Source organism: Pectinophora gossypiella, chromosome 14 (assembly GCF_024362695.1).
Source record: "Pectinophora gossypiella chromosome 14, ilPecGoss1.1, whole genome shotgun sequence".
In the NCBI taxonomy this organism is placed as follows: Eukaryota; Metazoa; Arthropoda; class Insecta; order Lepidoptera; family Gelechiidae; genus Pectinophora; species Pectinophora gossypiella.
In genome coordinates this window covers 6784776-6856864 of record NC_065417.1, presented here as the reverse complement: position 1 = coordinate 6856864, position 72089 = coordinate 6784776, and the positions used below count along the sequence as shown (strand labels likewise).

At 39.7% G+C, this 72089-nt stretch overlaps 1 protein-coding gene across 1 annotated transcript; it reads left to right on the top strand.

Moving 5' to 3' along the window:
* The first annotated feature begins 11792 nt into the window (after positions 1–11792).
* Positions 11793–60461, top strand: LOC126372312 (zinc transporter ZIP11). Its single transcript, XM_050018010.1, has 7 exons — positions 11793–12069; positions 12317–12551; positions 15240–15430; positions 22747–22940; positions 41660–41758; positions 48943–49101; positions 58763–60461. The coding sequence occupies exons 1-7, from the start codon at positions 11962–11964 to the stop codon at positions 58839–58841; spliced, it is 1065 nt and encodes a 354-aa protein (XP_049873967.1). The 5' UTR covers positions 11793–11961; the 3' UTR covers positions 58842–60461.
* The last annotated feature ends 11628 nt before the right edge of the window (positions 60462–72089 follow it).

Below are 72089 nucleotides of genomic sequence, written 5' to 3'. Positions count from 1 at the left end.
GAAATTCTTGTATTGGACCGTTTTTCCACTTTTATTTCGGTATAATAATAAAAAATATTATTTTCGAATCCTTCTTATGAAGAAGAAAATATAATTTTAATCAATTTACCTTTAGATGTATGTGTCACGCATAAATAGTGCTATTAAGTTGAATTACTTTTTAGCGTCTAGGGTCACAACACAAAGCACACGTGAGAGTGTGTCTCATGCTTAAGTAAAATAAATTAAAAGCCCATTAGTTTAATAAATATAGTTGTGAGGTACCTAAGTACTTACATAATTAAGCTGAATAAGGCGAGAAGTTTATGTCAATGTCACATAAAAGCATAAAATACCTCTCATAAATTTTACGTATGAACTTTCACATAGAGCCTCAAAAGTTCTTTGAAATTTCAATTAAATTCAATTTCAATTTACGAATATTCAATCGATACAGAACATAAATTCAAATGCAGAAGTAGGTATGGACCACTAGGATACGAACTCGAGACCTTTTGATGCAAGACACGCTTCATTCAGCTATTGCGGCTCTTGGATTCTGTCTAGCCCCCGAGGAATAGGTACGGTATCGATAGAATTATGCATACTGCATTGCAGTAGTTTACATTATGGTTACATTTTTATATGTGACTTTTGTAGATTTACATCAGAGGGGTTAAAAAGGCCACATCGAAGCAATTCATCTCTGAAAGTAATATTGCAATTTGATATTCGCGCATGTAATCTAAGTGCGCAATGCAAACAAATGTCAAATAGCAATATTGCTTTCTTAGATGAATTGCTTCGATATGGCCATTTTAAACCCCCAGGTGGCATTCGCTTCTAAAAATAAATGAAGAACGCTCTTATCCGGTAAAAATATAAGACAGCATGCGCCTTGGATGCAACTCAGTTGACTAAGGTGGTCGGTAAATCTGAAGAAGGGAGGTACTTTGCATTAAACGACTCCACTTGGGTGAGCGTCATACAAGCTGATTGCATAAAACGCTATTTAACAGAGTAAACGATTAGTGGGTTAGTGAAGCCTTTCTTGTCAGCTGTCGTGAGAATTGGGAAGCCGGAAGCTTAGTGAGACCGCGTTCACAAGCAGGGCGAACAATCGCGAAATGCGTTTACATAGAATCTGCAAGGGGGTTAGTAAGTCTATTAAAGGCCTTTTTGTCGTTTTCCTATTACCTACGTATCGGTGGGTATATGAAAACATATCCACAGATAACTAGCTATAGATATCAGAGGTTGTCTTCACATAGTCCGTGAGATTGGATAGGATAGTCCTTTAGGCCTTTTATACTGAGGCTTTTTGCAGCGAAACTGTCCTGATTCTGTGGAGATACAGCATCGAGGCACACAAAAAATTTTAACCTTCATAGATACACGCATCTAAATTTAGTTGTCGCCTCTTGGACAGACCTTAGAATTAACACGCTTAAGTAGCTTAGGTAAGCAGACGCGGCATCGCGCTTGTATCGCTATGTAGTGACCAGGGGGGTTAAAAAGGCCACATTGAAGCAATTCATCTAAGAAAGCAATATTGCTATTTGACATTTGTTTACATTGCGCACTTACTTTTATATGCGCAAATATCAAATTGCAATATTGCTTTCTTAGATAAATTGCTTCTATATGGCCTTTTTAACCCCCCTGGTCACTACATAGCGATACAAGCGCGATGCCGCGTCTGCTTACCTAAGCTACTTAAGCGTGACTACATCGATGCAAGTGTTTGTTAAAAGTTGGTGTAGCGATTAGATATAGATTCGCGCTGCTATCAAATCGCAGCAAACAGTAGCAGTGTAGGTATAAAGGCCTTTAGTCAAACTCTATGCATTTTCTTTAGGTACTTTCACGTACTAGGTTTTGTAGAACAGTTCCAGTAAAGTACGCCCCGCTGATCTCATTTAAATAAAATTTATGTTTTAACACATTAGCACTTTATAATTACGTGTAATTGACAGGAAGTCGTTTACGTGTAGTAATGAAAGTCAGTGACGAATTTAGGTCTCATCAGTTAGTGGGTCACTTTTACCGTCTTCTCATGTTCATACCTACATAAAACTCACGCCTGTGATCCCATAATGGGATATACTGCCCACCCCTACTGTTTAAAACTAAGTATTATCTAGGTAGAAGACACCTTGCCGCAAGACAAGAAGCTGTGGTAGTCCAGTTGGTACATTTGACTCTCACTGTGAGATCCCAGGTTCTATTCCCAGTAAGTACGAGCTAAAAGAAAAATTTCAGTCTTTTTGTCTTTTTGAATTCTTGTTTGGTTCACAAATGATTATCGCGTGCTCAGCGGAGCAACGGCCTCCGTGGTCCAGTGGTTGAGCTTTGGGCTCACGATCCGGAGGTTCCGGGTTCGAATCCCGGTGGGGACATATCACAAAAATCTATTTGTTATCCCTAGTTTGGTTAGGACATTACAGGCTGATCACCTGATTGTCCAAAAAGTAAGATAATCCGTGCTTCGGAAGGCACGTTAAGCCGCTGGTCCCGGTTACTACTTACTGATGTAAGTAAGTAGTCGTTACATGAGCCATTTCAGGGGCCTTTGGCGGCTCAATAATAACCCTGACACCAGGGTTGATGATGTTGGGAAATCATCTCACAACCCACACGATAGAAGAAGAAGCGGAGCAAAGCATAGTGAGGAAACCCATGTTTCAGAGAAATGTATGTCGGAGGTATGTGAACTAACCTGTATTGGGCTGGTTCTCCCTTTGGGGGTTGTAGCTCAGACAGGCAGTCGCTTCTGTCAAGTACTTACCTGTCAAATCTCAAACAAAACTTTGTCAAAAACAAACTGATAACAATTCTTATTTGAGTATTCTAATCAACTATGACATTTTTTAGGTACTTATTAAAAGATTCATTCGTATATTTACAGGTAGGTATTTATGTTTGTGATTAATAGGCCCCTAAAAATTTGAACATGTTTCTGAAAGCCGGCCCTGGACAGAGAAACACGAATAATCAAGCAAAACTATTGTAGATGAACTAAATCAGTTTAGCAATCAGTTTTAACAGTGTTAATGTTCTTTTAATGACGCGTTTAAAAGATACCTACCGTTTTTTGTCGAAAACAAATGTAATTGCAGAATATTAGGAGAAATGATTTTCTCTTGAATCGAAAGTGAGCGTTTAGAGAAATTGACTACATGACAGTTGTAACAATAGAATGTAAAATATGTCGGATATGGAATGACAATTATCCAATTAGTTCTTTTTATTAAGATCATTTTAAATATTTTATTTTTAGAAAATAACAATGCGTTTTTTTTTATCTACGTAAACGTAAACTTTTCAAGTCTTTTAGACTTGAAACACGGGCGGCCATGGTTGAGTTTTGTGTGACGTTAAATTTCATAAAATAAACAAACTCAAGTTATAAGTACTGTTTGACAGTTTCTTTGTTTATTGAAATATGAGGACACTGGGCAAAATGTCACGTGACCGAACTTTTTGTTAGACCAACGTGACAGGTGGCGATCTGTATCCCCGTATATGATGCTCGAGCCAACTGTGTTGTATACCGCGGTTCAAACCTGCACTCCCGGTGCCACATAGGTCCACATATCTATATCTATCTATATCCTTTTAGTAGAACTCTATGTTCAGAAACACTTGTTTTTTTTTTTTACTTATTGTAGATTTGCCACAGATAGCATTAAAAATGGAAATAAAAAATGCAAATGTGTTGTCTTTAATAAATAAATTATTATTATTATTATTATTACTACTTGGCCGGACAAATGGAGAGCGCTGAAGGCTCTCACCCGGTACAACGTTTAAGACAACAGGCCTGAGGATGCCCAGTTGGGCGCGAACCTCGGCTCAGGGCGTCGTCTGAGAGGAAAAATATTTGAAAGAATTAATATATAGCGATAAGCGCTGATTGAGGGAAATCGTCAACCACGCCGGCTGGGTCCGTATCGGGGTCCTGAAGTGTTTGGTGTCGCGAGCTGATTGGCTGCCTCTATGGCTAGAGTAATCGGGTCGTCGGGATCGTATATTACGTCCATCGGACGCCGATACTTTTCAGTACCGTCCCTAAGCGGGATGTATTTGGAAGCCGCAACAACTAAAAAAGAAAAAGAAACACGTAACTAAACGATTATCCGAGAGATAAACTCCGACTAAACTAGAGTCATGTTATAATTATATTCACAATAAAATAATAAATGAACCGCCTTCCTGTAACCATGTAACGGTATATAGGTACATATCTATAACCTTAGGAATATACACAGAGTACGGCTAAGTCTATCTTACTGCGACATATGTAAAAACGTACTTATTACCTATACTTACGTCAGTGCATGTTCAAATCTAAGTCTCCGCTAGTTTCCCTGCAGTAAAAACGAAAGTACTTACCCGCGGCCATCTTATTGGCTTCTTGAAAAGCCGCCACCATTAAAGACGTTTATCCTTATTAGGTCAGGGTAATAAATTATATACTGCTCCGGATTCTAGGGAATGTTCAATTTGTTATAAAATTTATCGACGAGCGACAAGGAATGGAGCGTAATCAGGCAAACTAGGGGGTTAAAATAAGGCCCGCACAAATAATACAGGCTATATAGGCTAATAGGCTATGGGGAATATAGGCTAATTTCCAACTAATCGAATCAGTTACTTTTTACTAAACGTCAAAACACGAAATTACTATGGAATTTTAATTTACTAAATAATTATTTATTAAATTTATCATAATTAAATTTCATAAATAATTTATATAGCAAAAAGAAAACGTTTTTTGTCACCTTTAGTTTCGTCTTTATTTAATATTAACCATAATTTCATATTTTTTTTGATCTAAGAAACTAAGAAACAGAATGGGTTTAAGGTATAAAACAGCATTTTGTAATATTGTTAAATTCTATATAAGTAAGTACTTTTTATCCATGCTCTATACAACAATGGTGCAAAAGCAAAAATAATCTGCTCGGAACAAAAAACCTTAGCAGTTATAGAATCACAGTTATCCACTCCCGACACGCATTGTAGACCTTAATTCATCACACTAGTCATTTTAAACTCGCTATTTTATTTAAACGTCCTTTGCCATGGTTTTCGGTGTTATTTGTCGTGTACTATGTACGTACTATGATTATGTTCTGTAGCTTTATTAACTTATTACTTACTTAATTCGTAATTAATTGAAAGAACCACAAATCTGGAAGAAAACAACTTTTTGGAGAAACTTTAAGTATAATGCACTTTTTTACGTTAAAGGTTGGATCCTTTTAATTCACAAAAAATTCTAGGCCCCGCAAATGAGAAAGTTTGCCAAACGGAGTTTTTGCGACCATGCAGTTTTAGTTAGGGTTTTGTTACTTATTATTTATAATTCTTTTGCGTGTTTGTTGAATAGACTTCTAAATACTATTTCTCGCTGGAAACTACTAAACATTGCACCTCACCTGTTCGTCTCTGAAGGGAAGCGTCAGCGTCCGCAGCCAGGCCAGGCGGCATGCGCGCGCGTCTCTTTTTGCTACCATTATCTCGCTGCAAATCGAATGCTATGATTGATGAGCGGACCTTCCGCGTGCTATCGTGACACTATAACACTAGGTACAGAGACGTAACCAGACCGCGCGTGGTGTTACATTGACGAAGATAAAATATGGTTACTGTATCTATGGGGTAATTATATGAGAAAGCAACTTAATACTACTTACTTTAGTGATATATCCTATTATACCTATGTATCCTACTTTGGTAGCAATTAAGTCTCATTTCAAGCTATAAACAATGTAAAAGATGTCATACCATACCTATAATATCCTCACAAGTTAAACCAATAATAGATAGATAAGTACCTAAGTATTTTTTCGCATCCCGATTTTCGATAAGTAAGTAACTACTAGAAACTTTATAATAATATGCCTAAAATGCATAAGGAGTTATATCCAGTTAATTCGTTTCTATGGATATATAGTAGCCCCGATTCCTGCAGGCACTGCCTAATTTTATTTTAAATTATACCTGTCATATTCTTATCCGCCGAAAACGAAAAGGACGGATGATTGACAACTGGTAATTTTAAAATGAATGAATGAATAGTCTGGACGAATAAAATAGGTATCTCGCTCATATGCAACCCGTTTGACGTGTGCTGTCAACTTAATTCTGTCGTGTTATTGGCCAATATAAAATTTTAGGAGGGTTTTTTAAATTTTTGCATAAAATTGACGTGTTCCATAAATTTTATGTCTGTCGATTACCCGTCTCTTTCCTTTTCGGCGGATAAGAAAATGACAGGTATAACTTAAAATAAAATTATGTGTACTGGAATCGGCACCAATAGATAAAGTATCTTCTATCGTGCGCGTGGACCTAAATGAGTGTAAACAGTAAACGCGGCCCGTTACGCAATAGTCGACGATGATGTCCATTGAAAACTGTAAACTACACGCTATGCTCTACATCATTTACCTATCATTTAGCCTCCACTCGCGGCTTTCTATACCTTTTAAATATTATACTTTCCTACTTTATTTATTCGAATCTCGTAATCGTATATATCATAATTAAAACACATAAGAACGGGTTCTTACCGCGTTTATAGCAGGGATATAAGACTCCCGATATTTCGACACCCATAACCGCGTAAACTTAAAACAATGTATAAATGAAATTAAAATTGTTTATTACTTACTTATGTTCCAAATTTAGCACACTTACTTAAGTACCTAATATCAATTTGGTGAATTACCAAGGGTTGATGAGGTTTGTAATTCGCCTCACAACCCACGCGATAGAAGAAGGAGATTTGGTGCCTATTTCTTACCTACAATTTGTGTGTACAACTAAAATTGTTACAACGAACCACATCGATTACGTTCAATACAACCGAATTATATTATTGTAACGGCATAAAAATGGAATTAGAGCCCTAAGATTACACTTTTCCGCAAAACCTTTCGAACCACCGAAAATTTGGACACAATTTTGGTGGACAATTTCTCCGTAGCGTTGACAATTTCAATAACGGCTTGTTTTGTTCACACGGCCATCCACCACGGATGACCGGCTCGCGTTCGGCCGCACTAATCGTAATTTCAGACTTTGCAGAAATAGGGCAAAAACCATAGGCCGGAACAACCGGGCAACTAGTACGGCGAAAATTTGAATAATGACGAGCTAGCGGAATTGTTCTTTTAACGCTACGGTGGTTGCGCCTGCGCCGGCAATGTCATACTGCGGGGGAACTTTACTTTAGATTACTTGAACAAACTGTTTCGTGCTGGACTCATTACTTTTAATGAATTTGTTTCATTTTTTTGAACAATATAAATGTTGCGGTGTTTCATTTTATTCCGCCAATTCCAAACAGTCTGCATTATTTACACTACAAATCCTTGTTTATTGATATTAATTAATCCGTCGTCCACACGGTCGTTTTGCACGTCATCGGCTCGTACAGCAGGTGATACCGAGCTATATCGCGCTCCTACTAATTGTCTGTCGGAATGTGGAGCATGCGGGACATAATGCTACACCGGCGCGACAATACCGCGCGACACGCCCAGCCTACCCCGCTATTACTTGCAGCCATACCCCGCACTTAATCTAATGCCCGTGGCTACCTGCCTCTTCATCGCAGCCTTCAAACAGCCGCTCATCATTGCCTGTATATGCTCTACTAGGTAGATTGGTTGTGCTCTCTTTGACATGCAGGGCTACGTTGTTATTGAAAGTGTATGTACTTATTTACCTATTTGCCGATCACTGACCGACTTTGGTTACGTTTGCTATGTTATTTTCGTCCGTAGGTACTCTTGGGTTTCGTATTACAGTAAGATAAGCTACTTCGTTTTTATTACAACGAATAATGGCAATCAGCATTTTGATAAATTCGAATGTAGGTATTCGATTTAGCGCTGGGTTGGTTCACTACCAAACCAACTCAGGATGTGTCCTACGTTGGGCTGGGGAGTATACCTAGGTACTTCATATTCCAATATTACAAGTTAAATAAGTAAGTATACAAGTTAAGTAAGTATTGTCGAAATCACTTTGTGAGACTGTCCTTTGTTTGGTAAGGACTTTTCAGGCTTGAATCACCTGATTGTCCGAAAAAGTAAGATGATTCCGTGCTTCGGAGGGCACGTTAAGCCGTTGGTCCCGTCTATTAGCCGTAAAAAACACCTCCACCAACCCGCAGTGGAGCAGCGTGGTGGAGTATGCTCCATACCCCCTCCGGTTGATTGAGGGGAGGCCTGTGCCCAGCAGTGGGACGTATATAGGCAGTTTATGTAAGTATACAGGGTGTTAGTAACATCGTAACGAACACTGGCTGATTCAGATCATGATTTTGAGTTGATTTTAAGTAGAATTTCGTGTCGGAAAATTCGTGAAAATTTTAATGATTTTTTAAATTATTTCTTTTCCATACTTAAGCGACGTAAAATTCCAAAAACAATACAGGTTAGGTCACACGAAAATGCGTTCTCAGGAATGTGGGTTTTCTCACGATGTTTTCCTTCACCGCTGAGCACGTGATAATCATTTATGATCCAAACATGAACTCGAATACAAATTCGACACAGGCCTAAACCTGTGCTTGATTCGAACCTGCGACCTCAAAGTGAGAGGCCGTTCTACCAACTGGGCTACCATGGCTCTATTAAGAGTTACCTACTTGTATTGATGAAATATATTTAGCTACTTACTTGAACCACTTGAAGCTATATTATTTGAACAATCCACCGTCTAAAACTGCTGTGAAAGAAATATAACGGGCCTTGTCTCATTATTGCTCGATAGTTACAATACGACAGAATGGGAAGAGGTTACAATTATACGCTAATAATTCGGCTAAATCTGAGATAATTACTATATCGGTACAAGCGTTTAGACACAGCTGTATGGGCCGGTCGATGCTTTGTTCCATAGACTCATTGTTAGTAGGTAAACGCCAGTTTAAGTAGGTAAGTAAGTATTGAAAAGAAACGCCTTTCCTGTTCATCTTATCATTTCTTCTTTATTTCACTTTGCGCCTTCTAATGGAGGAATGGCAATTAGGGTAAACGGAACCCTATAATTGCTATTGCTCAGCTACTCTCACCCGTCCATCCTTATGTTATGGGTTTCTAGCATGTAAATGGCATAAGGTACAGACCTATTTGTCTAGCGCCCTCTGCCGAGGTTTTTCTTGCAGCTTCATTTCACGACTTTTGTGAGGTTGTGAGAAGCTGCAGTAGTTTTAGGTAATTTATAAAAACTACCACTACTAATTTTCTCATAAGAGACGTTCGTTATGTAAAAAATAACAATTCAAAGTGTAACTTTGTTACCTACTGAATAAAGATATTTTTGAATTTTAATGTTATACTATACCTGACCCGATTACTTTAGCCATAGAGGCGGCCAATCAGTTCGCGACAACAAACACGTTAGGGCCCCAATACCGACCCCGCCGGCGGTCGATGTTTTCACGCATTCAGCGTTTATCGCTATCGGCTTTCTTGGGGCCGATTCTCTCAACGACGCGACGCTTTGATTTAAGCCTCGCGCCCACCATGGGACCCGCGACATTTAATGCCAACTAAAGCAAATCTACAATAGGTCACATCAAAAAAAGTATTTCAAAAATAAATAAACCGCCTTCCCAATCTGTGTAATAAAATAAAAGTAAGAAATTATATTTTTTTGAATATGTTAGAATCTTAATTCTTAAGTCTGTTAGAATCAATTACTATCTAACGACTTGATGTTGCATGCTAAAGGCACTTTCCCGTAACAGTCTAAGGTCAGCAGTCTCTTCATACAAAAGACATCAACGAGTTCGTTGTTATTGTTCCATACTAATTATTTTTTGATCATAACTTCAAAACTGATGAGCGAATTTTGATAAAACTTACACTATTCTTTTCTTATAAAATCTCTTGCAATACAATTTTTACCTTCTGAGAAATACGTGTCAAACATTAGCATTAACGTACATCTTTCTTCTATTCCGTTCATACATGCTCCTCGCGTTTAGTATGTGCAATGCCAACAATATTACATTCATAGATACTTATACATTTACTGAAGTCAGTTAAAAATAAATAAAAATAGAGTAGGTACTTAGTATTATCTTGCGATGGGTGTACCGTGTGCCTATGACTACCCCTTATATTACGTAAATACCTACCTAAGTTGGTTCAATAAGTAGAGTACCTACCTAAACTTAATTTTAAAAATATAAAAATAAAAATGTTGATCTTATAAAAATTGTGAGACGACCTGCTTAACTTTACAGATAAGTACATGCACGAGGAAAGAAGTAGGTACCTACCTATTAAGTGGGTAATTCGCGTCGGCATCAAGTAAAGTTTTACCGCAAAAGACATTAATGTCTTATTTACTACTACAATTAACGTCTCATTTACTTTCAGGTGTAAGTAGGTACTTAAAAGTATAAAAATTGTGTGCCTATTTATTCTCACGTATCTATTTAATTATTTCTTACAGCGTTTACAAGTCGTAAAGCGAGTAAATAGTGTTAATTTTTGTTAATGGGCTGCTACCGAGACGTGACTGATAGCTGCGATAGTAACGTTTATGTAAGGATCCACTATATTTCCTTACTATGGCTTTATAACAAGCGCTCAGCGTTCGTGACTCATACTTACATGAAACTTAACCGTTATCATTCTAAATTGTAACGAGTAGGTAGATAGGGTACGCTCGTTTGTTTGCACTTTCATAAGATGTACCAGTGCCTACGTGACCTACCTACACAGGGTGTCCAAAAAGTTAACGATAAGCCTTTACCAGCTGATAGCCCTCACATAGACCTAATAAACATAAGATTTTGACCTCAGTAAAAGTTTAATTTAGATATCTTTTCGATCTAGTAGGTACCTAATAGATTTACAATTTTACAGCCTACTCTCTATTAGGATTATAACGATAATTATATTCCTCGGGCGGGCCGTCATTACCAAAGTATCTCTCTAAACAAATCAGTAAAAATCTCCTTCCTAGATTTATGTAAGTATGTACAGGTACACCTATATTCCATTTGTTCCCAGATGGTTAATCAGTAGGTAAGTATAGGTACCTGTTGTAACTAAGTTTAATTATAGGATATTTTCTGGCTTCTTTTTTATTGTAATATTGGGATAATAATAATTTAAATTTTATGACTAATTTTATTTTATTTCTGAACGTGAAATATATTATACTTTTCGAACGTTCATGACAACGTCATTTCAGTGTTTCCAGTCTAAAATTATTTCCGTAAAAATGAGAAATTACAGTATGTACATTTTACTAATTTGATTTCAAAATAAAATAAAACTGGTGCTGATTCTAACAGACACCTTTCAAATTTATCTTAAGATATAAGTACTTGATATTTTTTCATCCGCTGAAAAGGAAAGGAACAAACAATCGACAGCCTAAAAAATTATGGAACACTCGACACGTCACTTTTACGGAGAAATCTTAAAGAATCCTTTCAAAATAAAATTAGGAAAGCTGGCGTATAGGTAACTCGACAGAATAAAGTTGAAAGCAAGAGTCAAATGGGTTGAAAACAACTTCAAACAAGTGAGTTGCTTAATTGACTTATCTGGTTTAAAATTTAATTTACTAATTTATTTTAAAATTAGTAGCAGCTGTCAATCCTCCGTTCCTTTATCTATGAAGTTAAAATTGTCATAATAAATAATGTATCGTTAGTTTCCATCCACGTATTATACACAAACTTTACCTCTCTATAACAAAAACGTGTAAAATATTTTGTTACGCTGACAACACCAAGTTTTGACAAACGAATTTGACGTTTACATTCTTGAAATCTTTTGACGTAATGTTGTCGGTTGTCGACGATAAACATGTGGAATGTATAAAAAGAATTTAACGAGTTGACGTTTACTTATTTGGATCAGAACAGTGTTAAAATATGTGTTGTAAATAGTACTTAAAATCGTTTCCTGTCAGTAAAAAAAATATAAAATCAAGATGATCGCGGGGTATGGGGCCGTGACCCAAGCCTTGCTGGGAACCCTTCTGACGTGGGGGCTGACGGCCGCAGGAGCCGGCTGCGTGTTCTTTATACGAGGAAAACATGTATGTTTGTTTTCTTTTTGTATATTTTGTTTTTTAAACGAACTTCAACTGCAAAGGTCAACACAAAGTAATACTCTGAGACTTGTGTCTACTCTTCTGTTTTTGAATTCTGAAAGCATTCGGAACTTAATTTTGAATCAATTGAAGACTTTAAATGTGCTTACATGTTTTTTTTATGAAATTAGGGTAGTTCGCATTCTCTCCTGTACCCACCTACAGTAAAAAAAAAATATTTCACATGTTACAGAGAAAATTACTAGATGTATCTCTTGGTTTCGCTGCTGGCGTTATGACTGCGGCTTCGTACTGGTCTCTGCTAGAGCCTGCCATACAGATGTGCAAAGACTCCGGTTCATATGGATCAGAGGGACAGTTCGCCTTCTTACCAGTAGCCGTGGGCTTCCTCTTCGGGGCCATATTCGTATTTGGCACTGACAAATTCTTGGACTATTTAGGAATCAATTCAGCAAATATGATGATGTGTGAGTATCAGTTTTATATTTATTTTCCTTTATCTTTTGATTACTTGTTATTTGGAATGAACAAAGGGAAAGGAGGAAAATAAATGGCTAGTGTGACTGTATCATTCTACAAGGATACAAGACATGTTTATCAATTAAAGTTTTACATGACACAGGCAGAAAAGACATTCACAAGAGTATCTTAAAAATAATTATCTAGTTTCTTTTAATTTTTATTGTACAGATTAGCTAGATGATATTATATTTTATAATTTATTCATTCTTTTTTTTTCTTTTTTATGATGAAGCCTGTGGTGATTACCTAGTGTTTTTGTTCTTTTTTAAATATTTATACCTAATTATTACTTAAATTAAAGAATTGAACTTATCTTTAATCTTTTTGGGTAGTATTGATATTTGATTCACATTAATGGAGTAATATTTAATGAGATATGCTTCCATATCTTTGAATGGAGATAAATGACGACAGATAGAAATAAATCAGTTATTAAGCCAAGGAAACAGATTGTATGTTTATCAAACATGATGTAAACAGTTACTTGCAAGTTATAAGTTATTGTCATTCAACTATGACTCTATAACTTATCTCATTGTGTTCTCCATGTCACATAATACTGTTATAAAACAATAATGAGTGGTGAAAACATAGTCATCATAGAGATTAATCAATTTTTAATATACTATTTGCATGTATTTATTATGTTATGTTTTACAGGAAGCTAAAAATACTCATTGCTTTTTAAAAAGTGACTTTTAATTTTAATTCATAAAATCCTTAATATACAACATTAATTTTAAAAAAAAAAAAAAAAAAAAAAAAAACACTGCATACACATAACATAACATCATGCCATCTCCAAAGGGATAAAAAAGTTTTTTTTTTCTATAAACCAATGATAGAACTATAAAACATATTATGATGATGTGATCCAGTCGGTTTCGGCTATGGTGACTGTTGAAATCATACTTATTCCCTATATAAGCACCAACTTTGTTTCGAAGTATCGGGGGCTTTAAAATAACTGTTATGTAATAGCCTCTTGTCCAATGACTGATCATGTTCATTGGTGAATTACCTATGTTATGATTTGCAGTAGGAAATAGGTGTTAGAATTAGGGAAAATCCTTTAAGATCAAGTATAACAAGGAAGAACACATGTTTGTATGACAATGTTGTATCTATTGTTCAATGTTATCTCATAAGATAGTTGTTAAGTTTTTGTTTTCCCATGTGTTGAAGGCAAAGCAATAGTGCAGGATTTGTATCTTATCTATGGTCATGAGATAGTTACCTGGTTTTATTTTATTTGGGAACTTATGTTAATTTGCATGGCATTAACAATATCATGTAAAACAATTCTATGTTTACTTATAATTAATTAATCAGTCTTCTGTTCTTCTTCTCTAATATCTCTCTCTCTCTATTTAAGAGCTGCGCTCTTGTCGGTGGAGTAATCGCCATTCCTCTCTTCTTCCCGCCAAAACCTTCACCTCCCGATACGACACGACCTGCACCTTCTCTTTTATTTGCACCTTCTTCTCTTATGTGGGTTGTGAAATCAATGACCAACCTTGTCAACCCCGGAGTTCAATCAGTAGCCTGTACAAATCTACAGGAAGTTGTAGATTATTCAATTAAAATATGTGCTTATGTTTCAAGAATCATAGAAAATACCGTTTACCGTGTTTGGTACCCAATCACAACAACAGGACTAGTATGCTAAATATGTGGCACAAATTGGGTAGTTTCCTAGGTCAAAGATAATGATGGAATTCTGATTACTAAATAAAGACAGATCTAAAGGTGACAAAAAACAATTTCTTTTTTCTATTCAACTTATTCATGAATTTTAATAAAGAATAATGTAATAATATTTGCAACTTTTTGTCATGTTTTTCTACGACGTCACAGGTTGCTTTTTCATACAAATTCCATAGTAATTTCGTGTTTAGACATTTAGTAAAAAGTAACTGATTTGACTAGTTATAAACTACCCTATTGTTGCTCACAAACTCAATATATGCATTTGTCGTATATTACCGTCGTACATGATATCATTCTAGTGAACCAAGTTATATAACTATATTGTATGACTGGCTATTAGCATGGCTGTAACATACCGCGTACTAAAATAATACGATAGAGTTATATGATAAACACTAGATTCGTTGTGCCATGTGTACCTTTGCTTTACACTGGGCTGTGTTATCTAGCTATAATAAAAAATACTTTGTTCTTTATCAAATTGACTGCACAAGTTAAGAGGTTTATAGTGGTAAATATATACTTTGAAACAAAGTAACATGCATGATTTTCTTATTTACTTTATATTGTGTTTGAACTCAACAAAAAATATTTAAATAATAGTAGTTTATATAAACACAGCAAGAATTTGATTCCTAATTTGAGTTTGTGCAAGGAGTGCAATATAACTGCTTATAGAACAAATACCTATTCAATAAATAAATGTGGAAAAAATATATAGTTTTCGATGACTTGTAACTGAAACAAAACAAACCCTTTTTATCTCTCTCTTAGGCTCTCATCCAATATGAGTATAGAGTATAAATTAAATACATTAAACAAACATTATGATAGCAATGTCTAGTCCATGGTACAGTTCACTATGCCTTCCTTACTTCAAACTTTTGTAATCTTTATTACCTATAAAAAAAAACAAATTTCAGCGATGACAAAGAGCAAAGAGTCGAAGGAGAAGCTAGAAGACTTGGAGATGATGACAGCGCTAAACAAGCGGCCAAATAACCCGAGCAGCGTGGTGACGGTGGATGCGCCTGCGCCCGCGGAATTCGCCGACTGCATCACCAACCAACACACGGCGCAGCGCCGGCGACACCATCACTCCCATCACTCGCTGGTCAGTATTACATAATATATACATACATACATATATAAACTCACGCCTACTTCTCACCGGGGTAAGCAGAGACTATAGAATTCCATTTGCTTCGATCCTGACACTCTTCTCTTGCTTCCTCCACATTCATCAATCGCTTCATACACGCACGCCGGGTCAGAGTAGATCGTATTAAACCTTTTCTAAGAACAATACATACATACATCTTATTTAATAAGCGTATACATAATGTAGTGACTTGAATTGCGAAAGAAATTCTCAGATGGTTCGGACATATAGAGAGAATTAATGAAAGTAGTCTTACGAAAAAAAAATGATGCGGGTGTAAGTGGTTGAGTTGGTAGAGGAAGTGCTGGTGGCCTAGGCGTACTTACCGCGATCAGATACAGCATGTTTTATAGAAAGACCAGGTTAAGAGTACTCTAAACCGGCGAGCATGCATGAAGTCTTTGATGAGAGTGGAAAAAGCAAAAGTTATATGTCAGTATCGTAGTAAGTGGATTTCCTTGTTAACCCAATGGGAAATAGGCGACCAGCCCCGGCATGTAGCTCTTAAGTACCATCCCTGCACTGGGCCCGCGTGATGGTTTAAGGCCCGATCTTTCTATCCATCCATAAGGAAGGCCCGTGCCCCAGCAGTGGGGACGTTAATGGGCTGATGATGATGAAGTACCATCCCAGAAAGCTTAGCAAAGTGTCGAACTTATGTGTTTATATTTACAATAGCTAACGTATAACCAGTCCGGTCCCTAGTTTGGTTAGGACATTACTGGTAACCGAAAGTAAGATGATCCGTGCTTCGGAAGGCACGTTAAGCCGTTGGTCCCGGTTACTACTTACTGATGTAAGTAAGTAGTCGTTATATGCGCCAAGTCAGGGGCTTTAGGCGGCTCAATAGTAACCTTGACACCAGGGTTGATGAGGTTGGTACTCCACCTCACAACTCACACGATAGAAGAAGACGACCAGTCCGAATTAAATAAAAGCCATACATCAAAGACCATGTGTATCGCAAGTCACGCAAGACATGAAGAACACTCGCAAATTGGCCCTCAGGCTCGTCATCAAAGAAAGTCAACGGAGGGATCGCATCGTTGTATCTATTACTGTTAAATTAGTATACTCGCTGGTAATGTGCAGTGCATTATATTTATTTTACGATGCAAAGAAGCCAGTAACAGTAACACCACATCAATATCGATCTTCTGCAAATATCCCACAGATGAATTTTAAACTCACTCTGTGCATACAAATACAACCATAGTTACCAGCATGTGCCCGTATATTTAATAGAAATGCTTGAAATTGTGCGATAAAATTATATAGAAAGATAACGCGAATGGTAAATTAAACTTTGAATTGAGTCATGCAAAATCAATTTTGTACTCATTAGTGTAGGTGGCTGGTGGCCTATTGTATGGATATGACGTGTCATCGACCACGTACTTTAACTTCAAGATACATCACGTAGGAGATTGTAGAAATGTGGACAGAAAGATAAACTTTAGTACTAGTATACTCGTAAAACTATGTTATACGTACATACATACATACATAAACTCACGCCCGTAATCCCTAATGGGGTGGGCAGAGCCACAAGTAATCAAAGACAACTTGCAGCCACTGTTGATACGATGTCGTAAGCTGGATATGATGAACCTTATGGTGATAAGGGATCAGCCTATCGCCCATAACATTAGTCCATCATGTTAGATGACACAATCCCTCTGTCGGTTTTTACGACATGCCCGGGAAGACAAGCAGCTGAACGTTTTCTATGTTTTTTATTTGCTCCCAGAACAGCATAGAAGCAATGAAGCTATGTTATACGTACTAGCAAATTAATAAATAGCTTAATACTGCGGTAAGTCGATGAATAAACATGATATTCTACAATCACAAAGTTGCGTCCTTGACGTTATCGTTTGCAAATTGACAGTTTATATCCGTTTTTTATTATTAGTACACCGGTTTTTAAGGTAAACCAAAAAATTCAAAGAAATCCATATTCCGTATATCATCACGCCTAAACTCCCAGAGACCATTTAGATGACTAGATAGTTCGAAACTTATAAGGTAATACTAAATCTGTGCGTAATAATATTAGTATATCATCATCATCAATTTAAGAGCCACGCTCTTGTCGGTGTAGCATTTTCCGAATACTCTCCATGCTACTTTTTAGGGAAAAATAGGGCAGTGGTTTCCCTCTTGCCTTCCGCCCCGCAGTACTCTGTCTGACGCGAGTGGGATGGCGCGGTTTAGTCGATAAATGCCATATTCTGGAAATGACACACTAGTCTTAAAACGACAAATTCTATAAATGACAAAATCTGAAAACGCCACATTCTATTAATGACTTATTCTGCAAAAGACAGATTCTGGAAATGTCATATTCTATTATTGACAAATTCTACAAATGCCACATTAACGTGAAATGTAGGTTCATGCGGATATGGTGCTAAATAACAAGTCATTCAATACTTAAAATATTATTATTTCTTGTTTAATCACTATAACTTAAATTTTACACAAATAAATCAGAAAAATAAACAAAATTAGACAGCCTCCGTGGTCTAGTGGTTAGAGCGTTAGGCTCACGATCTGGAGGTCCGGGTTCGATTCCTGATGGGGACATTGTCGAAATCACTTTGTGAGACTGTCCTTTGTTTGGTAAGGACTTTTCAGGCTTGAATCACCCGAAAAAGTAAGATGATTCCGTGCTTCGGAGGGCACGTTAAGCCGTTGGTCCCGGCTATTAGCCGTAAAAAAAACACCTCCACCAACCCGCATTGGAGCAGCGTGGTGGAGTATGCTCCATACCCCCTCCGGTTGATTGAGGGGAGGCCTGTGCCCAGCAGTGGGACGTATAATATAGGCTGTTTATGTAAACAGAATGTAGTAATTCTTTTTTGATTATAAAAAAAATAAAAAATAATTTATTCGAAAGTCAACGAAAAAATAGGAGAAATAAATACATACAGTTTGATAAAAAATATGCAAGGCTATTAAAGCAATTAAACAGAGGACAGATCAGCGTTGAACACTTTTTGAAAAAAACTAGGTATATACCTGCAACTCCTTCTTTAGAATGCCATTTTTTTTCAGTAAGTAAATTAATCATGAATCATTGTTACTTTTGTGATTTAATATCTAAAGATTTTTGACAATTAAAAAAAGAATTACTACATTCTGTTTACATAAACAGCCTATATTATACGTCCCACTGCTGGGCACAGGCCTCCCCTCAATCAACCGGAGGGGGTATGGAGCATACTCCACCACGCTGCTCCAATGCGGGTTGGTGGAGGTGTTTTTTTTACGGCTAATAGCCGGGACCAACGGCTTAACGTGCCCTCCGAAGCACGGAATCATCTTACTTTTTCGGGTGATTCAAGCCTGAAAAGTCCTTACCAAACAAAGGACAGTCTCACAAAGTGATTTCGACAATGTCCCCATCAGGAATCGAACCCGGACCTCCAGATCGTGAGCCTAACGCTCTAACCACTAGACCACGGAGGCTGTCTAATTTTGTTTATTTTTCTGATTTATTTGTGTAAAATTTAAGTTATAGTGATTAAACAAGAAATAATAATATTTTAAGTATTGAATGACTTGTTATTTAGCACCATATCCGCATGAACCTACATTTCACGTTAATGTGTCATTTGTAGAATTTGTCAATAATAGAATATGACATTTCCAGAATCTGTCTTTTGCAGAATAAGTCATTAATAGAATGTGGCGTTTTCAGATTTTGTCATTTATAGAATTTGTCGTTTTAAGACTAGTGTGTCATTTCCAGAATATGGCATTTATCGACTAAACCGATGGCGCCCAGAGTAGTCTATTACAAAGCCATACTAGGACTCCTGTCCTCTGCCTCTGAATAGTACTGACAGTTACTGCTGCCCTCTGTCAGGTTCCAGGTTACAGTCCCTGTGACATGCCCCTTCCGTCCTGTATTGCCGTACCGATGGCTCCCATCTCCGCCTCTGTAGCCGTTGAGGTCTTCACCCGTATCCCTGGGCAAGGGTTCTACGTTATACCCCGTAGGTCTGGGACCCTATTCGAACTCAGCCACCATCTCACTCCGGCCTACTGAAGTAAGAGGCGCCCACCCCCGCGGCAAGGACGCGCCGAACAGGAATTGCCCCAGTGGAGGGCAGAGAAGATGACTCTGTTCCCCCTGGGGCCGGGTTAATGGTCTAGTATGGAACCAAGACCAAGGGCGATTAGTATATACTTATTAGTATTACCCTATAGGTTTCGATCTAAAATATTAACCAGATTTTTGATATTGTGAGCCGTGGTAGTAGCCCAGTTGGTAGAACGCTTGCCTCTCACAGCGCACAGGTTCGAATCCAGCACAGGCCTAAACCAATGATTGTTGGATTTGGTTTCGAATTCATGTTTGAATCATAAATGATTATCACGTGTTCAACGGTGAAGGAAAACATCGTGAGGAAACCCACGTTCCCGATCAATGCATTTTCGGAGGTATGTGACGTATCCTGTATTGGGCTGATTTTCCCTTCGCGGGTTGAAAGGTCAGACAGACAGTCGCTTCTGTAAAACACCGGATCTGTCAAATCTTCAGATTAGGTAAGCGGACCTTGTGAAAAACGGGATAATGCTAGGGAGATGATGATTTTGGTTATTGTACATATGACATGTAGTAGATTTCTAATAAATTTTCTTTGACAAACAATGGTATCCACTTGATTGACCTTATCTTGAACACTTGTTACAATTATATCATTCAGAATGTGTAACAACTGCATTTGTCTAGCTTGACATTGTGTTATTGTTTTTCAATTGAGACGAGAACAAGGTGGGAAATGTGGGAATACAATATGACATTTTACTGGAAAACCTGTCAGTTCGGTTACATTGCGAGCTCGTATCTGTATGAGATGTAGAACTGAAATAACATCCATAATATAAACAAATATGGAAACATTGCATAATATGGATAGTTGTCAACGTCAGACATCTCATAAATGCGTCTTATTTTTATTTTTATGTTTCAAAATCGCTTCATAACTGGTTAATCTGGCCTAGAAACAAACTAGTTACCACAATTTTCAAATCGTTCAAAATTTAAACGCCATTGACTTGACCTGTCGACTTAAAAGCGCTCTTGATAAAGTCTGAAGGACATCTCTGCGTACAATAATCCGGTCATGCGTCTGTAACCTCTAGCCTCGTGAGACTCGTCCGACGAAGTCGCTACGACATCTCATACACACACCCTTTTAAGTCAGTGTTAAACGGCCTTTTGGCTCACGATCCAGTGGTCTGGAGTTCGAAACCCAGTGAGGACATATCACAAAAATCACTTTGTTATCCCTAGTTTGGTTAGGACTAATATCCTAATAATCGGGACCAACGGTTTAACGTGCCTTCTGAAGCACGGATCACCTTACTTGCGGAAAATCTGGTGATTACAGGCTTAATGATGTAAGTAGTCGTTACATGAGCCTTGTCAGGGGCCAATAATAACCTTGACACTAGGGTTGATGAGGTTGGTATTCCACCTCACAACCCACACAATAGAAGAGTCAATACTTTATCGTTAGTATTTGGTGTACTTACTGATCTTCAGCTCAAAACCTCAAATTCACACTAAAGTCACGCTTAAAACAATAAAATAAGCGAATAATAAAATTTAGCAGTAGGTAAACACCTATAAATGATCAAAACGTATTATCATGTTTTTGTAGACACAATCAAAATTGAGAAAAAATATGAATGAAACCGTAATTGACTCGAGGCCAGTTCATTTGGTTAGGTACGTAAACATGTCAACGGATATTTACAAGGAATGACTTTCTGTGTCCGTGAGCGCGTCTGTTGACCGACAACTAAATACACAGAAGGTTCAAGGAATTCCAGTTATTTGATTTTAATAATAATTTGTTTGCGAAAATTCGCCAGTTTTATCGTCTGTGGCTGTGGTTGATTCCACAGAATGGAAGAAAGAGGTTGGAAACGCCCTAACGCGTATTTTGTATGAGAGCCGCTGTCGCCGGTTCAACTCCGCTACTCCTGCAAACAGATAACTACTATAGCTCCAATGCTTCTCAAATTCCATAGCCACTTTACCGGCAATATATTTAACGTGACAAGCTGCAATTTAATCATTACTTTTCGTAAGATACTGCATAAAAAAGTTTTTTTTTATATAAATAGCTGATCATACTAAGATCCTTGCATGATAGTCGATATTTTACTTATTGCTATATTATTACGGAGTCCAAAGTTGATATCACGTGAACTGTTTGCTCGCAATGGCGCAATTTTCGCGCTTACTTAGCCCTTCCAACCTCTTTCTTCTATTGTTGGTTCTCAATGTTATAAGCGTGTCGATAATATTTCACCCTGGATTGTCGGATATAGGATCTAGCTATTATTACGAATAAATAAGTGACCATGGATTAACAGGGAAAGGCAACTTTCATATCACTTGATCACAGTTGCACTGCTTAGCTTTCAGTCAACACATTTAGACTAGATGGATGGCTATACCACATTACTCAATAATATTTTTACTCCTAATTGATAGACTAACACCATTTTTTATCCTTAATGAACTATTAGACCACGTAGGGTTGGCTGGAGGAGATCTCTTTAGATATAAGCTCACCTGTATCATTTTTTTATTAATATGAATACAATAATACAAGCTTACAACTATATTCCAGAGGTACATTTATCGTAAGATGAATTAAGTACCCTCACCGATCTTTCTGTTAGAAGACAGTAAATAATTTATAATTATAAAAAATAAATAAAGAATAAAAATATGATATTCTGAAAAACATGTAATTTTTTTACCTAATCAGCATTACATTTTTAGTGTAAGTTTACATTTTTACTGAGTTTTTCTGAAACAATATCTATGATTCTTCCACTAGGCAAAGCATGTATGGTAAGAATCATATTCATTACGTTTCTATTAACTACAGGTTAGTACAGTCAGTCACTCCACCAACCCGCATTGGAGCAGCGTGGTGGAGTATGCTCCATACCCCCTCCGGTTGATTGAGGGGAGGCCTGTGCCCAGCAGTGGGACGTATATAGGCAGTTTATGTATGTTTAGTACAGTCATGAGTAATATCATGAACCCACGTTAGAACCCTGTCGCACTGTCATATTTGTCATTTAATGAGACTTATGGTTTAATTTGTCAAAAATGTTAATGTGACTATGGTATCAAAGTGTATATATTAGTACTCGTGACCTTACGTACGCTCTGGTCAAAAATGGAGAACAAGTAATAAAGTAAGAAATATATGTCGTGGTATTTCCAGCGGACGGGTGAGAATGGCGAGGGTGACCGCCGGGAGAGCGTGGCCAACTCGCTGGCAGCGCGGCAGTCGCAGTGGAAGCGGATCATGCTGTTGGTGGTCGCCATCACTGTGCACAACATCCCCGAGGGGCTCGCCGTCGGGGTCTCCTTCGGCGCCGCTGCCTCAAACACCAAAGCCTCCTTCCAGAGCGCCAGGTCAGTCCTATTCAAATCCATAGGTACTACTAATATAACATACCACACCACCACGCCTATATCCCAGGAGTAGTCAAAGGTACACCCACTCCTCGCCAGCTACGTTTAAGTCCCATGTAATAGGGGGCGAGAGTACATTCCTGGAAACCACGTGATATCTAATCTATGATCCTTTAAATTCAAACCCATAAATTCGAATTAGTTGGTTCAGAGCCCGACCTAGGATTCGCATCACCAACACCACCTAAATCGCTGGACCGATTTGGACGGAAAATTGGCAAATAGATAGATGAAAACTTGGGATATAAGGTACTTTCCAAGGATAGAGTACGTTCCAGAAACCAATTCGGAGTGCTTACTGCTATAAAAAGAAAACCACGCGGATGAAGTCGTGGGCGGAAAGCTAGTCGAGTATAAAATTGAGGTTTGCGCACACGTAATCTATATTAGTTAATGTAACTACATTCTGTCCAGACGATGCCTAATTAAATTATTATCGCCCATTTAGGAGAGATCTTTGTCGCAGATAGATAACAGAAACATATTTCTTTAAAAAAAAAAAAACATTGGATATGATGACCTTGGTAAAACACGCCATCTGTTAAATATTACGTGTACTCCTATCAAATATGAGCTACAAATCCAATGCGATGATGGAGAAGTATATTTCCTTATAAACCTTTGTTTTAGCTAACAGCGCCACCTATCAGTTACTGTCATAACTATTTCAGCAAGTCACTATTGTAAAGTGGTTCATGCTTCTACTGCCATCTAGTTATATCACTTGGTATGTATACACATTTTAGACAGACAAACTTGCGCTTGCGCAATTGTTACTTACATACAATCCAAAGATGGCGTTACTGTCAACGTTTCCAAAATCGCTGAAATGTTTCTTTTTCATAAGTTATTGCTTTAGATACACAAAAGTACTAAGTTGCGTCATCTTCTGTCTGGGAAACCAGCAATATTAACTTTTAAACGCGTTGAGCGTAAACTTTTGATGCAAATTTTAATTTTTGCACGTATGTCGACATAGCTGGTATAGTGATTTTGTATATCGTATATTAGCAACTGTAAGTGTCGCTTCTGCGAGATTCGCTTCCGTCTTGTATGTGTTAAGAAATCAGCCGTTAGAAAACGCGTCCGCTAAGGAAATTGGTCGGAATTAGTAGGAACCAGTATGTGTGTCGACCGGCGGAGTGTCGGCCATTTTGTTACGTCAGGTAGGAACGCGAGGCACCGTTGGAACGGCGGTGCTGCAGGAATTTCATTGATAACTGCGAGCGCGAGCGGGATGCAACTAGCGCCTGCACTATGCCTGTGCTCGGGACCCGCTAGTGCTCTCCATACCACGCTAATGTTAACTCCGCAATCATACAATCGATATTACAACTACCTACCTACTTACTTTCGAAAAAGGACTCTACATCAAATTCAATGTGCCATCTGTTAAACAGCCGATTTAAAATGAATGTTTTTGGCTTTTTGGTTATTATCGGACACATTATTCACCTCTTCAATGTCTCTCGGCATGACATTCTACATTTTACAAGATATAAATATACTGTTTTTTGTAGAAGATAAAGCCGCAGAAAATTGTCAAGTCTCGTCTCATCGAATGTTTGGCATGAGCCGTCACACGCCTACTTACCTTGTTGGCATACTCTCGATTCTGGCTACAAGAATTTTTCATTATAAAACGTTTAACATCGTTTCGTTCGTTAAAACGACGCTTCCTATTTCATTCTATGTAACAAAGTCATTAATACATCTATTTTTAGTTATCTTTGTTATTCAGTTCTTCAATGAGAGAGAGATAAGTTTCTTAAATATTTCTTTTTTGTGGGTGGTCATAGTCATTGTTCAGTGTTTGAACTGCTGTGGTAGTTAATAATTTTAGACATTTGGAATTAGTTGTAGCTCCTGTAAGTTTCAGTAACTAAGCGGACTGACATCTTTTTCTGACATAAAAATATGTAGTGTTGTAAATAGGTGTCGCAACGGAAGTGCGGTATATCTGGTGCGGCAAGCGAATCCGATTCGCGAAATGAGTGTATTGGCGAGGACGGTTCATTTGTAGTTGCGTCGAGTCGAGCCAAATCTCGTGGCGGGCCTCGGGGCGTTGACCCGCGGCGGCGCAGACGTTGCCGTCACCGCCACCGCCGCCGGTGAAACTATTTCACTGAAAAATCCGTCGGCGCGCCGTATCATTGAAGGCAACCTTGGCGATTTGTCGCGTCTGTATGCGTGGGTGCCTCCCAACATATTCATAACCGTTAAATATTGGCACCTCTCACTGATGTACACAGTCGCGGGCGCATTCACATTACTCGTCGACTCCAATCTCTAAATTGCCCATCGCTTGCTGGTACGGTCTGCAAAAAAGTAACCACTAAACTATTCAGAGAAATTGCAAAATTATGAGTTGTTGGAGAACGTTCAGAATTCATTTGGATTTCGATTGCAACACAGTTCGTTCGGAATGAATGAAAAGTATAGGTAAACTAAAAGAATACAAAATAAAAAGTAAAATCTCCACCATCCAGTATCCGCTTTATATTTCGACACAAAATGAACCTCAATACGATTTTGTCATTCTATTTCAGAACCGTATATTTGTTATAGTTATTATCCAAGCATTTTTTATTTTAGAAGATTGTGTAAATAATATTTCTATATACATTTAAACAAAAATGCGTTATGAAACCATATTTTTTAAGTGCCTGAAGACGCTTCAGTAATTTATCTATATGCAATTTCAGTAATTTCATAGTTCATTACTTGCATTTCGATGTAAAACGGTTGGCCCGCCTTTGTATGCAAAATTAACCGCTTTTGTAATCTCTTTTTTATGCAATGAAGAAGTAAAGTAGAGTCTCAAACTGGTACGAGTACCTACTTTGTCAAATTGCTAAATTGATTGACGATTTACACATCGACAACCTTAATAAATTGCTTTTGGATTACGACAACCAACGAATTAACCGACTTCGACAACAAGAAGGTTCTCAGTTTGACCCGTATTATACTATACTCGTCTTGTTGGAATTATTCGCATGTTAGTCCATGTGGACTTTTATTCTAAACACGTATGCCAAATTTCATAGGTTTATGTTTGTATGTATGGTTGTTTGTATATATGTATCTATGTCCACGCATTTCCCAGATACTACAAACCTTTTTGTAATAATACTTTTTTATATTAGATTAAGTAACTTAGGAAATAGAGCTAGTTTCACCAAAATAGGCTCGTTAGTTTTCAGTTATGGTCAAAAGTACATAGATAGATAAAATACTTTATTGAGCATAATGGACACAAAATACAGAGATAAGGACAACATATACAGAAAAGCACAACAGGCGGCCTTATATTTACATATTTTACGAACAAAAGAAATAATGTCGTTGATGTCTTCTGTATGAAGGACACCCTTATCATTGTTAGTAGGCAACATCAAACTGTCATTTAATACTAAGGAAAAGTATAAGTTTCATCAAAATCAGTTTTATAGTTTTGATGTTATGGTCAAAAAATATGATATTTTACTTTACTTGACTTGCCGCAAATGGCATTAACTACTTAGCCGGACAAATGGGGAGCGCTTAGGGCTCTCTCTCGGTACAAAATTTAAAACAATAGGCCTGAGGGTGCCCAGTTGGGCGCGAACCTTGGCTCAGGGCGTCACTGAAAGGATAGTATTTGAAAGAATTAATCGATGCTAGTGGGTCGATAGCGATAACCGCTGATTGAGGAACAGGTCAAAAAACCATTAAAAAAGTAACACGTAATGCTGGAATTGAAATTATTAGGAATCTTGCGTTTCGACTATACTAGTAGAAGTTTAGAAGTCAATTAATAGTACTTATATTAAATATCATTATAACTGATTTAAACGAAAATGAATGAAAGTTGGAAAACGGTCAAGGGTGTGTCGGTCATACATAATGCGAATTATAAGGTCTGTTACATTCGAGTGTTGGGATAACGTAGGTACCTGGTTATTGACGTAAATAGTTATTAAAAGAAAAACTAATTTAAAAAGTAAACCGACTTCAAAATTTGTTTAACGAAGGTAACCAATAATATTTTGTTGAATACAATGTCAGAATCGAAATTCTGAAGTTGGCACAAGGTGAAAAACGGTCGAACTGCATGTTCCATCCATTGTACAAAGTACCTACTTAACCACGGTGGGGCATTTGCAGGTTGCAAAGGTTGCTGTTTGCGCCGACGTCAGAATTTAGATTCTAAAATTGTATTCAACAAAATGTTATTTCTTAATTTCTGTTAACAGATTTTGAAGACCGTTTAGTTTTTTTTTTTTTAATTCCCTTTGGACCATTAAAACAGTGCAGTGGGGCATTAAAACTTTTTAGGGTATTTTTTATTTACACCTACCTAAATGCTCATTATAAATTTATACTTTTCGGTGCGTCCCCTTCCCTCCTGGCTAGGCATATCTTTTCGCACCTCAAAACACGAAGCCCGTAAGAGTTCAGAACAGTAATCAAGGGTCTAAACCACTATATTCTGAGGGCATGTAAACAACTTACGGGCTTTTGTTTCAATAGCCGTAAACAACCAAACCGCTGGAGCAGCGTGGTGGAGTATGCTCCATACCCCCATCGGTTAATTTCTTGAAGCCCAGCAGCTGTAAACATCGTAGGGTATGGTCCTGAAAAATGAAATATACAGTGACATCGTAACGAATACTAAGGGGGATGATTCAGACCATGATTCTCAGTTAATATCAAGTGGAATTTTCCGTCGCAAAATTCATTATTCTTTTGAGTTTATGAAAATTATTTTCAATTTTTGCGATGGAAAATTCCACTTTATATTAACTCAGAATCATGGTTTGAATCATCCCTCAGAGTTTTCGTTACGATGTCACTAACACCCTGTATACCGTTGTAAACAATACAATAGTACCTCTGCAACTAAAGTCGTTTGGAACTTAGAACTACGAGGAATATAAAATTAAATGTTATCCGAAAAAAATATACATTTTTTGTTTGGTATTTGCGTGGTACTCTTTGTTCAACAGATCGAATGTTCAAACCCTGAATGTTGTACCACGTGTATTCGGACAGTGATTAAGGAAAACGACGCATGAAAACGGTCAAGATCTAATTCATACACGTGTTTGACTAAGAATGGATCTTACCTTTACAAGAATACTTTTAACATATTCTGGTGCAATTCTAATAGAGGTTGGTTGATCACCAATCATTACGAGATTATCTGAACCACATTCGAAGATTTTATCCCAAGTTTTTTTTTTGCTTCCGCCTGATATTTTTACATTCCATTACGTTTCTTTTTAGCATATCTTCTAATCCTGTTATCTCGAACAACAGAATTCCACTCTTTCCAGCCGCGACCTTTTGCAGCCTCTGTAGCTTGCCATGCTGCAATAATGAACATATAATTATTATTTGCGTTATTACAAACCCGTGATAGTCCTGTTCGGAGATCGCGTGACTTTCATCGTAGTGTTACAGATTTGAATCCCGGCCCATTATCTTTGGATCAAAGATGATTGATATCATATGGTTTCCAAAATTTTTGTCCGCTTAATAGCAATAGGCTCATGGGACTTAAATCTGACGAGGGGTATGTGTATAATTCTATATACCTCTGCCTACCCCTTCGGCGATACAGGCGTGGTGCTATGTTATGTTATGTTTACGTTTTTAGAGACGAATGTGTTAAGCCATAACCATCCAAGGCACTATTGAAATTGGAGTTCACTTCACTTAGGTGATAGATAAGTTATAAATTATAACCAACCGCCTAAACTCTGACCTGTCAAATTTTCAAGTTAGGTAAGTGGACCCTGTGAAAAACGGGATAATGCTAGGGAGATGATATCGCCTAAGCTCATTAATTTCTTACGTTATTTAGCATGTTTGTCTTAAAATAGCCAAAGCCTTAAGGTTGCTAATAAGAGTTACATATGTGTTGTATAATATTTCATGGAAAAATGCTGCAATTGAAAACATAGCGGTTAATAAAATGTAAAGGATTGTTGAGTTGCAAATGTGAGTCGTAGCGGGTTTGGACCGCGGTGCCGGCCGGCCGATGGCCGCTCCAGGTAATGGCGACTAACGAGATAACACTCAACAATCCCTTTGTTCCCGCTTGTTATGCAGATTGCCTCGCGCTTATTATACAAGTAATTGCACCTTCCCTGACGACCCGCTGTTTCGTTTAATTACTCGAAACTATTATTGCGATAAAGCTGATTCGTGTATTCGTTACTGCGAAAGGATTACTCCAGATTGCTTCCGATACAACTATAATCAGCATACCCTGCAAGATCGTCTGATGTTGCAACTTTGTTGTATCGTGTAACTAATGTCACAGATTATGAAGTCACATAATTGCAAATTATGGAATGATTTGCGTGCTTTTGGATCCGCGTTCCAAGAACTGATTAGCAAGCTTAGTCGTGGCGCGGAATGCAATCCCGTATCGGGCTCGTCGGCTGCAATGCGTGGGTTCCTCCAAAATGTTCAATAATAACAGTAACTTTTCGCCAGCGCCCCTAATTATAGGTTATCCGTCCCGATGTTTTTCATAAACGAAAGAATCTTGCAGCGGGCGTTCATTACGATGGTAGGCGATAAGGCGGTCGATTTAACGTCGTAGTTAGCCGGTGCCGAGGTTCGTGTAAGTATGGTGGTGCGGCGCGGGGTGCGGGCCGCGGGTGGCGCCCGCGCATAATGGGAGTCGGCAACCGCTTTGTACCGCCGCTGTTATTATGCAGATTAACACCGCCGGGAATTTGTTCAAATATCGTAACAAGCGCTCCTCCCGGCGCCGGCGCCGCTCGCGCTGCTGTAATTTACGATTCAAGCCTCGGGAATGTGTCGGCGTTTGCTCCTTCCACGGATTTTGAAGCCGTTTTGTCGAGTTTTAAATTACGCCTTGCCAGAAATTTACACCGCGCCTTATATGAAATCAAGATTGTAGTTTGTTTTGATTAATGTTGTTACGTTTTTGGGAATAACACACTTGATTATGAATATTTGTAGATAGTTGAAGTAATTTTAATCATACTATTTTCATTATTATTGGTATTTATTATTACTACGCTACGTTGAGGAGCTCGGTGGCGCAGCGGTTATCGCGCTCGGTTTGCGATTGTTGAAGTAAAGCAACTTTCGCAAAGACCACAAAAAAAACGTTTTCATCTCGAGCTCCTCCGTGCTTCGGAAGGCACGTTAAGCCGTTGCTCCCGGCTGCATTAGCAGTCGTTAATAACCATCAATCCGCACTGGGCCCGCGTGATGGTTTAAGGCCCGATCTCCCTATCCATCCATAGGGAAGGCCCGTGCCCCAACAGTGGGGACGTTAATGGGCTGATGATGATGATGATTACTACGCCACTACCTAAATCAAACGGTTTGCATACTAAACGATTTTAGGCTTAGGTACTCATCTACACTCCGTTTACCAATCTACTAAACATTCATAAGGAAGGACGTAATGCAACAATATATATGTGTGTCCGTATTCTAGGATCGAAAATCAAACTTTACCAAAAGATTACAAAATATTTTGGACGAGAAAAATCTTAAGCATAAGGAGTTGAATAAATAAATATGTAGGGAGCGGGGAGCGGGCGCGCGGCGCGTCCGGCCCCGGCCGCATTCCTGCAGAGCCTCCGACCTCCCTGCCTCGCGCCTTCAGGATGCCATGCTATCTCTATCTAAACATACATCTAACTTCGCATCAACAACTACCACCATTTTTCCAGCTTTTTGCATTGCATACCTAAGCTCCAAGCATCTTTTATGAAAACAAATCTGGAGTTTGGCATTTACATGTGCGTGTTGAAACTGTTGAAAGCAATACCATCTTTTCATCTACGTATAGTCTCTACTGCTGATATCCCAGGTTTCGCTAATGCGAATTTAACGTTAGGTGTGAATACGAAAGTTGTATAAATTAGCATTGCTGCCGGCCGACTGTGATGTTCGCCACTAGTTGCAGCTGTAAGCTTGAGGTGGTATTAACGTGAAGTGAGGGTTTAGATCGGAGAGTGCGGGGTGCAGGAGTGACATGTGGTGCAGACTGCGCAGGCGCGCCGGCCGAGGTCCGCGGGTCCGCACGCTCGTACGTTGCACTTGTTTTTACGCACGCGCGCGCCTGGTGCATGACCCCATTGGAATGTACCACGTGCACTAGCCGGTGGAATGCGCAACTGTTTGCTTTTTCATTTTTTTCCTCCGCCACCACAAACAATACCTTTTCATACTATTTCATAACGAATTCTTTACTAACGCGATACTTTCTAAAACGGTCGCTCGGTATTACGTATTGACATTTTGCTTTGTAACCAAGAATGCGCCTTTACATTTTATTATGACTATTAACACGGTATTGATTGCTATATTATAACAATGCTTTCCCAAACGTTACATAAACATGTAATGAAATTATCTTGCCGTCGATTACAAGTTATTGGATGCAATAAAAGTTGTTCTACATTCCTGAGATAAGGCAACGTAGGTCGTGTATAGAAGCGGGCGTAATGAACATAATGTGCATTCAAGTATGGAGCTCGGCGGATCCTTTGAGGCACGGTCGTCGCCCGAAATAGAGGAGTTCAGTAAACGGTGGCCGCTCGTAAAGCGAGGAGTATTAGGCGGAAGCAAGCGACGCGACGCCGGAAAGCGCGTTTCCGGAAGATGCGCTGCGTAATGGCGCTCTAGATGCGCTTTTACGATTTCCTGTCCGCCGACCACGACCGCCGCCGCCGTCCGCGCCTGCTAAATAAAACTGTACCTCATCGCCCGCTGTTGTTGCCTGACCATTGTCTTACTTAATCGTTACTTATGCGCATGTGAGCGGTTACACGGCCTTCTCCAGATTTTTGATACTTACCGTATAGGTATATTTATGGCTTATGTGTGATACCTGTTAGTGACAGTTCATAATTCACACCATTATGCTTTCGAAGACCATATTATGCGTCAAAACTAAAGTTTTGTTCAAAAAAATTAGATCTTGCGTTTTCTTGTATATACCATGAAATCAAGAATATCAAGATCCAATGGGATCTGTCTTAAAAACTAAACTTGTTTTTATCCTCGAACTACTTACACATTTTGTACGTATAACGGCCACCGACGACGTAGTAGCGTTCTGGAGCAATGCTGATAACGCACCGCTTGCGTGGAGCTTACATAATTAATTATTGCAATTGTAGTTGATTCTTTACAAATATCAATTATTCCTTGGTTGCGTCAGTAGCACATCTGCGTCATGGTGGCCGGGCCCGCGTCACGCCAACCTAATTGCCTTTTATACCTACAAACATGTAATAACTCTTTCATCTGAACAATCGCCTTTCTTGGGAAAAAATTCGATGTGCTGAACCTCTCAACGAATCCCAGTGGAAACCTCTCAAAAAAGGAACAGAAGTAGTCCCGTATTACAAATCTCAAATTCAAAAATATCTTTATTCAATAGGTAACATAGTTACACTTTGAATCGTCAATTTTACATAACGAACGTCTCATCCGCCTAAAGCTACTGCAGCTTCTCTCAACCTGTATAGCCGGGGAAAAGAAGTTTTCTTGCCTCACTTTTCTTTTATTGTCACTCTTCTTGGTAAAAGGTCGGTGGTGGTGGTGTTTTGCTGAATATCTAGACCAACCCTACTGGAAAATGAATGGTCCAAACCTCTTTTCACCCGTAGTGGTATGCAGACAGTTTGTTTGTTTCTTTTGGCCTTCCCTTACTTATTTTTCATGGCATTCGTTTCAGGGATATACAATCGTATGAATTTCCCCCATCACCATCCTATTAAAATTGTTTCATCCAATTTTCTATCACCTAAGTTATAATATTGTGACAAGATTAGGTATAATTGAATTCTATCATACGAAGAGATTGTAGTTTTAGTTAAAGATATATTTAGAAATTTTCCGCTCAGTGATTGCGTCGAGTTTTCTCGATTGCGATTATATTCTTAGTTTTAGTAAGAGGAAATGTGATAACTTTAAATAAAATATTTTAAAGTATAATCCTTTGTTAGGTTATTTATATTTATAATAAATGATAAAGTACCTAGTAGTTGAGTCACGATAGTATGTGCGGACCGGTTCTCAGTATATGCACATTTTTTCCTAGTAGTGCATGAGTAAACTGCGTGAATATTGAGCGTTGTGAGTAAATCTCCGGTAGGCAGCGCCGCCCTTGGCACGTTTGGTAATATGAATGGATGAGTAATGGCTTAGGCGCGAGATTGTACTGGCCTGCATACCTGCGGGAAGCCTGCGCACTCGCGCCTCGAGCGTTTTATTAACTTGTCAATTTGTATTCAAGTGCAACTACATTCTGGTCCGGATTTTTTCAACGACCGCATACTTAGGTGTATAATCGCTGAGCTTCTACGCATAACGGTGGTACCAGTAAACCTGATATTAACTGACATTTCATAACTCATATTTAGACTTCGTCCGCGTGGACTTTATACAAATTTTCATCATCATCCCTTTATTTAACCCTTTAGGAAATGAATTTCTAATAATCCCTTCTTCACGTCATTTAAGTAATGTTTGTGCATCATGTTTCGAGGCCCAGGGGTTTTGGCTATGTTGATCGATCAGCCAGCCAGTCAGTTTCTTTTTTCATATATAGATATTTGATGGACGTGAAGTAAGCATAATATTGGAATGTACGGCGCTGGCATTGTCACCAGTCAGCAGTGGCCAGGCTTAGGCCGCGGGCCTGCGTGGGCGGAGTGACGTGTTCCATTCATAATTCACCTGCTCAACATGCGCTGCGGTACATTCGCTACAATATAAACAAGGAATCGTTCGTATACCGCGTCGACAACACACTTCTTTCAATAACCTACATTCCTTTAGTACTTAATCCTCTTCTCAGAAATAATTACCGTTACGCGTCAAGGCTTCTTCTTGACATTTAACTTACAGCCATTCGCTTTGGTCATTATAGTAGTACTATTGTAAAGACTTAAGCCCCATGCAAACACCTCCTCTAGTTCATGGAAGTTACCTTGAGAACCTACTATGGTGACTAACCGCGAAGGCTCACGAGGTGTGCATGCATTTGCTGAAGGAAATCCGCGACGGCGCCTTCACTTACTCACTATTTGTCAGAAGCGGTAATGTCGCGATTGAGTATTACTCGGCTATGATATCACGCTCATTTGCATTGGTGATGTGATCGGTAAAGGGCAGCTTTGTACACTACCAAATAAGGAATTCATGTAACTGCTTAGTAAACAAGACGAATGGTATCGATATCTCTCTAGGTAGGTGTACTTTTGTTCCTTTCCGCATTTCCAAACGTGCTTTTTAAAATAAGTCTGTTCCTAATGACGCTGTCCATTTGCGAATTCCAGAAACTGTCATACGTAACGTCTGTAAGCTTCCACAAAAATAAAATAATGTGAGTCATGTTTTGGCGGGACGTTATATTCACGAGGGAGACCAGACGACCTCAGAAGCCGACCTTATTTTTGAATTAGAATGCGGCTGTGTTTACATTTTTCTCCTTATTGTGACATTTTTGGCACCAATCCAGATTGTGACATTAAACAAAATGTTGATCAGATTCTTTCATATTGCAGTCTATGTCAGTAGTGTCGCCAACTTCACGTATCCACCAGATTTGTTTAACAGCGACCTGCTTAAGTATTTCTTACGACTGCCATTGTTTAAATGACTTTATCAGTATTTCTAATTTTATGGTGACAATTACCTCTTTTTAAATCTACGTAATAGCTTACGGGTAATACTTGTGTATTTAGAGATGTAGCGATTAAAAACAATCTAACTTTTGTCGTGTTGCGAACCCCTGTTCCACGCATCTTCGAAATAGTTAGTTGGAAGAAAGCTACATTATATACAGTTTACTCTATATTTAGATTTCTCGCTATTGTACTGTATGTTTATAGGCGGATGTGACTAAGCGTAACTGCATCGGGACGACAATGCTCTATTCTTGCAGAGCAGTTGCGTGTCCATAGTACGAGCTGCTGTTAAGGTTGCACTGCCGGCTCTCCATTAGGATTGTAATTCGTGTTTGAAATATTTGAATAGCTCTGATGTAATCCATTAGTTAGTACATAAGCGGGAGGTAGAATGATGTTAACCTGTTTTAAGGTAGCCACGGGTCGGCCGTCGTGCTCGTGCCTGACCACATTCCACTGAGTTCACAATAAGAACTTCGTTACTTAGAATATTGTAAGGTTTAGTTGTGGCCTCTTTGTATAAATTTTTTTGCTAAATGTTATAACCGATTCTTTCTGGATGTGATAACAATAAGACATTCGGATTAGTTAAAAAGAGAGACGTCGTTTTAATGTACTATTGAATCGTGGTTTTTGTGTTCGATTTTCAAGTTTACTCGCAATTATTTCCAAAAAAGTCTTTTATTACAAAATTCTACATCGGCGTTAAGTGTTGTGTTCACTAGTCTAGTCCTTATAAGGAACAGGCGGTGCGTGCGGTCCGGACACACACAAAGAGTTAACGGTAACGCACCGCGCCACCTGACTCGACAAACAACCTGTGTTTCTCACAGGAAACCGGCGATCGATCAAATCACACCGCCAGTATGCAAACAGACGCATCGGTAGATATGCTGCGCCGAAACGAACGGCTCTGGCGTGCGAGCAGGACCGCACTATGCCGTGTCGCTAGCGCGAGATGGAACGCAGTAAGTCCGGCATCAAATCCGTGCGCGTGCGCTTACGAATTGCATTCCCATAGAGGGTAACGGCGCTCGGTCGCCTTTCTCGTTCCTACCAAAGGTTTTGTAGCGGCCTCTCGTTCATACAACATGAATGGAGGCGCCATGGAATGCGGTCGCGTGACGTGTGCGGCGCCGCCGTCTCCGATCTCGATGCACTTCACCATAGGACTAGTTCTATCATGTACCTCCGTTGTGCTCCTCGAGGTTTTGAATTCCTGATCACCGAAGGTTTCGTTTGAATTTCTGATTTCCGTTTACTGTTTAAAAGAGATGAGAGTCCCAAATGGTGTATCTGCAATGGATGTGTTTCCCATCAACAACATCACAGGACGGGTGGCAAGGAGCATGGTAGCTGAGGTTGACGATCCACTTACTGGAACCGGTCCGTGGGAGCCTTCTGTTTCTCTACAAACAACCAGAACCTTTCCTCTAGAATATATCACGACGAGAATTAATTTTATTTCGAATAATTTCAATAAATTCCAACATATAATTAACATTTGCTGGATTCTTGAATGTTGATCGTTTGATTAGTCATTTTAATGATGCCGTTTACAGTTAGTGATCTGAATGCGGTGTAAATTTTGTTTGGCAATCGAGCAGTTTGTCGTTATTGATGTCTTTCATCTGTCCGGCGGCGGCGACGCGGTCCTGCTGCGGTGGCTGACCGCTCGTCTCCGCCGCCGCCTCCTCCCGACCGCGCTCCGCTAAGGAATTCGTCGGCTCTCGTGTAATCTTTTACGCTTTCGAATGTTGATTATTAATTGCTCTCTCATTCAATAGATATTACATTCCGATCATTCATCTCATCTCTTTAAATGTAAATAATTTATTTGACTATTATATGGCATTTTATGGTGGCTTTGGGTACATCTTTTAAGCTGGTATTCCTTTGTGTGAATCTAATAATTTTCTTTCTCTGTGAGAATGAATTGAGTTAGGTTTGAACATAATTTGTTGGTAAATTTTTGTATAATTGAAATTTTTATCATCTAGACTGCCTTCATCATGTCAAGCTGCAGAAAATGCAACCTGAAGAACTTCATCGGGGCCACAGTCTAGTTGGCCCTGTAATGACGTCACATTTTAGTAGACAAAGTGGCGATTGTGAACATGTTTTTGTGCCGCGATACCGGCCCGCAGCCGACGTCTGTATAAACGTTAGATTAATTATTTATACCGATATTAAACGCGCCGTTTCTCAAACGTAAACTTCCAATGCTTAACGGATGGTTATATTCGTTCAACAACGAATATTATTTTATAATTGGCAAGTATGTGGTGTTGGTTATTAGTTATGCGACGTTCTAGAAAGACATAAATGAGATACATAAAATTCCTCTTAAATTGATTACTAATAATCACCAAGAAATGTAAATAAAATTGCTATCGGTTCCTAGAATCTTGCGGCCTTTTATAAATCTTAAGAGGCACAAATATTGCCTCCAACCTTAAGACTCGTTGCAAAAAACGTTTTGCAAGTACTATGCAGAGTGTATAAAGCTAACAACTGTAGTTTGATCTACGTTGGCAAATTACTTGTACTGATGTTTCGCATAGAAGATTCAGCCGTGATGGGGGCGATAGTCTTGAACAGTTGAACGTCATTTAACTGCAATTAGAATCGTCGTAGAGGTGTATTCGCGCGGAGGTGTCGCGGTGGCGGCGGCGCGCGGTGAGACCGGTGAGCAATGCAAGAGGCTGGCGCTGTAGCCTCCCAACGGAGCCCCGCTGTCTGGCCGCGGCCGCGCCCCGCGCCCCCGCCGCCCCGCCGCGCCCGCGCACCAGCGCAACCACCTCGCATTGCCACTTCATCTACCACCACTACCATAACACATCGTCTATTCACTCATGCAACTAACCCACTTCCAACGCTAGAATTCCGCCTTGGATGTCTCACAGCTCTCTCGAACGCCAGACGACATTCCGTCTAGAATTATGTGTAAGTTCCTTTGTCTGAGAGTGATCGATAGAGCTTTATCTTCAAATTATTATAGTTAAATAACAAATATGAACAAACGTAAAACGTTTAACTTAGATTTGACGTCATTCATTAAAGTATATCAAACGTGACTTCACATCGTGCTACTTGAATTCTACAAATTAATTTTAATCTCCAAATAGGTAAAAAGCTTACGGAACAAACACTCTTTTTTTATTTATCTCACGCCAGACAAAATATTCAATTTTATGATAAAAAAATTACAAATGGTTAGGTACGTAATGTTAAGTTTCATAACGGTACGTTACAAAAACACGGCTGTAACAAATTAAATATTTTCGACTTTAACAAAATTCACACGTTACTTAAGGTTTGGCATTGCTCAACTAAAATTCAATTATGTACCTACCTACTTGTCATTTGAAATGATGCATGTGAGTCCATATTGTAAGCGTTAAATGAGTCCTTAATTGATTCATGATATTATTGTTGTATGTTATTTAGCGTTTAACAATATTTTTTAAACAAAGAAGATGAATGAATGGCTTCAACATGTGTCGTTCACGTTTGCCAGCGATCTGCGGACATGTCTTTCTTCGGCAACCCACTTCCGCGGTGTTTCATCCCGACAACATCCGTAATGTCTATTATACCATTCAGTTTACAAGCATTTAGTAATTAAAACTTACGAAATACTCTGTAACAACCAGCAATTTTACAGTTCCTATTATTGTATGACATTTGGACAATGTAACACAGTGGCATGTAGGTACGTATAGTAGTTGTTGTGAGTAGAGATAGATGTTTTAGTTGATTGCGCATATTATTGGAAGGTTCTAATTGAACAAGTGTAGTGATGTTGTCTCGGCCTCGGCCGGCGCGTAAGTCCGATTGCGACAACGGTTGCGGCGAGGTTGTGCAAGTGGCCGATGGAAATTCCGGTGTCGCAGTAGAGGCGGCTGCGGCGGCGGCCGGCGTGCGGGCTGGCTCCTGCGTGCGGCGGCGGTGGCGGCGCGAGGCTCGAGGCCGCGGCATGAATGGAGGCGCGGTATGTGGGTCACGGTGTCGTCAATGGGCCGGCGCAGGGCCCCGCGCCGCTGCCTTGCGCGCCCCCATCGTGTCGTGAAAGTTGCCGACTTTCGCGACTGTCGCACAAAATGAACGCAACAATTTACACTCTAGTGCTCAAAAACTGAGTCACTTTTCGATTGCCGCTTTCGAACATTCACATCCGCTTCGGCGTTCCGTGCGTGGCTCGGTGACTTTCTGCGCGGCCGCCGTGTGTGCTCTACGCCGCGGTGCATAGGGTCGCGATCTGCCCGCGCCGCTGAAAATTCGGCCGCGCCGTATGCTCGTGCTTAGGAATTCACTTCCGGGTAGGTCGGAAAGTGAAATGGACTCGTCTGTGATGTAATTGGAATTCGGATGTATCCGGAGTCAGCGTTACTCCGTTCACTTATAAAATTTCTATAGGTTTCGGTTGACATAATAGGCTGCGCACCGTTGTCGTTTCCGTGACACAGTAAACGTTAAAGCGATGGACCGTAAGATGAGTTTTTGCTACCACTTACCTCTTGAATAAGTTGTAACTTTTATTTTAAATACCAACGTGATTGTTAGATACAGTAACCGATAATAATCCGAAATTGTACTCAAATAATAAAAAACTAATCTTTGTCAAAAGTTCTATTTTTGTAACTATAAAGTAGGTATTCATTTAATTTTATCAGAGGTTAAAGGATAAAAACGCAGCAATATAACTTGATAGTCAGCTTTTAAGGTGCAAATAAAGTGTCCGGTAGATTGATCGACAGGCGCCCGCGCGGTGTTGGGAGGCTATTATACTAGGGACCGCCCGCGGCTCCGCTCGCATAGCTCCCCGACTGCGACGATATGTGTAAACAGAAACGTTTCATCTTTCTCCGACGTTCCTTATATAGTTTCGCATTTAGACATAGGTAATTATGCGCCAGATGGCAAATGATAGCCGACTGGTATGTCATGTTTATGTACTTATTTTGATTAGATCAGAATCATAAGAAGAGCTCGAGTTTTAAAATGGCCACATTGAAGCCATTCGTCTAAAAAAGCAACATTGCGATTAGATATTTGCGCATATAAAAGTAAGTGCGCAATATTGCCTTTTTAGACGAATTGCTTCGATGTGACCTTTTTAACCCCCATGATCATTGTCTTATTGTAAACACGTAGAACTTTAAAGTAATTCTCTGAAACAGATATTGTTATCTTAAATGCTTGACTTTCCCGTCGTCCATTTCAAAACTACATAAAAGCTTTATGATCCCATCAATTCTGGTTATGAAGATAAAATAAACCTGAATTTGTCTTGAGTGGCGGCTTTTCCCAAAAGTGTGAATGTGCCGAATGGAAGCGGTGTGTAGTTGCCTTAACTGATCAGCAGCAGTGCGCGCGCGCAGCTTTCACCGAGCTCAAAGGCTCCGCGCCGCCATGCATGTTTATTAAGTTAACCATTTTAACAGGAATTCCCAGCCTTCCGTTTACGTCGCCATTAGTACTCACTACTTATACAAGTCAAGCCTTGGTTGACAATGCTCTTGCATCAAACAAGCTCCGGAATAGCTACTTTTCAGGTTGCCATATAAAGCCAAAACACTGTACTTCAACAAAATAATGTTAGCGCCTGCAATCGTTTTAAATTCTTGTTTTAATGTAATGTACATTCGTACAAATTAACATTGCGATGTCCGAGTACGGGAATCCGAACATTACATACCAATCCGATAGCAGTAGTTCGATGAGGCGAAATTGCCGCACGAAGAGTAATGCTGAAACGAGACAAAAATTATAAAAGCAGGTGTGTTCGGTAAAGTTAACGGGCTTCTATAAAGTGGAGCACATTTGAGCGTCTGACCCTCAATTACGCGGCTTGCAGTGGTTCTGATAGCTTGGAACTGTCCATTATGCAAAGAGCGTGCTATTACGCTATTACGTAATGTAACCTTTAGCGGGAACAGTTTAGTTTAACGGTGACGGAGGCTGTACAGTTAGCTGCATTCCTAGCGCGGGCAGGTGCAGGAGCGAGCGGGAGCGCGCATCTCTCCCGCGCCCGCGTCCGCGCCTCTTATCGCATTTCTATACATCCATCTTACATTGTAACCTACATGATTTTCCAGTTTCTATACATTTCTCAAGGCTGCACCTACATAAGGAGTGCCTAGTTTCGCGTTTAAAAATTCTTGCCATACAGTTACTCTCTCTTATACTTCGTTCTATTAGACTACCAAGAATACAACAAGAAACCTGAAAAATACAAATGCCATTTAATAGATACTTAGTCAGAATTAGTATGGAACCAATCTGCCTTAAGTGTGTTAGCCGAGAGTTATTGTTACCTAACGTCAACATCGTCAGCAAGTGCATTAAACTTCACTTGTATAGACATTGCTTCTTGAAAAGCAGATGAAACATTTCTATTAATGTAAGTATGTACCTACTAAACTGGTCAGTGACCTTGTGATTCAAAATATTGATCAAAACAGCTCAGTGTTGGAGGTGTCAGGTTTTATAAGTAGGGGCGTGGGCGGCGCCCGCCCCTGTGGCCGCGACTCAAGCATATGCAGACACTAGCTCGTGCCGCCGCATTCACTTGCAATATGTTTATTCACCAAGATTTATTCAGTGTTGTCCGCGTCCCACACTTAACCGGACATACTTGGCTACTAGGTACTTGTGGTATTACGTCGCCACGTGTATGAAATGATTTTTTCTGTTACAATTTCATTCTTGATGCCGCTTTTCCTAGTCGTAGTAAAATAAATGCTTGCGACTGGATACGAATAGGTACCTAAATATCAATAAAATATATTTCGCGCTCTTGACAACCATGCGTTATAGTACAATTTGTCTTCAAATCTGAAACTCATGTCCTAGACTTTGATACCCACATTATTAACGTGTAACGAAGTTAATCATGAATATAATTTGTCACGTTCTTAAACTACGATAATCTAGAAGAGTTGTAAGTTTTAAGCTTGTTGTTTATTGTTTTAGAAACCTGGCGCTGGGGATCGGCATCCAGAACTTCCCGGAGGGGCTGGCGGTCAGCTTGCCGCTGCAGGCCGCAGGCTTCTCCGTGTGGAGAGCTTTCTGGTAAGTACTAAGCTCACTTACATGTATGTGTATAGTTATAAAAAATGAAAAATATTTATTTCTTTAACAAAGATGGTACATATATGGTACAATAATAATATTTGCAGTTATGACCTCCTAGCAAGTGTAAAAGTATGTGTCAGAAGGTGACGCTCCTGCATATCCATAAGTTGTGTACAGTCATGAACACTACCATGTACCCACTTTAGAACCCTGACACATTAAGGTATTTGACATTTAGTGAGATTTACAGTTAAATTTGTGAGAAAAGTTAATGTGACATGATACTAAAGTGTATGCTTGCTTTGGTACTACATTCAAGAATAAAATTAGGGATATCGCAGGTATTTATAATATAATACATCATGGTTACTGTCACATGACGTGTCAGCTGAAACAAATCTACCTACTATCTGTTTTCTTTGTTTTCTACATTCTTTTGACAGTCCTATTGTACATAAATAACCAAATAAGGATGACAGAAACTTTATTATCAAGGAGAGAGGAGTAGAATCTATTACGTAATCGTTAGACGGTTAGACTGCATTATTTAACATTAGGTACTTGCTTCGACAAATAAACTTCGATCTGTTACTTGAAGATGAGCGCCTACTATTGGTGGTTATTTTGCTCATAATGATGTCGACGTTTAGCAGGATTTTACCGACCTGAAATATCAGTGCGGGTGTTACCAATACACTTCCTGCCAAATTTACAACAGACCATGCAGTCTGTCCACGACTTACAATTGACATTTCTAAATAAACCGCAAAAAATTCACACATCTACAAAAATAGTTATTCATCTTTGTAAAACGATAAGTAAATGTCAGAGCCAAACGGATCTAGTGTTGTTAGCGGCATAGTTGCGCGTATTCGTGGCGTGTAGTTGGTATGGTAGTTAGATCGTGTGCGGCTAGAGAATGCGCCCGCGCCGACCGCGCCGCTCGTCGTTAGGCCGGATGCCAACGCAGCTAGACTGGCCGACCCCATTCCTGTTCAGGCTAATTCATTTAGCGACTGCCGGGCAGGCCTGCTCGGGCCGACCACTTCTCCGCTCTTCGTTATTCGGAGCGACGATGACCCAATCCCATTTTTGCTTCATAGCCCTCAGTTACCGCATTCTTTTACGAGTACCATTATCTTCTACTGTCTATATCGTTACTAGTAAATGTCTCTGCAACTAATATAACAAAATCACTTTGTGATCCCTAGTTTGGTTAGGACATTACAGGCTGATCACCTGATTGTCCGAAAGTAAGAAGATCCGTATCGGAAGGCACGTTAAGCCGTTGGTCCCGGTTACTACTTACTGATGTAAGTAAGTAGTCGTTACATGAGTCATGTCAGGGGCCATGGTGGCTCAATAGTAAACCTGACATCAGAGTTGATGAGGTTGGTAATCCACCTCACAACCCACACGATAGAAGAGAAGAAGATACAGTAAGCAGTTATACTGCAACTTTTCATCGTTCTTCTTAAAACGCAAGTAGTTCAGTACAAACCGAAGTTCATGTACTCTGCAGTGGTATGCAAGTACGAGTACGAGTTATAAACGTTACCAAATAGGTAAAAGTTGTAAATAGTCGCATTCCTCGATGTTCTCGGAACCGCTGTGGCGCCGCTCGGCCGATGCGCGGCCACCGCCACGAGCTACTAAACGTGCATGCTCGCTATGGATATGTCAGTCAGCACATGAACCTTTTATGTTGGAACTATTCGGAATCTCAAAAGTTCTGTAGGTGTAGTTATAGTCAATCTTACCTACGTCAATATTATTCGATGATTATCTTATGAACACGACAAAAGGCAATCTTGCTCGCCGAAATTATGAACGACTTCCACTAATCTTCGCAAAGCGAAAGCGTAGGAGCAGTATGGACTTGTTCGAAGTCCAATAAGTTTCAAATATTTCGTGGCAGACTCAGTTATTTCCATAGACGTAATCAACATCAGCGTTAGTAAGATCAAAATGCACTGCATTATTCGCTCGTAAGCGACGCGTTGCTTCTTACCTCGTGGCTTGGAAGCGGTGGCGGCGACGGCAAGAATGCGCGCGAGTGGGAATCCTGGTCCGGAGGTCGCCCCTCGAGCGACGACCCCGCACCCCCTGCCTCCCACCACTGACCACTGCAAACCTACCCTATCCGCATTCTGCAGCTGAAATTTTAGAAAAAATTTTTGTGGGAATCTTGTTGCTTACCAAATGTGGGACAGTATTACAGAAGGCTTATTAAAGAAATGTAGCTGAAAAAGTATCAAAAGCTTGATAATGTTGATTGATTTTAGGAGTTCGAATTGTTTGAAGGAATATGTCTTTGGCTCGTATTTTATTTACTACTGTATCAATGGTTTCCTACGGCATCTCAGATAAATTATTGTCAGTAAACTAAGTTTCAGTGATATGAAAGTTTCTTATGGAATTACGTATTTATAGTGTCATCTTTTGTTTCATATCAATCAGCTTCGTAAGTAATACATTTGAAACTCTCTCGTCTAATATTTAGTCTTATAGTAATCAAACCCCCCCCCCCCCCCCCAATACAATTACAATATGGTAGTACTGCATTAAACGTGTGTAAGTGTGTTGTAAGCAGTTTATAGTAGGTGTGCGGTGCGGAATGCAAGGAGCGCGGAATGTCGCCGGGGCAAGAAATGTCCTCGCCGCGCAGGCGCGTTACCCTGCCCGGGAACTGCGGGGACCCAGCGTCAGCTTACGCACGTCTATCTCCAACCACCTCTACTCACATTACCTACTTGATATCGCAGTCTCATTTAAACTGGGGGTTAAGATTCATAGGTACCGACAATATTTCTGTTTAGGAGGATGTCCTTTGCTTGTTAAGTTAGCAGATGACACGTCTCGAAACAAACGTTTCACATGTTCACGGGTTCACGTTATCTAATATACTTGGAGTTGCAAAGTCCGAATTTATAGTCCACGAGCGACCGGCATTCCATGAGCAACGAAACACTCCTATGTTGAGCTACCAAACAGTCAACATCATACCGCTCCCTCCCTAAATACCACATAAAATGCTACACGAGTATGAATTATGTATAAGACATAGATGAATTGCCTCCAATAGATTGGTACTTGTCGTTACTTATAAGTTTCATGTCATTTACTGAAGCGTAAAGTCCACATTAGTTTTTTTGTTCCGCGATATGACATAATCAGATCAAGCAGTGTGGTGATCCATTGTTGTAGACAATACGTCTAGTCAACGTTTCTCATCACATGCGCACCGAGTGACTCATAGTGACGTAGTGCTTACACAGAGGTGCCCCATTAGTATAACGTATTTTATTTGATCTATCATGAAACATGGCAATTACATTCATATTTGATAAATTATGCGAAGCATTTTAAGCACTGGTTCCTTTAAAAAGTAGACCAGTTCAAACATTAAAGTGTTAGGTTCTAGAATTCTAAGGAGGTCGGTGTTATGGTAACTATTCCATTCGTTACGAATTCGGGTGCCGCAGCGTGCAGCGCAGGCGCGGGCGCGACGCGCGGGACGTTGCCGCTCGGCGCATTGCGGCCAGCTAACCATTGCTAACTGGACCCGAGAAAGTCGTCTATTTCGAAATTTTAGCGTTGCGTGTGTTGGGTGTGCGATGTGTCGCTGCGGTGCCGTGGAGTCTGGCGAGAGGTCGGCGGCGCGCTGTCTGCGCGTTCTTCCGGACCGCACCCGTCCGACCAGTCGCAGCGCGCCGCCGCCGCCCGCCTCGGGCGATCGGCCTTCACAGTTAAATAATTAAATCGAGAGAGCGTCGCCGCAGCCGCCGCCGCTGCGGGCCCCGAAGAAGCGGTCGCGGAAGGCGCTGCCAGCCTTGGTGGCGCTGATCTGCGCAATGGAGGCCGGTTTGTGGTGCGCATATCGCGTCGAGGCCGCGCCTAATCTTCTCGACCGCCTTCCTAGACCTTCGGCTGCCATGCGATTTGGTCGGTGACGCGTTATGCGCAGGAATTTTAGGTAATTGACAAGTTTGAACCGATCGAATCAATCTTTTGTCTTTAATTTGAATATTAAATAACTGAGCTATAAATATTAGCACGTATTTCATACCACACGTGGTCTAACTCCATATAAAAAGTAGTTATTAAGTATTTATGGTCCACAAGTTGGCCTTAACCAAACTTTATCTAGTAATCAATGAACTTAATAAAGCTAAGCAGACTAATAGTTTTACATGCCTAATATTTTACGGATAAACCACTATAAATAATTACTAGGCATACAAAACGAACTTGGTATTAAACTCCTAAGATGGATATGACAAAAGATTCGGAGTTGTAAGTAAGACAGACACATAAAACCACAAGAACTAAATTCAAATCAACGTCTACTTTCAAAGCTTGAATTGGTGATTTGATTGAATGAATGGCCGCCGCGTAGTTTGCATATTTAACCATAATAGGTAGAGATTTGTCTCTAACACGTCATAATCAGTATACATGCTAATTAATTAACTTTTTATTTTTTATCTGGGTGTTATTGAATGGAGCGACCCAATGTCATAAGCTTAAATAGTTACTGCGCTTGTCACGTTGCGTTTAAGAACTACCACCAGTTTACATAATAAAAAAAAGTACAGAATACAAGTTAACGTCAGATTCAAAACTATAATCTGATCTTTCATAATAACTACTATCTGCAGCCAGAGTTGGGCGTAATCGATTACTTTTGTAATCAGATTAGTAATCTGATTTAATGTAATCATAATTACATCAATCGTGATTACTTTGTATCTTTGACTACTATCAATCTTAACTACATGTAATCTTTAATCATGATTACAGTAGTTATTAATCAATGATTACGTGATTTAATAAATATTAAAATATTTTGATAAATATTATTTATTTGCCAATTAAGTAATAATTTTATTAAAATTCTTACCTATAGCGTGACAGTCTAAAATGGCAAAAGATTTTTTTATACAGCCACAGTGCAAGGGTACATATAAGTAGTTAGATATAAACATAATTTTTATCATTAATAATTAAATTAAAATATTTTTTATTTTTTATTTTTGCGTCTTTCTTTAATTATAATAATCAATGCTAAAGTATGGTCGTGTTTTTGTTCAATTAACAGGATTAAGAAAATATGTAAAATTATGTAATCAATTAATCTAAATTACAATTTAGATTTATTAATCTGTAATCAATGTCAAGATTAAACTCTTGATTTAATTTCTTATTTTGTAATTATGATTACAGATTATTTCGTTTGTAATCTGTAATCATGATTGCAGATTACAAAAAGTAGTCGTAATCAACAATCAATAATCTAATTACTTTTTGCCCAACACTGTCTGCAGCGGATAAGCAAACAAGAAAAATGTACCTAAAGTAAAACAAGACAAAGCGCTTTTATATTCGCGAGCTTTTATTTAAATTCAAGGTAGTTATTGAGTGACGGGCATCCTGTTTTATAGCTTGTCGGCGGCTCAACAGTCAGTCGGTTCTGCGAATCAGTGGATATTGTCGCAAATTGCCGCTTTCGCCACCCGCTGAATAATGCATGCGATAACATAACATCACGTCGCGTGCCCCGGCCCCGCGCCGCCCGCCGCCCTGCCGCTCGCGCCCGCCTAGACACCACCACAACCTCACCAACTCATTGTTATCTAACGTAAATTAAACTTGCCCGTGTACTTGCCGTCTTATCCTTACACAACACGCCAAACTTTGAAATCTATGAGCTCTTCAGTCAACGATTTCTCTTAAGTCAATTAGTGACCACTTCCTAGGTCCAGATACATGCAAGTATTGAAGGAAATGCCAATGTCACTTAGTACATTTCCATGAGCAACACACCCGTTGCTTTTCATTTATGGAAATAGGTAGTGTGGTAATTGTGAGGTTGGCTGCGCGGTGCGTCGTAGCTGGGCAGAAGCAGCTGTGGCAGCAGGAATGTGAGGGCAGCGCGGTATGTTAGGCGGCGGGCGTCGTGTGGGGTGGCCCTGCCGGCGTTTCCCACAGCGGCGGCTTCTCGACCAGTTCGTCGGAATGTGGTCGCGGCACCGGCCCGCACTTTCACCAAAACAATTCGTTAGCGGCCTCTTTCGGCATCGCACCGCACCCCCCACCCCGCCACCCGCGCACGTGAAAATTAACAACATACTGATACTTGACTCCGTGATCAGTATTTCGGTGTCTGGGCCCTTTAAAGTCCCGCGCCGCGCCGCTGAAACCAACGTTTGCCTATGTTTGGGCAACGCTTAGTGGCGTACGAGCGCTGCTTAATAAGCTCTTCACGTCGTCACGTATCTCAACGATTGCATTCTGCGACTGACCACAAAAACGTAAATCAGTTCAGATGATATATTCAGTATCCAAATTGGAATACCTGGACGCGATCGAAGCTGTAAATTACCAAGTCGATTGCTGTCAGTAATGACACGTCGATATCTGAAATATTGATGGATTTTCTTCATACTCCGAACTCGGTTACACTGGATTCACATCAGATTGATGCTGCAACATGACATCGACTGAGAAGTTTAAATTTATTCTCACGTTTTGCTTTGTAAAGTGCTTTAAGGCTAGATAAATCCTTTCAACACATACATACAAGATACAAGTTTAAAACCAATAAACCGCTTTTCAAAAATCTTTCTGTAGCTTTTGAAGAGCAATTTTACAATCATCATAGTAAAAAACAAAGTCGCTTTTTCTGTTCCTATATCCCTATGTACACTTAAATCTTTAAAACTCCGCAACGGATTTTGATGCGGTTTTTTGTAATAGATAGATTGATTCAAGAGGAAGGTTTACATGTATAATAACATCCATTAAATAGTGGAAAAATACTGTTATTTTTGAGGCTTTTATTGTGATGTCGTAAATAATTTCAATTTTTCCTCAGCATTGCACCCGAGCGAAGCCGGGGCGGGTCGCTAGTTCATATAATAAAAGCTAAAGAGAAAAGAATTAAGTGATAGAGAGAAAATTAAATCGAAACTACTACTAGGGTTTGAACTCGCAGCGCTTGTCAAGCCAAGACGACGGTGTTACCCATTACTTATACACCACCGGGTCCTCATGCTGTCCATGCAAATTTTTCGATCTATTTTCTCTTTGTGAGTTTCCATAAGCACGGGTGAGTGTTATAAAAACAAAATCCATTAGTTAAGGTGTACATGTATTGTACAATGTAATTTTCCCCCCAGGTACGGCCAGCTATCCGGCATGGTGGAGCCAGTGTTCGGCGTGCTGGGCGCAGTGGCCGTAGCGGCTGCGCAGCCCGCGCTGCCGTACGCGCTCGCCTTCGCTGCCGGCGCCATGATCTACGTCGTGGCAGACGACATCATCCCCGAGGCCAACGCTTCGTAAGTTTATATTTTTCTTTAACTTAACCTTTTGAACGCCATAGCATTGTCCCGTTTTTCACAGGGTCCGTTTACCTAACCTGAAGATTTGACAGGATCAATTTTTTACAGTAGCGACTGCCTGTTTGACCTTCTAATCCTCGAAGGGAAAACCAACCCAATACAGGTTAGGTCACATAGCTTCGAAAATGCATTTCTCGGGAAAGTGGGCTTCCTCACGATGTTTTCCTTCACCGCTGAGCACGTGATAATCATTTATGATCCAAACATGAATTCTAAAACAAATTCGACATACATTGGTTTAGGCCTGTGCTGGGAACGAACCTGCGACTTCAAAGTGAGAGGCAAGCGTTCTACCAACTGAGTTACCACGACTTCTAATTTGCAATTGAAAAGGATAAGAGCTACGCTCTTGTCAGTGTACCATTTCCCATCTATCACTATCGAACGCCAATTCTTTTATTTTTTAAAAGACAACATTCGCCTTTGTTTAATTATATCTTATAGAATGTATTGGGGGTCCGTAATGCAAAGGAGCTTACAGGAGCTTCCGTCGATTTGGGGGAACCCTATGTTATACATAGAACAGTGGGACGTATATAGGCTGTTTATGATTTATGTTTAAATCTATTTTAGAAGGCAAACAAAAGATTTATTTCCATTTTCTAAACATTATAAACACCGCCATTTTGGAGCTAGGTGACTGACTGACAACTTTCACACGTAAAGAAGTTAAGGTATTCTCACGATGTTTCGTTCAACACTACCGTATGCATATTACTAAATTATATATAACTAAGTAAGTATTAATTATATATATACAAAACCAAAGCGACTGTAATAAGCCATCTGCGAAAGCTTGGATACCGTGGGCCGCATTTATAAGCGTTTTTAGTGTTGAAATAAACTTTTCAATACTATAATTCTTTGAAACACATACATACATATGTATGTATAAGAGTTGTTTGTATGTACAAAACAAACCTACGCCTATTTCCCACCGGGGTAAGCAGAGCCCATGGAATCCCATTTGCTTCGATCCTGACATACTTTTCTTGCTTCCTCCATATTTATCAATCGTTATATGCTCACGCCATTTCAGAGTAGATCGTACGTAACCTTTTCTAAGGACATTTCCAATTTATATTTATTTATCCTATATAATTAAAATTTTTAGGAACTATGTGTTTCAGTAATTTGAAAGTAGATATAAAATACTACTTATAATTTAACTAATAAACATCCATCTACAAATTAATGGAGTCTGTTCAATCATTATTATGTGTATACTTATACAAGTACACTTCTCATCAAAAAAATCGAAACACCTTGCAAGTTTACGTTTTGTCAGGATTATCAGAAAAATGTGTACATTTAGGAATAAATGTTAAATGTCGTTTAATAGTGAGTAATATGAGCTTATCAAATCTTAATGTTAATGTTCTAAATTTAAATGAATTTTTCTTAGGTTTCGTATTTTGTTAAATGAGTCATTTTTATTCCGTATGGAGTATAAAGGAAATGGATAAAACAACACACGTAAATGAAAAAGAAAGCTAAAAAACGTTTATTTAATAACTTGTATTCCCTCCCCGAGCTCTAATTACTGCTTCCATACGGTTCTTCATCGATCGGATGAGAGTCACGATCACATGCTGTGGTATATTGTCCCATTCCTCTTGGATTGCATCTTGCAGCCGGCTAAGTGTTTCTGGGGCAGGATCTCTTGCTCGAATTCGTCTCTTTAATTCATCCCACAGATGTTCAATGGGATTCATGTCCGGGCTTCTTGCTGGCCATTCCATAATAGAGCGATATCTCTATTATGGAATGGCCAGCAAGATAATTCGTTAAGATAATCTCGTACGACGCCCGCGGTGTGAGCCCTAGCATTGTCGTGCATGAATATGAAGCCGTTGCCAATAAAATGTGCATAGGGCATCACATGAGGCTCGAGACACTCTTCGACGTACCGATGACAGTTTAGTGCAGGCAGACGTGGCCCAGACACGAAAGCAAGCTCTGTCTTACCGTCGGCGCTGATTCCTCCCCAAACCGTCCACGAACCGCCACCATAGCTGACCTTTTCTTCAATGCAGCATTGTGCATAGCGTTCTCCGTCTCTTCTGTAGACCTTGTTCCTTCCGTCGTTACCATACAGCATAATTTTACACTCATCAGAAAAGAGAACTTTGCTCCACTGTAAGTATGACCAATTTAGGTGCTCACGTGCAAAGTTAAGGCGCTGTTCGACGGTCTGCAGTTAATTTCGGCCCATTTGCTGGCTTATGCGGTACCAGTCCACGATCCTTCAACCTTCTTCTAATTGTATAGTCACTTACAGCCACCCTTCGTACAACACGAAGCCGCTGCTGCAGTTGAAAAGCGTTAAGGCGTCGATTTCTTAAAGAAGTTGTTACAATAAATCGATCATCTCGCTCAGAAGTGACCCGATTCCTGCCAGATCCTGAACGGCGCGTGAACAAACCAGTCTCCCGATAACGTTTATAGACTCTATGAACAGATGACAGGCTTAGATGCACTCTTGCAGCCACAACACGCTGACTAAGGCCAGAATCCAGCAATGCCACAACTTGGGCGGCTTCTGTGGGCGAAGTATCCATACGTTTTAGAAAAAAAACCTTTTTTCAGACGTCCCAAAGTCACAGTATTGAAATAAAAAACAAAAAGTTTAAGGATAGGCGCCAATTTTTAGTTTTTAAACGCTAAATGTACTCCAACCCTAAACACACATTTGTCTCAAAACAGTGAATCATTTCGTTTATAAGATAAACAAATGAAATTCTAATTTTGAATTTAGAATTTTCGCTTATTACTGTAATGGCCAAACTGCCAGCTATACATTTATGTATTTTTTTTCATCGTATGAATTCTTTTTTGTGTTAAATTCGGACAGAAACAATGAAAACGGAAGTGTTTCGATTTTTTTGATGAGAAGTGTATATAGCCTGCAATATTTTCTGTATCAATTAGTTTGTTCATCTTGCGATGGATGTACCTCAGACTAGCCCAATTGGAAATACAGTCGTGAGTATTGTCCCCAGAGTCAATAAACGGCTTGTTCCTCAGACTTTACAACGTTACGTATTGTGTTTTAAATCTTGACTCGTTAACGGATACTATTACGCTACTAATCACAACTATTCACAACATATTTCCCACAACGAAATGTATCAAGCATATTTGCAATTTGATTACGCAAAATAATTTAAGAGTTTATTCATAAATCTATTCTCGTTAACATCATTGAGAATCGTGGGAATTGAAATGATTTAATAGCTAATATGTAGAAGATCGTAAATGTAGCGCTTTAATATGTAAAACTAAAACTATAAAAAATAGGTTTCGCTGGTAGGTACAAGTTAGACGAATAACATAAAACTTAAAAAAACTTACATGTTAATAATAAGTAAAATATTTAGTATGTTATGATCACAGATTCTGTCGCTCAGAAAGGAATGCCAGATAGTTATGTAGGTCGTTGGTGATACTTACGAATAAGTATGAACTAAAATGAAGGCGAGTTATAAAAAGATGTACTGTCTGCGCTAATCTCCGATTTCCCCTTTAAAATTTGAGTAGACGGAGGACAACTAAGAGAGCTGGCCTTGGAATTGACCTCAAAAGAAGCAAAGGACGAGCCGGGCTTTGTTCTGACCCTTGCAAGACGCAGCCCCGGGCCTTTGACGGCTTAGCGCTCCGAAAACGTCGCCCTTTATTACGCATCTCCGAACTTTTCGCACATAATGTGGCTATTTTCGTTTAAATACGGTTCTTTGCCTAATAAATTATTTTTAGGCAGATAAGAATCTAAATTTCTTTATATTAGTTGGCAAACAGAATACCGGTCATGGTCCGTAATACGCGGCGGGCGCGGGGCAAATCCGCGAGCTCCTGTCATAATTGGATTGACGAGGGTCGCCCGCCGCGCCGCTGATTGTTCTGATTCATGGCAGCATTTCGACAGATTCAGATCTGACGTGACTGTTAGCCATCAATAGCCGGGGCTCGTTAGGGTGAGAGCGCAGGACAAAGGTAACATGTCGTAGACACTTCCCCTTAGCGACACAACTTTTATTGTCCATCTTCGGTATTGTTGAGACCGGTCGAGTTCCCTTCCGGACTGCCAGGACCAGTCTGCCAAGGAGCGTTATTGACTGATTGTTCCCATTATCCTCGTGTTTTGTACAACGAGACCTATATACATTTGACAATATCGCACGTAACCGCTTACGAGTGCTTCGCTTTGTGATCGGCCGTTTGAAATACATCTTCACTTGTTTATTCGCAAACATACAAATGTTTTTATAGGTTGGGATGGTCCTACCTAACTACATCATCGTTGCGACTTTTGTTGCACCAAATATGAGTTAATGCCCACACCTGGCTGTGAGAACACCTTTCTTATTACGTGTTTGCCCTTATTGATGGTACTTAAAGTTACCACATGTAAACGAAAATTAATTAGAGATGGTTGAACACACAGTGCAGCTGACACTCCCTCGCGAAGCACGCGCGTGCATCGCCGAGGCTGATTAACGCCGTTCCAAAACACGAACGTTGCCGCAACTCGACTGCTCCAGTGTAAAACCTATGTAGATTATAATCTGTCCCAGAGACTATTACAAACTGCAGACTGTCAATACACTCAGACAATTTATTATTCGCGATAGCTCTTAAGCTCACCGTTTAATTCTATTTTAGTCATCAACGCAGTTATATTTTTATTCTATATACTGGTTTAGAATGCAAAAAACCGTCGGTGTTTTAAATAATTGTTATAGACTTCTGAATTTGACGTGGAGATTTCAAAACGCGTCTCCCACGTGTTAACGCATCGCTGGCGGGCGTAGGCTACACTTGATCAACATTGCTAATCAATGGACAAGTTTCAAAATGAGTGGTATTGAGTTGACGATATCATTAGGCAGATATTTGGCGAGACAATAGTCGTGGTGCAAGCGGCACGTGTGTAGGCGCGCTGCGGCGTCGCGACGCAAATACCCCGCCAGAAATAGCGGCGCCGTCTGACACCCCGGACGCGCCGTCGTCCCAGCGACGCCACTCTAACACAACTACATTGCTGCCCTCCGATGTCTGCATACTTACGTTTTAAGGATACGAGAATTTGATGTTTGGGACTCACGCAAATGTTATTCCCTAACTAGTGTTATCCTATTTTCACAGGGTCCGCTTACCTAACCTGAAGATTTGACAGGTCCGGTTTTTTACAGAAGCGATTGCCTATCTGACCTAACCCGCAAAGGGAAAACCAGCTCAATATAGGTTAGGTCACATACCTCCGAAATGCATTTATCGGGAATGTGGGTTTCCTCATGATGTTTTCCTTCACCGCTGAGCACGTGATAAACATTAAGATCCGAACATGAATTCGACAGCAAATTCAAAAGTCATTGGTTTAGGTCCGTGTTGGGATTCGAACTTGCGACCTCACACTAAGAGTCGAGCGTTCGTTCATCTGGGTTACCACGGCTCACTCACGCAAATGTGACGCGAAATAGCCCGAGTATCTCCCATATCTCATGAAGATGATCTAACGCAGTCCTTATATCCCCTTGCGTTGAACCATGAGTTGGTTAGGTTGTAGTATGTTATGTGTGTATGTTGTATCTGCTGCGTCTGTAAAGTAGTCATCAAACCATGATGATGAATACTTGACGGTCCGATAGTCTCCGTTGCATTTTTTTAAATTGGCAGAAAAATAATCTTCAAATAGGATGCACACTTTTATCGATCATTTGTTATGCGCACTACAGAAATGCGTATTATGTATAGGTACGTATAACGTCTTCAGTTGATGTTATTGTAATATTAATATTTTGTTTGTTTCCGGAAGACACGTTATTTGTTTTATACCAATAAACCATATTGCTTACCAAAATTATCACGCGTGTAGTTATTTGCGCAACATTTTGCATGATGTATAAAATAAATAGTCCCAGATATAAACATATTTATGACTTTAAAATGAAATGAAATAAGTGAAAAGCTTTTTATTGAACAGTTAACATTGCGATTGACTGATGTTTTAAATCGGAACAATACTTTTTATTTTGATGCGTTCAGACAATTTTTCCTTTATTGTCTGCTATACACTGAGCAATTGTTTTTGTTTCACGTTTCTTAGAAGAATAACAACTTGACGGTTTCCATTATTCAGTTAGCCATCATAGGTAATATCTATCGATTAAGATTCCGAATAGTTTTTCATGCATCGCCGGGTGTATTAAGATATTCTTATGTAAATATTATGCAGAACTGTTGTGTGCATGTGTAGTTTGCGGGTGTGTGCCGGCGCGAGACGGCCGCGACTCGCGCGGCTATTTGCAGCGGCGCGGAGGGCGGGCGGCGGCGCTACCTCGCGCATTATGAAGTAAATCGGTGCGCCCGCGCCGCGCGTGGGATTGTCACCGTCTCGCCACTGTCAATAATAATAAATACACGAAATAACGCGTTTGTCCGGGATAAGGCCGGTGACGCCGCTCTAGTTTGTCTATGCGCTGACGTCACTGTCTGGGAATCCGGCGCGCCGTCCGACACACCCTGACCTACCTCCAGACGGCGCATGCGCATCCCGGGTGCATATCGCACCTCGCCATCACTGTCCTGCGCCAATCATCGGCTTCCTGGCGTCAAACGTCGAAAAACAAAAACGTCGTTATCGTTAATCTCGGGTCCGAGCTTGCAACACGACGCGCGACACCCGGCTATTGTTAATACGGCTGATTCAGACAATACGATCTCGGAACGTGTTCGAATTCATAAAGACGCTGTTTAACTTACTTAAGTTCATTTTAAACTCGTTGCGGCACAATCATTTGCTGACTACTCTTAACGTGGAGGAATATTCTCGACATGGGATCCAAGTTCGGATCCGTTAAAACTATTATGTTTTCTTTTTCATTACAAGAATCCGTGATATCCATTCCATCGTAGTGTCCCGGGTTCGAATCCCGCCTCCGTCTCTACACCGCCGAATTTGACTTTATGTTTGAATTATAGATAATTGATATCACTTAGTGTCCATGATTTGTACCAAGTTAACGGCGATAGGCTCGCCCCTCGCCCTATTACGTGGGACTTAAACATAACGAGCAGTGGGGTATATACTATACACCTCTGCCTACCCCTTCGGGGATACAGGCGTGAAGCTATCTTGCGTTATCATTATTCAACGCGTTGAATTCCTTCTCCGTGTAAATTGCATTATAGATATTGTCATAGCGTCAAATCTCCTAAATTTTAATGTTTATCAGCTTTTTTTTTTTGACGTGACTTATTGTAGATTTGCCGCAGATGGCATTAACTACTTGGCCGGACAAAACATGTTTATCAGCCAATTTAGGTTCTCATCATGGCGCATGTGAGGTTGGATTTAGGCGTGATGTCAGTACGTTCGGGTGCTTGGTGTGTCCTGCGGGGATCCCGGCGCGTGACCGGAGTGCTGACGAGCCACGCACGAGTCGGCCCTCCTCGTAACGAGCCGGATGTCCAAATGTACATGAAATTAGTGATTAGTCTTCTTCTTATCGTGTGAGTTGTGAGGTGGAATACCAACCTCATCAACCCTGGTTTCAGGATTATTATTGAGCCGCCAAAGACTCATGGCTCGTGTAGCGATTACTCACGTAAATAGTCACCGAGACCAACGGCTTAACGTGCCTTCCGAGGCACGGGTCTTCTTACTTTCAGACAATCAGGTGATCAGCCTGTAATGCCCTAACCAAACTAGGGATCACAAAGTGATACGTCCCCAACGGGATTCGAACCCGGGGCCTCCGGATCGTGAATCCAACGCTCAACCACTGGACCACGGAGGCCGTCGCGGAGGCGAGTGATTAGTGATTTGAACCATTAATCAGTAGTCCAGGGAACTTTCAGAGTTCCGAATAGTACGTTGGTATCATTGGAAGATTGCCTCTAATTGAAAAATATGATTTTTGGAACTGTCTTAGATCCTATCTTAGCAGAGTTTGCACTGGTCAAAGTGTAGTTGGCTAGTTCAAAGTTGGTTGGTTGGGTTCACGTTTTTCCAAATTCTAAATTCTTTATTCGCGTTTAATTTAATATAATAAGGTTTTATGTATAATAAGTTTTCATAACAGGGAACCTTTCCAAGCTTAAAAAAAGTAAGAGCTTTGTTCATTCGGATTTTCTTATGTTATATGTTTGAATATCGTGTCTCCTGATTCTGCTTTTATATTCTGCACGTAAAGTAACTCATTATTAGAGATTGAATATTCAGGCGGTATTATTTACCTAAAATTCGCTGCTAAACTAAGGATAATTTTGATTTTTTATTATTATCCAAGACTGATAGCAGTGCAAAATAAACATTATTTGATTGTGCCCATCATCATAACATCTGAATTATGCATCTCCCTAGCGTCATCATGTTTTTCACGGGGTCCGCTTGCCTAACCTGAAGATTTGACAGGCTGCCTGTCTGACCTTCCAACCCGCGAAGGGAAAACCAGCCCAATATAGGTTAGGTCACGTTCCCCCGAAATGCATTTCTCGGGAATGTGGGTGACGATGTTTTTCCTTCACCGCTGAGCACGTGATAATCATTTATGATCGAAACATGAATTCGAAAACAAATCCAAAAATCATTGGTTTAGGCCTATGCTAGGATTCGAACCTGCGACCTCAAATTGAGAGTCAAGCGTTCTACCAAATGGGCAACCACGGCATATTAACGATCTCATACCATATGCACTACAAATCATATAAATAAGTCTTTAGTTTTCCAATAAGCCCGATACATGCATAATATAACAAGGTGTAACAAGGAATCCTATTAATGAAATGGTTCGTACTTCCAGTTAGAGGGCGAACCATCAATGAGCATTGTTCCTCTAAGTGCGCGCCTAGCGCCGCGCCGGTCTTCCCGATATCCTAATTTTACTGCCTTATTGATATTCTAATACCGTGACCATGTCGTTTCTCAATGACGCGCTTTGTATGACGACGACACTACTAACGGACACAATTCTAGTTATTCCTATTTAATAATCTTATAGCTACTTGAATAATTTCTGTTAACAAGTTTTATAGTTTCAACTTTTAATACTTTTCTTCTAATAGGTACGTTATTTAGTCCATTTCTTTGCATGTTTCGTATTTTCCTTCGGATAATGAAAATAGGATACAGCCTGTAATATATACCGTTTATATTATTCTTCATTTAAGATTTTAAGGCGTCGTTTAAAAATCGGGGCACTTTTAGAAGCTTTAGATGTCGGCACCTATTGCAAAATCTAAGTAATGTATTTAAATTTTCCGTCCTACTGCTAGGCAAAAGCACGTCTAAAATTTATCTTAGTACGTACGTACTTCGTTCTTTAGTGTTTAACTGAACGCTAGGTACTGTTACCGAGCATTATTTGTAATACCAGGAAGACTAGGACAAAATTATAGCTTGTCGGTTATTAGGACAAAATTATAAATTATCGCACTAACAAATTTGACAATTAGTGAGACTTGCAGTTCAATTTGTTAAAAAAGTTAATGTGACATGGTACCAAAGTGTATACCCGCACCAACTTACCAAGGCACGTCATGCTAAGATTTTTCAACTTTAACATTCCCGATTGTAAATAATATTTTATGTATGCAGCGGCAACGGTAAGCTGGCGACCTGGGGCTGCATCATCGGCTTCATGGTGATGATGTGCTTGGACGTGGGGCTCGGGTAATCTGCCCCCCAACCGCTGCCACCGCGACCCTCGCCTCAACCCGGCATGGACCCAGGACTTGTCGTTGACTGTTTAGATAGACTGGTAAGATACGCGCGCGAATCTAACAATTATCCTTTAGAACATCATTTATGTTTCACGAACTCAACGTCTTGAAATATATTCCACTTTCTTCACGGGTAATTTTATACTCTATTACTGTCGTAGTAATTAATCCGCTTCCACGGTCTACCAAAGCCATTTTTTGCGCATGTACCTTACTTTCATAATTGTAGAATAAATGAAGGATACCAGAATGTACTTACGAATACATTGACAAGTTTCCCAATAGAGCTTGCGATATTATAGAGTAATAAGTTATTATTGTTAATGTCTATAAGGCATGTGATGTAACCGCCACAAAGACAGATTTACCTTTATATTTAGTGAATAATATTTGGAATCTATTGTAAAGGTGTGAATGGTCGAAGAGATAGTTCATTAATATCTGAAAGCTTTTTATTCCTATTCTTAGTATTAGGAGGTACAGTTCCAAACTAATTATACTCGCTCCTTGTTCGAGACGGTATTTAATAGTGTAGTCTACGCTTATGTTATTAAATATCGTCTCGAACAAGGAACTTTGTATAATTGAGATAGAACTTCACTTACAGGTAAGTTCGTTTAATCTCTTAATTAATCACTTTTTCCAAGCCCAAGCAAACCAAGTTGTCACAACTTCTATACTATATACCTACTTAAGTATTTTTTTCTATTTTTGCTATCCTTTTCATTTATTATGTATACAGATTTTATAAATGAACTATTTCTGTCCATCCATCTTTTGCAATAAAGTAAAATTAGCGTCGCGAAGGTGCAAGACAAAGATGTACATCAGTGCCAATATTCAGAAGACCTGTTCATATAAGTGATAATTTTCAATTACACAAGGTACTTACAGATAATCGCATCTCGACAACAAAGTAACCGTAAGCAGATATCTGCTTTCGAACAGTATTTACGCGCTACAAAAATGTATTTATGTTTATAGATAATTTATTTTTGTTGTATCACGAGATATTTTGGTACGTATAATTGACGTTTGCGGGTTCCACTAAATGTTACTCGTGAATGCTACTAGCGTGTCACTTTTATTGTTTTAGTGAAATTGTTACTTGAGTGTCACACGTTAGTGTCATTCGCGGTTGCACAAACTTAAGTAAAGAATAATAAATAGATGTAAGATACTCTGACGTCGCCCGTTTTGTTTGACAAATTCCAATCTAATGTAAAGTTAGGATTAAGTGAAATTGAAAGACAATATTTGGTATTTGTCAAGCAAAGGTGTTAAATAAATTGATCGAAAACATGTAACTCTACGTTATGCATACGATTGGTATTATTAATTATAATATCGTGTCAATTAATGAGATTGACTCGGAAAGTTTTTATACGGAAACCTTCGCCGAGGTTCCTCGCAGATTTGCATTTATCGAGGTGTCATTTATGAAGTAACTGTCCGCAGTGTTTAAAATTCAAGCTGATCTAGAGCAAGCTATTGGTTATCGAATTCATCTTGTTTTAGCTGTAATAGGTATTTGTTTTTCGTTCAATTTTAATATAATTTGAAATGAAATATAATGGTAATATTATTTTTCCCTAATCCTTCTCGCACTCCCAGTCATTTGAAATAATTAAGATGTTTTCCTGTTTTGACAAATTGAGATAATTCTATTGACAATAATCATTATAAAGTATTGTACTCACTGGAAGAATTTTAAAGACGGTATTGGATCGGGCAAGGATTCGTTGAGACGCATTGGACACAAACCTAAGCGCCCTATTGGTACCTACGCGCCCGATTATAGTATATAAAACTATTATATATAACTATAAAATAATTATTATTGATAATAGGATCACATTTATCATTAGAAATAAATCAGGGGCTCTTATTAATGTGTTCTACGGGTAGTTCCTGCAGGTATGATATATACAGGGTGTCAGTGACATCGTAACGAAAACTTTGAGGGGCGATTGAGGCCAAGATTCTGAGGTGATATCAAGTGGAATTTTCCGTCGCAAAAGTATGAACTGTAAATAATTTAAAAAATACAAAAATTTTCATGAATATTCAGACTGAAAATTCCACTTGATATCAACTCAGAATCATGGTCTGAACTATCCCCCTGAGTATTCGTTACGGTGTCACTAACACCCATACCAACTTATAAGGGTACCGTATGTAGGTACTTGTGCGGGGTGTAAGTGACATCGTAACGAATACTGAGGGGGATGATTCAGCTGATTATTCTGAGTTAATATCAAGTGGAATTTTCCATCGCAAAAGTATAGAATTGAACATAATTTAAAAAAACTAAAACAAAATCATGAATTTTGCGACGAAAAATTCCACTTGATATTAACTCAGAATCATGGTCTGAATCATCCCCCTGAGTATTCGTTACGATGTCACTAACACCCTGTATTATGATCTGATGTGTTATATACATTGTTTTAAGTTTACGCGGTTATTATCATATAACCTTAAATTATTTTTTACTCCCGATAATTTGAGTTTGGTGCGAGTTCAGATGGTTCCGAACATTCCGATATCAAATACATAAACAAGCGGAAAAGAAAGAGGGTAGACAGATATTTCTGCCCGTAGAAAATTATGGATCTACCTACTCCACTCCAATCTCATCAGTCATCCCGTGATCATGACGCTTGCAACAGTGTCGAAATATAGGGATATGAATCCCTGCTTTAAACGCGGTAAGAACCCGTTATTATGTGTTTTAATTATGATGTGTTATAGTTTCGATGCAAACTACAATATTCAGCAGGTACAGTAGCAACGTACAAAAGGAAAAAAAAGATAAATTATAGTACGGCCGCTATACTTATTCATTTGACGATAACTCGGGTTTATTAAGTGCTTGTTATGTTTTATCAAGTTTCCGAGAATCGGCTAATCTCCAACAGGAAACATCGGGACTTCATAGTTCACGGGCAACAAGGACGTCCGATGTTCACTTCAACACATGTGTTGCTACAACAATGTTATTGACCAAGACATTTTGTTAACACTTTATATTAGGTATACCTACCTATATAACGAATAATCAGTGCAGCAGGATAACAGCTTAAAAGACAGTAATAAAGTTGTAAAGAAAAAGGTTTTGTTATTTTTGGTGCGGCCATTAACATTTTTGATTAGCTTTTGGACATAAAGCAAGAAGAAAAAAATCTGGAGCTGATTGAGAGCGGTGTTACACGTTCACAAGAATGTTAACGTTATCAAACGATTGCGCGGGAGTGTGCGGGGAGGGGGGCCCTGGGGGCGCGGGCGGCGCGGTTGGAATGCCGTCAGTTTACGAATCGCATTAGAAAAATCGGCCAAAGGGCGCGCGGCGCTACGCGGGCGTCGACCCCGCACCCGCGCGCGCGCACCCAAACATCCGAATTCTTGCGCGTATGCACTCGCTCGCCGCTAACGAGAAAACCTACACAGCCTTAAATGTTCACGTTGGAACTCTTGGAATGTTAGCATGCTATACTTACAGTAAGTACCTACCTACCTACGATTTTTGCAATTTCATTTCAATTCAAGTGATGATGATAGGAAACTGAAAATCTTCTACTTGCATCTATGTTCTGCACTTGATGAAGGGTGCATCTTACTGGGGTCTTAACAGGAAATAAGTTAAAAATCGGAAAAACTACGAGGAAAATCAACAAACACATGCAAAACAAATAGTGGACCTGCACCAAGCTGCAGCTAAAGCAGGCTTCAGAGCTCTTACTATTAACTTTCGAGCATTAAGGCAGGTATGTGATGATGTAAACCTACCTATCACAACACTTAACCTCCCATTGCACACTTAATTGGAATATCGACTCAATATTCATCGTAAGTACCTACCGACCTATACTGCTACTAAGTTAAACAACTCAGAATTTTCCATAAAAACAACATCTCGTACAAAGGTCACGACTGCATAATTTTGTTACGTGATTAATATTTGGAGATGAGGGGCGCGATGCATTCAATCGATGGTGTAATGTGAAGCGGCGGCGGCCGGGTCGGCCTCATTTCCATTCATTCGGTGTTTGTTGACAATCGTGGCGGCATGGCGGTCAGAGGGCGCGGGGGTGCGGGGTGCGCCGCGCCGCAGTCCGCCGCGTGCGCCCGCGCCTCCCGCACGCTGCACGAGCTGCATGCTGCACCGCCCCGCGCCCGCCGCCGCCCCGCGCCCGCTGCTGCGCCGGCGCTGCATCTTCACCCGTCCAGCACCAGCCGCCGTTCCGACGTCGCCCGCACACTGCCAGGACGTCATCACAACATTGTTTACCTCTGCAGTAACACGTAAGTTATGCATGTCCTGTGCGAGTGCATTACGCTGTGCGACCGATTCGACACGTTAATCGATACTATCGCGACAAGTATGATTTCCCGTTCGATAAATCGGTGCAGTTATATCACTGGATCGAAACACGACGAGTTCATTACAAAATCTAAAACCGTTGATGTAAGAATGCACGTGGTTGTGATAGTTGGAGGAATTTGCACTCTATTCTGTGGAGTGAGGATTGAGTGTACAGTGCGCTGGGTAGGAGAATGAGTCGCAATTTGCGGTGGTGCGGGAGCGGCGCGGGCGCACACCTGCCCGTCACGCCGTATTTGCGACCACCACTGCGCTTATTTCGTCTGTAATACATTAAAGTATCACCTCTACTTTATTATGCAGTTACAGGCAGGGAAACGTCTTGAGCTATGGGTACGCATATTAATGTATAATAATTATGTTACTATGTATAAATAAACATCTCAGTTTGTCAATCATGTTAGTGACTGACACTGCTTCTTCGATAACGCCGATTTGACGACGATTTCCTTCATTCAACGCTTATCGCTATCGACCCACTAGGGTCAATTAATTCTTTCAAATATTCCTCTCAGACGACGAACTGAACCGAGGTTCGCGCCCAATTGGGCACCCTCAAGCTTGTTATCTGAAATTTTGTACTGGGTTAAAGCCCTCAGCGTTCCCCATTTGTCTGGCCAAGTAGTTAATGCCATTCGCGGCAAATCCACAATAAGTCACGTCAAAAAAAAATGATAACGTTTCTTTGTGCGGTAATCTGCCCAGTTTATGACAATCGACAGTCACAGTGATATAAAGGCAATTAGTTATGTTTACCAATAGTAACGTCATAGAATAAAAAATAATACTACGCATAGGACGGGAACTCTCCGCTCCCCACTACCGTCTGAGCTAGGTTTACCTTACCCCCCGCCCCCTCGAACATAGTTTAAACTTGAATCGTATGACGTCACAGATGCGCGTGTACGATAACGTCAATGTGTGGTGTCTGAGTAAAATGAGGTTGTTTGTATGAAGTGTCCGGGGTGTGGTAACGTATTTACCCCGATACCGACCCCGCCGGCGTGGTCGACGATTTCCCTCATTCAGCGCTTATCGCTATCGACCCGCTAGGGTCGATTAATTCTTTCAAATATTTTTCCTCTCAGACGACGCCCTGAGCCGAGGTTCGGGCCCAACTGGGCACCCTCAGGCCTGTTGTCTTAAACGTTGTACCGGGTGAGAGCCTTCAGCGCTCCCCATTTGTCCGGCCAAGTAGTTAATGCCATCTGCGGCAAATCTACAATAAGATACGTCAAAAAAAAAATGGTATCGTATTATAATACATTAATGTACAGTCATGAGCATGAGCAATATAATGTACCCACTTTAGGACTCTGTCGAACTAACATATTTGACATTTAGTGACACTTACAGTTCAATTTGTCAAAAAAGTTAATGTGACATGGTTGGTACCAAAGTGTATACATATGAATGCTCTCACGAGCGTCCCCGGAGCATACGGTCACCCGTAGTTATATTCATATAATCACTGTGCCCTCCAAGGTCCATGACGATACTTATTTTATAATGTCACCTGTATCTACATTGTGGAATGGCAATAAAGTTACTGAACGTCGAGAAAGTATGGGATTGATTGACATAAGATAACATGTCAATCCCATAGTGTATTTTATCACTGTCACTGTCGTTTCTCTTAAGGGCTTCCAACTTGAATGGTCCAGGGACCTAACTACTTTCCAACTAGTCAAATCAGTTACTTTATACTAAACGTCCTTTTTTTTAGACGTGACTTATTGTAGATTTGCCGCAGATGGCATTAACTACTTGGCCGGACAAATGGGGAGCGCTGAAGGCTCTCACCCGGTACAACGTTTAAGACAACAGGCCTGAGGGTGCCCAGTTGGGCCCGAACCTCGGCTCAGGGCGTCGTCTGAGAGGAAAAATATTTGAAAGAATTAATCGACCCTAGTGGGTCGATAGCGATAAGCGCTGAATGAGAGAAATCGTCGACCACGCCGGCGGGGTCGGTATCGGGGCCCTGAACTAAACGTTTTTTTTTGACGTGACTTATTGTAGATTTGCCGCAGATGGCATTAACTACTTGGCCGGACAAATGGGGAGCGCTGAAGGCTCTCACCCGGTACAACGTTTAAGACAACAGGCCTGAGGGTGCCCAGTTGGGCACGAACCTCGGCTCAGGGCGTCGTCTGAGAGGAAAAATATTTGAAATAATTAATCGACCCTAGTGGGTCGATAGCGATAAGCGCTGAATGAGAGAAATCGTCGACCACGCCGGCGGGGTCGGTATCGGGGCCCTGAACTAAACGTCAAAACAATAAATTACTATGGAATTTGTATGAAAAAGCAACCTGTGACGGCATAGAAAAACATGATAAAATTTCGCACTTATTGTTACATTTTTCTTTATTCAAATTCATGAATAAGTTAAATAGAAAAGAAAACGTTTTTTTACACTGATTGTCTTAGTTATCAGAATTTCATAATTTATCTTTGTCCTAGGAAACTACCCAATAATTAATAAGTTAATTATAATTAAATCCTAAACAGATTGCACTTTCTAATTTAAGTACAATGTTTATAGTGTATAACTAACGTTGTTGTCGAGGAGCTCGGTGGCGCAGCGGTAAACGCGCTCGGTCTGCGATTGTTGAAGTTAAGCAACTTTCGCAAAGGCCGGTCATAGGATGGGTGACCACAAAAAAAAGTTTTCATCTCGAGCTTCTCCGTGCTTCGGAAGGCACGTTAAGCCGTTGGTCCCGGCTGCATTAGCAGTCGTTAATAACCATCAATCCGCACTGGACCCGCGTGATGGTTTAAGGCCCGATCTCCCTATCCATCCATAGAGAAGGCCCGTGCCCCAGCAGTGGGGACGTTAATGGGCTGATGATGATGAACTAACGTTGTTTATGTTTTACAAGTGCAATTAATTAAGTACCTGCCTACTTGGATATTAGGTACGCTAAATTTGTGTGGAATTCCTTTACTTACTAAATATCCTTGTATAGGTATTAATACCTATTGAAAATAACCTTTGCTCATGTACTATTCAAACTTGGAAAAAAAATGCCAATTTAAATTAACACTTCATATCACAATTTTTCGCCATATAAAAGACATCAACGAACATCGCTTACTTAAGCTCAAAATTATCACCAGCCCAGTAGCCCATGCTTGCTCCAAATGTTTTGTTGATGTAATCACATTCACAGTAAAATACAATTAATTCGTATAAATAGTAGTAGAACATGACGGATCATTCAAAATTCAAAAATATCTTTATTCAGTAGGTAACATAGTTACACTTTGAATCGTCAATTCTTACATAACGAACGTCTCATCCGCCTAAAACTACTGCATTATATGGGCAATGGGCAGATCACGGACACGTTCATTCAATGCTAAAATAGATAGTTCATTACACATACATACATAAACTCACGCCCGTAATCCCTAATGGGGTGGGCAGAGCCACAAGTAATCAAAGACAACTTGCAGCCACTGTTGATACGAAGTCCAAAGATAGATAGTTCATTATTTATTTATTTATAAAGGTATATACAAAATTACAGTATATTATAAAATTTAAAAGTAAACTATTACTCAAAAGTAAAAATAATATTAGAAAAAACAAAACAGTCTTCTTCTATCGTGTGGGTTGTGAGGTAGCAACCAACCTCATCAACCCAGGTGTCAGAGTTACTATCGAGCCGCCAAATGCTCCTGACATGACTCATGTAACGACTACGTACTTACATCAGTAAGTAGTAACCGGGACCAACGGTTTAACGTGCCTTCCGAAACACAGATCGTCGTACTAAACAAAACAAAACAGTAAATCATTAGTAAATCTTCTCGCAAAAAGCCAAACACTCTCCCCATAATATACTCCACCATCAGCGAACACATCACATTGTGCTGTTGATTCCAATATCGTGGATTATATCTTAGTATCGCGTCAAAAATGGCTGCAAGTTCTCTTTTGATTAACTGTGGCTCTGCCCACCCATTTAGGGATTACCGGCGTAAGCTTATGTTGCAGTTATAGTAGTCTGATATCTTTTATATGTAGGTGCTTTCAATTACAGTCGCAAACTTTCAGACTTAGGTATATGTGGGCATCTAGGTGATGGCGATGCTCTTCTCGATGTATAGATAGAATAATACAGCTGGACAATTTTATTCTTCTCCTGTCGAGTGGGTTGTGAGGTAGATTACCAACCTTATCAACCCTGGTGTCAGGGTTATTATTGAGCCGCCAAAGGCGCCTGACATGGCTCATTTAACGACTACATACTTACACCGGTAAGTAGTAACCGGGACCAACGGCAATATTATTGACGTCACTTTTATTAATTTTATAGTATACATTTTAACAGACGATACACGTTTAGTATTGCAGATTGTAAAAGAAGGCAAGTATTGCCTTACTTAAAGTATTAAATATAAAATTTGTTGGGGATGCCAACAGTACACAGTACGTACACATCATCATATCCATCTTAGGACTTCGTATCAACAGTGGCTGCAAGTTGTCTTTGATTACTTGTGGCTCTGCCCACCCCATTTGGCATTACGGGCGTGAGTTTATGTATGTATGTATGTACGTACACATACGAGCTGCTCTTTGATAACTTTACAACTAAAGTTCACGTACTAAAAGAAGTTCCTTAAGATCATAGTGTCATCATCATCATCTCCCTAGCGTCGTCAAGTTTCCACAGGGTCCGCTTAACTTGAAGATTTGACAGGTCCGGTTTTTTTACAGAAACAACTGCCTGTCTGACCTTCCAACCCGTCGAAGGAAAAATAGCCCAATATAGATTAAGTGACATACCTACAAAACGCATAACTCGGGTATGTGGGTTCATTCTGCTCCGCACCACCCAAATCCCCTGGTAGTTCCGAATACATCCCGCTTAGGGACGGTACTGAAAAGTATCGGCGTCCGAAGGACGTAATATACGATCCCGACGACCCGATTACTCTAGCCATAGAGGCAGCCAATCAGCTCGCGACACCAAACACTTCAGGACCCCGATACCGACCCCGCCGGCGTGGTCGACGATTTCCCTCATTCAGCGCTTATCGCTATCGACCCACTAGGGTCGATTAATTCTTTCAAATATTTTTCCTCTCAGACGACGCCCTGAGCCGAGGTTCGCGTCCAACTGGGCACCCTCAGGCCTGTTGTCTTAAACGTTGTACCGGGTGAGAGCCTTCAGCGCCCCCATTTGTCCGGCCAAGTAGTTAATGCCATCTGCGGCAAATCTACAATAAGTCACGTCAAAAAAAAAAGGTATGTGGGTTTCCTCACTAAGTTTTCCTTCACCGCTGAGCACGTGATAATCATTTATGATCCACGATGAACATGAATTCGAACAACGATTTCGTAAATCATAGGTTTAGGCCTACGATTGGTGCTGGATTCGAACCTGTGACCTTACAATGCGAGTCGAGCGTTCTTCCAACTGGGCAACCACGGCACGTACGTATGGTTCTTAGGAACGTAGTGTATTCTGTGGTTTCAGTCTACTGTTTGTGTGTTCTGTAAGTTAGTTTCTTACAGTCGCTTCCTTGATGTAACTTGTCTACTTAAACTTGCGTCACGTTTTTTGTATACCATGTTTAACATGTTAGCCAGTATTTGACACCCCATGGTCTGTTCGCCACGGTGTATTCAGGAGGTGTCATGCGACTAAGCATGGGACAGATATCTAACGTCATCGTAACGTGCTTAACTGCAGACGTAATTGTCGATCTGACGTAATAGGGATGTAACAAAAAAAATTAAATTTAAAATGTCAACTCACAAGCGAACTCAAAAGAGGGAAACAAGATGTCGTATAGTTGAGTAGAATCTGTAATGGAAATCCGTTTTACTTAACCTCTCATAACTCGAGATACCAGACAACAGATTGTGTTTGGTCGAGATGTGCGTTCTAACAGACAAGTAGTAAAATAATTCATGTAAACATAACATAAACAGCCTATATACGTCCCACTGCGAGGGACAGGGGGTATGGAATCGGAGGGGTATGGAGCATACTGCACCACGCTGCCCTACTGCGGGTTGGTGGAGGAATTGGGGCTAGTAGCCTGAGACCAACAGCTTAACGTGCCTTCCGAAGCACAGAATCATCTTGCTTTTTCGGACAATCAGGTGATTAAATCCTGCAATGTCCTTACCAAAGGAAGGTCGTCTTACAAAGTGATTCCGACAATGACCCCGGGTGTCCCTGGACCTTTGGATTGTGATCCTAACGCTTTAACAACTGGACCACAAAGGCTGGCCCAGAGGAGGTAATTCAAGTTTTAAACTATTATGTAGTTACCTATAATAATAATGAATGTATATATTAACATAAACAACATTTTACAATATATGATACCGAAATCTTACACTAGAGTAATCTGTTAAGTTACTAACAAGTAAATACAAATGTTTTTTTAATTACGATACTTATTTATATTAAGAGGGACTGCAGTCACAGTAAGTAAAGTATATAACTGTGCTACAAATAACAGTAAATGTTTTATTTGTGACACTTCCATTCATAATAATGACATACTCTAAAACTTCTTCGATGAAACATCACTGCGACAGCCACTCAAACAGATAATATCCATCGTTTCAATATTAACAACATCCATCACATTGAATAGCCCACATTAGGGGAACCCAGTCGCTCCCCTATCCTATCAAACACACAAAAATAAACATAACTTTAAATCTTGGCGGTAGATAGCAAATTCGTGTAAAGGAACGCTCCGGAGAATCAGTACTTGAATAAAGGAGTCTTCATACGAGTATGGTTATTTAGTAAAGTCGCACGGCTTTTGTTTGTATACGAGTATTATACTTGCATTAAATCATGTTATAAAAAGGATCTGCTTCTACTAATGTAAACGTACAATCAATCTTTCAATTTCAATTTTTACATCTTCCTTGCCTTATGGTTGTCTGGAAGAAATCGCTATAAGCGATAAGGCCGCTATTTGCCATGTATCTAGTTCAGAGTCTTTTGTAATCATTTATTTTTATTTTGGTGCAATAAAGTATATTTGTTTGAACGCGAATCGCAATATACGTACGGAATTACGTTTATATATTTCTCGAAATTATAACAAATTCATAGTTGCATTTAGCACCAAATCAGTTCGTAGGTTCGTACCTAGAAACTGGAGTGGTAATTAGGTAAACCTTAAAAAATAAAGTATTTAAAGTAATCGTCACTAAGATACGTAAAGGTAATTCCAAAAATACAATTTATTTTATTGTAATGTGATGTAATCGTCACTAAGATACGTAAAGGTAATTCCAAAAATACAATTTATTTTAATACAATGTGATGTAATCGTCACTAAGATACGTAAAGGTAATTCCAAAAATACAATTTATTTTAATACAATGTGATGTAATCGTCACTAAGATACGTAAAGGTAATTCCAAAAATACAATTTATTTTAATGTAATCTGATGTAATCATCACTATGATACGTAAAGGTAATTCCAAAAATCAATGGAAGTCAGCGATCGGGGCCCCTGGTGATGGCGCTAAAAACTATCAAAGGTGATAATCAAACATGCAACGTGTCTCCGCGGCTACGACTTAAAGTACTATCCGCAAACACGCATGTATCATTTTATAACTTATTTCTTTGTAACGAAGGTGAAAAGTCGAGGGAAGTTTCGAAGTCAGTGATTCCCTGTACTTATGATGATGGTATGTACCTAATGTGCTAATATAGCGAATTATATCTGTAAGTTTAGTCTGACAGTAGTTTCCAAGAGTTATTGACAGTATGAATACTATTCAAACTTTAGAGTCTAAGCTTCATTTCATACTCAAGAATGCAGAAAAGATGATTCTAAAGACTGTTTGCCTGAGCGATTAGTTCGTCCAACTTCTGATAGCCTGTAGCAATATCATCATACCAAACTATACATAGAGATGTACTGACAGGCACCGACTAGTTACTATGAATAAGTCAGCTTGAAAATGAAGAAATTACTTGCAAATAAAAATAAATGAATATTAATAAACAATATGAATATAAATAGTCAGTAGCGAAAATATATAATAAGATTCCAAAAGCCTTGCAAGACATCTCCGATTTAAATAATTTCAAAAGAAGCTTAAAACAGTACCTAATTGACAAAAATTTTCATACCCTGCAGGAGTATTTTAATGATAAGTAGTTTTCTTTTACTCTTATGTCTAAATTATATACTCGTTCTCATTTATTTATTATGTTTAAGTAAGCCTAAAGAATATGATGTGAGAGTTACATCTTTAAATTGCTGTGCCCAATCTGGGTCCATGTGTGTTACTCACCTTGTATTACCAACCTCCTACCATGTGGAACACAATAAATGATACGATTATGACGTTATATGAGCCATGTCAGGGGCCTTTGACGGCTCAATAGTAACCCTGACACCAGGGTTGATGGGGTTGGTAATCCACCTGACAACCCACACGATAGAAGAAAAATATAAATAACATCAGTTTACACGAAACAATAAAAAAATATATCTCCGCGTGTAGTGTTGCCATGAGTGATGAACACCAGTAAAATACAATTTGACAACCATTTTGTGAATGATAATAATAGGTAATAATTGCTGATTTTTTAAAATTATGTACTCCATAGTTTCGTGTATAACTTATTTCCAAATATAGAAACAACATTGTGCTACATAGTAACTGGAAAATTAACCGACTATTTGGCTATCTGGGTTCGACTAATCGGCTAGTCGGACAACCCCGTTGTCGGTCCATCTCTACTTTAAACAAATTCTAGCACAGACGCTATGTACACCTATGAGGAGTGTAACACGTCATAGAAAGTA

Excerpts from the sequence above, each read along its gene's own strand:
- LOC126372312 (XM_050018010.1), top strand. The coding sequence starts at position 11,962 with ATGATCGCGGGGTATGGGGCCGTGACCCAAGCCTTGCTGGGAACCCTT. Across the intron at positions 12,552-15,239 it reads TTCAGCAAATATGATGATGT|CGATGACAAAGAGCAAAGAG; the intron begins GTGAGTATCAGT and ends AACAAATTTCAG. Across the intron at positions 49,102-58,762 it reads ATCCCCGAGGCCAACGCTTC|CGGCAACGGTAAGCTGGCGA; the intron begins GTAAGTTTATAT and ends TTATGTATGCAG.